The 67,500-nt window shown below is 43.6% G+C and overlaps 1 protein-coding gene across 1 annotated transcript; it reads left to right on the top strand.

Annotated features, from left to right (window-relative positions):
• Nucleotides 1-29,537: 29,537 nt before the first annotated feature.
• LOC120049594 (neurexin-2-like) lies at nucleotides 29,538-54,824 on the top strand. The gene is made up of 4 exons (XM_038995890.1): nucleotides 29,538-29,693; nucleotides 46,461-46,899; nucleotides 49,059-49,442; nucleotides 51,683-54,824. The coding sequence occupies exons 1-4, from the start codon at nucleotides 29,592-29,594 to the stop codon at nucleotides 51,919-51,921; spliced, it is 1,164 nt and encodes a 387-aa protein (XP_038851818.1). The 5' UTR covers nucleotides 29,538-29,591; the 3' UTR covers nucleotides 51,922-54,824.
• The last annotated feature ends 12,676 nt before the right edge of the window (nucleotides 54,825-67,500 follow it).

The raw sequence follows: 67,500 nt of genomic DNA, 5'->3' as shown, positions 1-67,500 counted from the left end.
CGACTCTCTCTCTCTCATTCTCATTCTCTTTCTCTATTTATCTCTCTCTTTGCTCATGCTGTCTTCTCTCTCCTCTCATTCTCTCTCTCCCTCCCTCTCTCTCTATCTCTCTCCCTCTCTGCATCCCCCTAGTGTCTTCCTGTCTAGTATTCTAACCCCTGTCTTTTCTTCATATAATTAGACCTTGGGTTCAGCCATTGGATTAATTGTCGGATAAAACAGATTTGTCTTGTTCTTTAAGTGCTGAGCATGCTGCTCTGACCATACTGCGCTGGGGTTCAGTGCCCTGAGTTCAGCTCCTCCAACACACTTTGAGTGAACAAAGTAACCTGTTGACTGTACAGACTGCACACACACTCATGCATGAGCAGGCACAAATAGGCACACACACACACACACACACACACACACACACACACACACACACACACACACACACACACACACACACACACACACACACACACACACACACACACACACACACACACACACACACAATCATGAAGAGACACACACACACACACACACACACACACACACACACACACACACACACACACACACACACACACACACACACACACACACACACAGAGAGACAAAGAGACACACACATAATCATGAGCAGGCACACACAGACACTGGAGCTGAAGAACCAGGAGCTTTAAAAGGTTACCTCTCCTTGGTATGGGATGAGGAATATTACATTATTCCATAGGCAGAAGATAGAACAACCAGAATCACAGTCAATAGTGGAGGTTTTTGGACATTCTTCTGGATCTCCTCTTCACCTCTTGTTTTTCTATCCCTGTCTATTGGGTATCATCTAGTTTAGCAGCTGCAATTATGCCCCCCCCTTCCATCCCTCTCCCTCCCCCTTCCATCCCTCTCCCTCCCCCTTCCATCCCTCTCCCTCCCCCTTCCATCCCTCTTTCCCTCCCTCCCCCTTCCATCCCTCTTTCCCTCCCTCCCCCTTCCATCCCTCTCCCTCCCCCTTCCATCCCTCTTTCACTCCCTCCCCCTTCCATCCCTCTTTCCCTCCCTTCCATCCCTCTCCCTCCCCCTTCCATCCCTCTCCCTCCCCCTTCCATCCCTCTCCTTCTCCCTCCCCCTTCCATCCCTCTTTCCCTCCCTCCCCCTTCCATCTCTCTTTCCCTCCCTCCCCCTTCCATCTCTCTTTCCCTCCCTTCCACATTTTTTGACACAGAAAGAAAGCCTCTAGAATTCAGAACAGTTCGTCCAATCGATTCCTCCTCTCCCTTCCACTTGCATCCCCCTTCCTCTCCCCGCTTCTAATTTGTCACCTAGCAACCGGCCGGTCCGCTAGCTGTTGTTTCATCCATCTCATGTACAGGAGAGACATTAACCACTTCATTGTCATCACCTCTTGTCCTCATTACATTCTAAAGTCCACTCTCTCTATAGTCTAAAGAGTATCACAGCTCTCGTAGGGCTAACAAAGCATTTTTCATAACATTCCTTCCAGCAAGGACTGCTCAAACGATAGCAGAGCCTCAGAGCAATTGAGCACCCACCTTGCAAAATCAATAAGACCAAAGCAATCTATCGATGGTAATGGCCGCCAGGGCTTATCGTAGTTAGGTGAGTTAAAATGCCATTCGGATTGTCTAGTGTGTAGTGGCAACATTCATAATGGTAATATCATATCACCATTAGTTTACTTCTTCACAAGAGATAACAAATCTATCAGACGTAATGACAGTGCGCCACCATGTCCCTGGTACTGTGTTATTACAGATGACATGTTAAGTAGCCATAATGTGTTGGACCCACAATGCAACAGTGGCAGTCAGGGGGATGACGCAAGGGTGAGGCAAGCGGATCATTCGGGAGGGGTGATACAGGCTAATGGATGAGGCGAGAGGCCAGACTCCCTGTTTTTTACGGAAGTCTGTGCATTGGGTGAAATGGCATGCGGTGTAACAGTTGGGTAAAATGGCATGCGGTGTAACATTTGGGTAAAATGGCATGCGGTGTAACAGTTGGGTAAAATGGCATGCGGTGTAACAGTTGGGTAAAATGGCATGCGGTGTAACAGTTGGGTGAAATGGCATGCAGTGTAACAGTTGGGTAAAATGGCATGCAGTGTAACAGTTGGGTAAAATGGCATGTGGTGTAACAGTTGGGTAAAATGGCATGCGGTGTTACAGTTGGGTGAAATGGCATGCGGTGTAACAGTTGGGAGAAATGGCATGCGGTGTTACAGTTGGGTAAAATGGCATGTGGTGTAACAGTTGGGTAAAATGGCATGCGGTGTAACAGTTGGGAGAAATGGCATGCGGTGTTACAGTTGGGTAAAATGGCATGTGGTGTAACAGTTGGGTAAAATGGCATGCGGTGTAACAGTTGGGAGAAATGGCATGCGGTGTTACAGTTGGGTGAAATGGCATGCAGTGTAACAATTGGGAGAAATGGCATGCGGTGTAACAGTTGGGAGAAATGGCTTGTGGTGTAACAGTTGGGTGAAATGGCATGCGGTGTAACAGTTAGGTGAAATGGCATGCGGTGTAAAAGCTGTGGTGAGTATACTGGCTGTTATGAACACAGGTAGAGGAGGGCTTCTGGCCAAAAGTTGTTTGACTGAGATTTAGCTCATACCTACAGTATGTATGACAATGAGTTTGAATCGCTACTCAATATTCAACTCAATAGCTATCATCCGCATAACATTTGCATAGCATCCCATGTTTATAATCTCTATTGGACAGATTTTAGTTCTGGGTTAAAGTATTTTGTCTGATTCTGAGCAAATGCTAGTGCATTTTGTATGATTCTGAGCGAATGCTAGTGCATGTACTGTAGTATTTGTGGGTGTGCATATTAATATATATGTGTATGTGTGTGTGTATGTATGTGTATGTAGGTGTGTGTGTGTGTGTGTGTGTGTGTGTGTGTGTGTGTGTGTGTGTGTGTGTGTGTGTGTGTGTGTGTGTGTGTGTGTGTGTGTGTGTGTGTGTGTGTGTGTGTGTGTGTGTGTGTGTGTGTGTGTGTGTGTGTCACTGCCTGTCATGTTTATTCATGTCCAAGTTTGCATCTTACAGCCATTTTAACCAGACCTACTGTATATTTACATTCAACATCTCTGGACCATTAGAGCACACTCACACAGGTTGCAGGTAGCATCTTTGGAGATACACACATTGGGGAGGGGAAGAGAGCGAGAGAGAGAGAGAGAGAGACAGAGAAAGAGAGAGAGAGAGGGATGTTTATAGGGAGAGGGATAGCAGAGGAGAAACATCTTAGGTACGATAGGCCATCATTTTCTTTTGTTGCTGCACACACAGCCCCGTCTGTCGGCATAATTGCACTGACATTTATATTTTCATCTGGTGGTGTTATGTCAATTTCCATTACTGGAAGCCTAAGCTGTGGTGTTGGGGTTGAGGGATGGAGGAAGGGAGGGAAAGAAGGCAGGGATGGGTGTATCAAGAGAGGATTGGAATGAAAGCGCAACTAACTAGCTGGTAGAAAGACTCCCCTGACTATTCGGCTGCCGAACTCACAGTAATACTCTGTTTGATACCTCCGCTACGACATGTGGTGCATGAAAAACACATACAGTGCCATCCGAAAGCATTCGCACCCCTTGACTTTTCCACATTTTGTTGTGTCACAGCCTGAATTTAAAGTGAATTAAATTTAGATTTTGTGTCACTGATCTACACACAATACCCCATAATGTCAAAGTGGAATTATGTTTTCGAAATGTTTACAATTTAATACAAAATGAAAAGGTGAAATGTCTTGAGTCAATAGGTATTCAACCCTTTTGTTATTGCAAGCCTAAATAAGTACAGGAGTAATAACGTGCTTAACACGTCACATAAGTTGCATGGACTCTGTGAGCAATAATAGTGTTTAACATCATTTTTAAATGACTACCCAATTTCTGTACCCCACACATAGAATTATCTGTACGGTCCCTCATTCAATCAGTGAATTTCTACCACAGATTCGTCCACAGAGATCAGCGATGTTTTCCAATGGTTCATAAAGAAGGGCCCCTATTGGTAGATAACATTTAAAAAATTATAATAAACAGACAATGAATATCCATTTGAGCATTACTACAAAGATATAGGCGTCCTTCCTAACTCAGTTGCTGAAGAGGAAGGAAACCGCTCAGTGATTTCACCATGAGGCCAATGGTGATTTATAACCGTTAAGAGTTTAATTGCTTCAATTGGAGATAATTGAGGATGGATCAACAACATTGTAGTTACTCCACAATACTAACATTAATGACAGAGTGAAAAGAAGGAAGCCTGTACAGAATACAAATATTCCAAAACATGCATCCTCTTTGACACGTTAGTGATACTGCTAAAAAGGTGGCAAAGAAATGTCGTTTTGGCCTGAGTACAAGGCGTTATGTTTGGGGCAAATCCAGCACAACACATCACTGAGTACCACTCTTCATATGTTCAAGCAGGGTAGTGGCTGCATCATGTTATAGGTATGCTTGTCATCGGCAAGGACTAGGGAATAATATTTTTTTTTTTAAATGAACGTAATAGAGCTAAGCACAGGCAAAATCCTAGATGAAAACTTGGTTCAAATCAAATCAAATGTATTTATATAGCCCTTCGTACATCAGCTGATATCTCAAAGTGCTGTACAGAAACCCAGCCTAAAACCCCAAACAGCAAGCAATGCAGATGTAGAAGCACGGTGGCTAGGAAACACTCCCTAGAAAGGCCAAAACCTAGGAAGAAATCTAGAGAGGAACCAGGCTATGAGGGGTGGCCAGTCCTCTTCTGGCTGTGCCGGGTGGAGATTATAACAGAACATGGCCAAGATGTTCAAATGTTCATAAATGACCAGCATGGTCAAATAATAATAATCACAGTAGTTGTCGAGGGTGCAGTCTGCTTTCCAACAGACACTGGGAGACAAATTCACTTCTCAGCAGAACATTTACCTAAAACACAAGGCCAAATATACCCTGAAGTTGCTCACCGAGACGACATTGAAGGTTCCTGAGTGGCCTAGTTACAGTTTGAATTTAAATCTGCTTGAAAATCTATGGTAAGACTTGAAAATGGCTGTCTAGCAATGATCAAAAACCAACTAGACAGAGCATGAATAATTTTTTAAAGAATATTGGGCAAATATTGTACAATCCAGGTTTGCAACGATCTTAGAGACTTACCCAGAAAGACTGAAGGTTTTTCTAACATGTATTCATTCAGGGGGTTGAATACTTATCTAATCAAGATATATTAGTGTTTTATTTATTAAAATATTTTGTTGGTCTTTGACCAAAAAAATGACAATTTAATCCATTTTATTCCCACTTTGTAACACAACAGAATGTAGAAACAATGGGTGTGAAAACGTGCTGAAGGCACTGTACATGTGCCTCATAGAATCACATATCTAATGAAATACATACATGAGGGTCTACATACAGAACATGCAAACACACACCAACCACATGCACCACACACACACACCCATCCCACACATGCACACCGCTCAGTAACCATTTTATACCTGTTGTGATCAACTACAATATGTGACCATTTGAATGAGTTCTGTATGCAGCCTCTCTTCTAGGAGCTCAAGTCAATATTCTACTATACAAAACGCATTGCCTTCTCTCAACTACCTCAGGTCTAATGAAAAATACTAGCCATTTTTTCCCCAGCCAATAGGATTTATCTCTGTCTCTTTTTATAATTGACTATTTCTAGCTAAATTGGAAGTTTATATTTTATGAGAGCGGTCATCAGTCTTACAGCTCAATTGATCTTTGCAATAAATCCACCCAGACCAATTGTACAGTGGGCCTTCGGAGTCTGCCAACCATTGATCTTTTTCACAGCCGCACTAAAATATTTATCTGGGTTGTGACATTTTGACTATGTCCATTGTGACATGTATGTAAAGATCAAACCCCTGATAGCCCCATTCTCGGCTACTCGGTCAACACGATCTGGCTCTCATCTCATTTGCTTCGGGACCTTAGTGCTTTACCGCTTTCCCCAGACTGTTGACAGGGAAAACATGTCATTTCTCTCTTCTCTTTCCGCAAGTGGAGGGCTACATGGTGAAACTATTCTAATTGGTCTTTTACAGTCTTTCCCCACATTAATAATGTATGTGGAGAAGCTAGAAGCTAGTGCAATGGAGCGCCTTAGACAGCGCTTAAAAAAAACGATGTGTCTGTTCTTGTTTACACGATTAGGAGTTTTATCCCCCCATCAGCAAACAATGGCCGCCGCCTCCTCCCTGTCTCCTTGTCCCACATGAGTCAATTATAGACAGGGAAGGCGTGGGCTGACGAGGGTCGTCATTCCACAGCCGAAGGCTTTGAATATAGGGAGGCCTTGTCGTATAAACCCCCTGGCAGGCTGAGACAGGGCAGGACAGGGTGAGACAGGGCAGGACGGGGTGAGACAGGGCAGGACGGGGTGAGACAGGGCAGGACGGGGTGAGACAGGGCAGGACGGGGTGAGACAGGGCAGGACGGGGTGAGACAGGGCAGGACGGGGTGAGACAGGGCAGGACAGGGTGAGACAGGGCAGGACTGGGTGAGACAGGGCAGGGCGGGGTGAGACGGGGCAGGGCGTGGTGAGACGGGGCAGGGCGGGTGAGACGGGGCAGGACGGGGTGAGACGGGGCAGGGCGGGTGAGACAGGGCAGGACGGGGTGAGACAGGGCAGGACGGGGTGAGACAGGGCAGGACGGGGCGAGACATGGCAGGACGGGGCGAGACAGGGCAGGACGGGGCGAGAGAGGGCAGGACGGGGCGAGAGAGGGCAGGACGGGGCGAGAGAGGGCAGGACGGGGCAAGACAGGGCAGGACGGGGCGAGACAGGGCAGGACGGGGCGAGACAGGGCAGGACGGGGTGAGACAGGGCAGGACAGGGTGAGACAGGGCAGGACAGGGTGAGACAGGGCAGGACAGGGTGAGACAGGGCAGGACAGGGTGAGACAGGGCAGGACAGGGCAGGACGGGGCGAGACAGGGCAGGACGGGGCGAGACAGGGCAGGACGGGGCGAGACAGGGCAGGACGGGGTGAGACAGGGCAGGACGGGGTGAGACGGGACAGGACGGGGTGAGACGGGGCAGGGCGGGGTGAGACAGGGCAGTGTGGGGTGAGACAGGGAAGGGTGGGGTGAGACAGGACAGGGTGGGGTGAGACAGGACAGGGTGAGACAGGGCAGGACAGGATGAGACAGGGCAGGACGGGGTGAGACAGGGCATGACAGGGTGAGACAGGGCAGGACAGGGTGAGACAGGGCAGGACAGGGTGAGACAGGACAGGGTGAGGGACGTGTGTTCGTGTATTGTTCCTGTGTATGTGAGACACTAATGTTTTTGTCTGTTCTTCACTTTCTCTCTCTTTCTATTTCTCTCTCGCTTTCTCTCTCCCCCCTCTCTCTCTCTCTCTGTCTCCCTGTCTCTTGAACACTATCAATCTCTTTGGCTCTCTGCCGCCCTCTCTTTCTCTCTCTTTCTCTCTCTTTCTCCATCTCGCTCTACAGCTTCATAAAGGTATTAGTGAATCTCAGATCGTTTCGGAGGGTGTTATATTAAGCTATACCTCTTTCTTTCCTCTGTCTTTCTTTGCCTATCTTCCCTTCAATCATTTAACATGCGGCCATGCTATGACATGCTTAGACGTTAAAGGGGGAGTGCTGGTCTGGAATGTTGGTTGAAGATCTCTATGGCAACTTTGGTCATTTCAGGGTGAACATACATTTTTGTAATCCCTCTCTCTCCTCCAAAACTTTGATGAAGGGATGACTTCAGACTGACTTCTCTCCATACTTTATGTTCCTGCATCCCCACTTTTATGTTCATCGAAAGATCATCATCAGTTTGAGGAGATTAATTTTCCCCATGCATTCCTAGACTGTCCCTTCATGTAAGAACTTTGTAGAGATCCCAGATAAATTCAGGATTCAGACATCAAACCCCAGGGGGGATCTGAAACCCCACACACGTAATATTTAATCATGCTTCTCACAAAAAAAAGATTATTCACATAATTGCTATCTGCCTGTGAGACAAAGACACACAGTCATTGTCACCTTTGTAATTTGTCTAATTTAATAAACCATTGTTTTGCGTCCCCAATCCCTTTGAGTCCCAATCAAGTTATGGGCTTGATGTATCTGTTGATGTGTTTTGGGACGATTAGAGACACAAGCACATTGTAGGTCTTTGACGAGGCAGAGAGGCATACATATGCAAATTTCACACCCACTGTTGGAACTTATTTACCTAATTAATGGATTAACATAAGTCATTAGCAGCAGAGCGGAGATGCTCGACACGGCTTAACGTGACCCGGCTCGAACAGTGGGCGGCCATTTTCTTTTTTGACTAACCCTGCTGACATTGTATAGCTCAGATATGTGGCTGCCACTCTTATTCACTCCCACACATACTGTATACACGCAAAGTAACCCATTGGGCACATACAGAGCGAGCAACACAAAGCTGCGTTATGTCCCCACTTCCGTTTTTCAGGGAAAATTGAAGTTAGGTTGAAAATACTGTGTCCCTGAAAACCGGGTGTTAACGATTCCTGGTGACTCCGAATAGGCTAAGCAAGCAAAAACACACACACACACACACACACACACACACACACACACACACACACACACACACACACACACGCAGACACACACTAGGGAGGTACAAGGCACACACCATATTGTATTTCATTTCTCTATCTTTATACTTTCTGACTCAACGTTCTGAGATTGAATATGCCAAGTGATAGAGGTAAAGTCATCTAATTAAAAACTCTACTTTCTCCACTAATTGGGAATTAAGGTTAAAATGACATCAGGCTTCATACAGGCATCACATGACAAAGTGTGAATTCAAAATTACAGTACATTACAGTACATTCATTGTCATCATTCACAGTGAATTGTGAGGAAAAGCCAGGCAACTATTTGCCATTAAGTACATATAAATAGTGGCCTCTTAACACAGTGTCTTGTGTGTTTGTTTCTCTCCTTAGGAGCAGAGGATGTGGGTTTTGGTTGTTTTGGAAGTGAACTTGAATAACTGAATATCTATCTCTTTCAGGAGGCAGACTGAAGGATACTGCATGTGCAAAATGAACTAAATGTATTTCAATCGCTTTTATTCTCCATTTCTTTCTTTCTTTCAATGATGTATTTCTTTATCTCACTCTCTTGCTCTCTCTTCTGCTTCAAATGATGCAATAAATGTCATTTTTGTTTAATTGTTCTTACCCCATTCAAATGGAATAGCCCTAACTTTCTGATTATCAATGTCAATACTGCTATCCTTCGTCTCTTAGCCATTTTAACTGTTGTGGTAATTTTAAACATTTACATTTTGCTATGTTTTTTTCTGGCTTCTCCATACTCCCTAAACTGTCTCTTGCACAAGATCTAGAGAAAAGCAACTCGAGATAAAGTTTGCTTAGGAAAATATAAACTGCCAAGCATTCGGAATATGATTGGCCACACCCCCTGCAATGGAGCACCGATTCTAACAGACCTTGTCCCTCCTACCAGCCACGCCCACAGTCAAGACTAGCCTATCAGAAGTGGTTAATACTAATACTGAACTGCTTTTCCTTCATTCCCTTCCGCACTCAAAAAACAAGCCCCACCCCCCATCTGCCCCCAACCCCTCTGTGAAAATTGATTTGCTAACTCTTGTCTTTTTACTAACAACAAGCTTCAGAATTCTCCAATGTATTATATTATTTTGTGATTTGGTTTTCCTTTAATTTGTACAACTAACATTGTGTCATTCACGGAATGTGAGTCATCTGTTCTTTTTTCTATTGAACTTATGTACTTACATACTAACAAATGTAATGATATTGTTTTATCTTTTTTATTTTTGGAAAAATCCTTTAATACGAAAAGTCAAACTTTTTCCAATTACTTTCTTTATTTCTTTATTTGGAAGATTTGTATGATATTGAAAAAATAAAAATAAAGCCTACTTTATTTATTTTTGGACATTTCAAGGATTGATAGGTTGGTTTATTATCGCCTACTCTTAAATTAACCTGATTGTTTATTGTTTAAAAAAAAAGGCGAAATCTCGTAAAAATTTGTTTTTGAAGTTCGAAACTTTGAGTTTACGGTTTGTCATTCTTTTTTTGCTTTCTCCTCCCCCTGTTTTCTCCTGAAGCACGCAGGCATTGGACACGCTATGGTAAACAAACTGCATTATATGGTAGATATCATTCTAATTGTCTTTACTTTGGTTTGCCCTGGGTTTCCGTTACCTCTTTCTATTCCGTTTGCTCTTACTGAAAATACAAACTTCCATCGATTCCAAGGTAGCTGAAAACAATCACCTCTCTATTTGTCTTTATTTTACTTCTTTGTCCGTTTCCGCTTTTTACCATCCAATACTCCTCCCTTCCTACAAAAATAGAAAACTATCCACTGAAAGAGGTCTGTCCTAAAATGTTAAATTTAGCAACAATTTAGATTTGTTTTGTTACTTAGATTTTTTTTCTCAAACGCTGTCCGTATGAAGAAATAAAGAATTATTTTCCAAGAAATATATCAACTTCTGAATTGACTACGACAAAACGTATCCCCTATTTTTTTTTCAACAAGCGTCCTTGAAGTGGACGTACACAGCAGACTCCATTGTCAGAGAATAACCCTTACTTTTACAACCCCAGTGACAGGTAGTAAGAACTCAGGCCATTTTTGGGTAATATTCTACTATGTCTGATACTAGATATATATATATATACTAAATATATAGAGCATGTCTGATGCTCTATATATTTAATGTTAGAAAGTTTGAACATTTGTCAGTCTACTTAAACAGTGTGCTATTTAACTAAGCTAACCTAGTCGACTTTGAATTGACTACGAAAAATACATGCAAAAACATTTGTCTAACTTAGTTGATGGCAATTGTATTGTTAAGATTTAAATTAGTCAACCTATTCCTTCGGCAACTATCTACAGGTTCTGCCGAGAATGTACTGCAGCAAATATGTGTGTGCCAAGGCCTGTGGTTCCCACTCAAACGTTAGTAGAGTTCAGGTCCGTATTTACACCTCCTGATTTAGTGGCAGAAACAAGGCCGTAAAGCAGGGCCTCAAATGAGGGCTCGATCCCATTAGAGACCTACAGTGTGATTTAGGACTGAGCTGGTTCAGCTCTGAGCCCATACCTGGACTCAACATCCACACTTAATTCAATGCCATTGTGTCTGAATGGTAAATACTGTCCCTTTGTCTGCTACTAAGGCTTTCTTGTGTATAGCCAGGCTTTCGGGAGTCAGGGCAACAGGACAAGTCAGGACAGTGCTGCTGCTGGTTTGCTAAAGGAAATGGGAAAAGTGATTTATTTCTTAGAAAAGAATAGAATAGACTAAATAAGCAAGGATAGAGTAAGAGGCTGGTTGGCGTAAGAGTACTGATGTGGATATTTTGTTAGACGTTTTGGCGATCCATGACAATTCCTTCAGAAATAGCCCCAGAAGGATGATCATTGATTTACATGTTGAATTACAGCATTGCCATGCACTAGTATAAATGACTCAATTAACACTAGGCCTTAGTTGTTTGTTGTCAAAACAAAAACGCTGTAAAATTAAGATCAAATTTAAAGTAGATACTTTTCTTTGATGTATAAATAAGAATTTAAGGACAGTAAGGGACTGATTTCATGGATCTTCTTGGATTAACATATGCAGGCAACAGGCATCTACAGTGGAAAAGAAAGAGAAAGGGATTATGTTCTGTTTGACCTTTCCAGATAGCCATTGTTGCTTAGTTTCTTACTTCCTGTCACTGAATTTGGGCCCCACAATTTTTTTTTTAAAGAGTTACGCTCTCCCCACCAAATTTACATGGCATGTAGGGACAATCTCTTGGAATGTCTCGACTGTGTCCGATCTACAGTCTCCATCACTAACACTAACTCTTGTTACCTCTGAGTTTACTGGCCTGGCCCCCTGCATGTAAGAGTTGACCCCCTTATCTTTTGGTTGTTGTTTATTGATAAACCAATTACATTAAAGAATATATGTATATGCATATATCATGGCTATTATATATACATACATATATCAATCATTACACTAGTATCCGTGTGGCCACGTAACTCTCCAGCCACCCCCTTTTATTCAGGGTTTTGTTTCCTTTTGATAATTTTTTTTATATATAACTTACGAAAACAAATAATACGACCTCACTCCTTACCTTGCTAGGAAGAAAAAAAAGGAAAAAGGGAAAAAAAAGAGGGGGAACAGCTTTTCATTTTCTAGGTGACTAGAGGAGGGATGAATACTGTAAGTAGGTTATGTTAGCCGTCCAACACCTGAGTTGGAGTGGAATCAAACGAGAGAGCCTACTGTACAGCAGAACAAAAGACCAGCCTGAGATCATTGTTATTCTAAACGGTTATGGGTTTCATAACTACTGTAAATGACTCAAGCAATCAAATTACACTGTATGTGTCTGTTCAAAGTCACTTAGTGCCAATTTGTGTTATTACCTGTAAAAGTAATGGAAAGATTATGGCGGGGTTGTTGATAAGCTACTGGCTAGTAGTTAGCACATGCACAACAATAGATGGCGAGTAGGAGGTATAGTAAAGGGACTTCATGTAGCTCTTAGATTGAACAATTTGAATGTTACATTCACCCCTCTTTTCACCGTTGACAGTGGAATCCCTCTTCCCTCACTTAGATTTTCCAGTTCTTTAAAACCCTCTCCTTTTTCTGTTGACTACATGCATTTGTGGTTGTTCCATCGGTTTTGTCCCTCATTGTACTGTACATTTCCTTTCGGTTTGGATCATGCATCCTGTTTGCATGTTGTTTTTCTGGCTAGCATCATAGACATCTGCATCCTACCCCACAAGGGTGTCTTCGCTGCTGTAGCCCAGCGGGTGCCAGTCTGCACACGTGCCTAGATGTATGTTCTTTCCTTTGGCGTTCTTGTCCTAATATCACCCTTAACCTTTTACTTTTCCATTCGTCTGGTGTAGTGGTGTTGCCCTCTGCAGTTTGGGTTTTCCTTTTCCCATTGCCGCCTCCTCTCAAAGTGATTGTGTTTTTGTTTGATTGTTGCCTCTGTTGGTTCATGTGTTTTGTTTTGTCCAATGGACTACTCCTTTAACTTTCCATTTTGTCATCCAGTCATTCAGTGCATGTCTCATGTCCTTCTAATTAGCTTGGATGGAATCATTTTGTTTCTTCTTAACCAAAACAAGCCCTTGTCACACGCATTCAGTCCGAAAATCTGATCTGGATCGACAAATCAAATTGCAGAGGACCTTAAAGACTCCTCCTAATTGTTTTGATACTACTACTACTAAATTTACTAAAACAATATGTTACTAATACTACTGTTTGAATCCAACCTGTATGTTGTAACTGTACTAACAACCATTTTTGTGTCTGACTCTCCCCTACTTACTAAAGTACTAACCGTTCACCCTCCAACCCAACTCTCCTTAACTGCCCAACACACAACTAAAGCTCCCTGTCTCCATCTTTTAACACTTGTGAATGATCTCAAAAGACTTCCCCCGTCCTTCCTGTGCTCCCTTTGGCACCCCCCCCCCCCCCCCCCCCCCCCCCAGCCTCAACCATCACTAACTCAGGGTTGGTACAGCAATTTAAGGCATCATTTGGATTAGCCCTCAGAGCTAAAGACTCCATATTGATGCCTGAAGACTTCCGGATCTTTCTCACTAAGTTCAGTCACTGCTAGTTGTTCAGTCCAGCCGCCAGCCACCTGTAGGAGGATTCCTCGCGGAACAGACCCCTTCCCTCTGCTCAGACCTTCACAGCCCTACTTCAACCTGTCTTAGGGAAAGGCGTCAAAGGGGGTCATCATTGCATGTCTGACATGTTTGCATTCGTGGACCAATGAAAATCCTTAATTTTGGATAATTTATTTGAGAAGCAATTCATTTGCTCTGCCTCTAATACTGTATTTGAAATGTTGATTTAATGCTGATAACTAACTTTGGTTGAAAATTGTCAATGTGGGCATAATGATATTTGCCTCTAGCAGTTAAAAACTATGTTGAAGGTAAGTAGTAAGACATTATCAAATTGAAGACCTGCACTTCAATCAGGTAAGCGATTTACTGTCAAGTTAAGATTGTCAATTTCTGTGCATGATTGCTAAACCAAAAACACATTTACAATGTTGTCCACAATGAAGGAACTGTTAGAAGTAGTAAGAAACTTGAATGGGTAGCACCACCTCCAAACAGTGTGTAACGGATGAGTTACAGTAGGGACTTCAGTAGTTCCATCATTACTTACTTTAGGCATGAGTGGTTCACAGAACGCCATCCCTTTGATATGTGGTGAGCATGTGTTTCCAGGAACTTCTGGTTTATACACTGTCTGTTGTTCCAACACCTTCCATACTGGGAGAACACTGATTCATCTGTCAGTAGATCCATACTTTGATGCAGCCGCCCCAGTCCCACTATCAAAGACCGCCTGCACGGCTTCACTTAGATACAGCCGCCCCAGTCCCACTATCAAAGACCGTCTGCACGGCTTCACTTAGATACAGCCGCCCCAGTCCCACTATCAAAGACCGCCTGCACGGCTTCACTTAGATGCAGCCGCCCCAGTCCCACTATCAAAGACCGTCTGCACGGCTTCACTTAGATACAGCCGCCCCAGTCCCACTATCAAAGACCGCCTGCACGGCTTCACTTACATACAGCCGCCCCAGTCCCACTATCAAAGACCGCCTGCACGGCTTCACTTTGATACAGCCGCCCCAGTCCCACTATCAAAGACCGCCTGCACGGCTTCACTTTGATGCCAGACCAAATGTATGTAGGCAGTAGAGAAGCCACTGAGGGTGCTTCACCTGGTTTGCACTCTGACACTGTGTGCGTGTGTGTGTGTGTGTGTGTGTGTGTGTGTGTGTGTGTGTGTGTGTGTGTGTGTGTGTGTGTGTGTGTGTGTGTGTGTGTGTGTGTGTGTGTGTGTGTGTGTGTGTGTGTGTGTGTGTGTGTGTGTGTGTGTGTGTGTGTGTGTGTGTGTGTGTGTTGTTGCACCTAGAACAAAGGCCCTTGTCCAGGCAGGCAGGCCCCTGATGCTAACATGATGAGAGGGTATCCAGTAGAGAACTCTCTGGCATTAACTTAGTGTCACAGAGCCCATCATGGTCAATGAGCCAGTGACATGCTCAGCCAAGCACACCCCAGGTCCTGCTGTTAGAGCACAATGCTGAACTGCACTCTGTCTCCACAAGTCTCCCGTAGCTAGCCAAACAACCAGGTTGTCAATGTCATATCCTGAGTTGTAATAAGCTAGGAATCCAGTTTCTATTTACTTTACCAATCAAAAGTTTGGACACACCTACTCATTCAAGGGTTTTTCTTTATTTTTACTATTTTCTACATTGTAGAATAACAGTGAATACAGCAAAACTATAAAATCCACATATGGAATCATGTCATAACCAAAAAAGTGTAAAAAAAAATCCACACTACTGTTCAAAAGTTTTGGGTCACTTAGAAATGTTTTTTTTTTTGAAAGAAGAGCAATTTTTTGACCATTAACATAACATCAAATTGATCAGAAATGTAGTGTTGACATTGTTAATTTTGTAAATGATGTTGACATTGTTACTTTTGTAAATGACTCTTGTAGCTGGAAACGGCTGATTCTTTATGGAATATCTACATAGGCGTACAAATGCCCATTATCAGCAACTGTCGCTACTGTGTTCCAATGGCACGGTGTGTTAGCTAATCCACGTTTATCATTTATAAAGGCTAATTGATTATTAGAAAACCCTTTTGCCATTATGTTAGCACAGCTGAAAACTGTTGTCTGATTTAAAAAGCTAAAACATTGACCATCTTTAGACTAGTTGAGTATCTGGAGTATCATCATTTGTGGGTCCGATTACGAGCTCAAAATGGCCAGAAACAAAGACATTTCTTCTGAAACTCGTCAGCCTATTCTTCTTCTGAGAAATGAAGGCTATTCCATGCGAGAAATTGCCAAGAAACTGAAGATCTTGTACAACGCTGTGTACTACTCCCTTAACAGTACTGCGCAAACTGGCTCTAACCAGAATAGAAATCAGAGTGGGAGGCCCCGGTGCACAACTGAGGAAGAGGACAAGTACATTAGAGTGTCTAGTTTGATAAACAGACGCCTCACAAGTCCTCAACTGGCAGATTAATTAAATAGTACCCGCAAAACACCAGTCTCAACGTCAACAATGAAGCGGTGACTCTGGGATATTATTTTATTTTATATTTGATAAGTAGCCACCCTTTGCCTTGATGACAGCTTTGCACTCTCTTGGCATTCTCTCAACCAGTTTCATGAGATAGTCACCTGGAAACTATTTCAAATAACAGATGTGCCTTAATGGGTTTGAGCCAATCAGTTGTGTTGTGACAAGGTAGGGGTGGTATACAGAAGATAGCCCTGTTTAGTAAAAGACCAAGTCCATATAATGGCAAGAACAGCTCAAATAAGCAAAGAGAAACGACAGTCCATCATTACTTTAAGACATGAAGCTCAGTCAATATGGAACATTTCAAAAACTTTTATTGATTCTTCAAGTGCAATCGCAAAAACCATCAAGTGCTTTGATGAAACTGTCTCTCATGAGGACCGCCACAGGGAAGGAAGACCCAGAGATACCTCTGCTGCAGAGGACAAGTTCATTAGAGTTACCAGCCTCAGAAATTGCAGCAAAAATAAATGCTTCACAGAGTTCAAGTAACAGACATATATCAACATCAACTGTTCAGAGGAGACTGCGTGAATCAGGCCTTCATGGTTTAATTGCTGCAATGAAACCACTACTAAAGGACACCAATAATAAGAAGAGATTTGCTTGGGCCAAGAAACACGAGCATTGGACATTAGACTGGTGGAAATCTGTCCTTTGGTCTGATGAGTCCAAATTTGAGATTTTCGGTTACAACAGCCATGTCTTTGTGAGATGCAGAGTAGGTGAACGGATGATCTCTGCATGTGTGGTTCCCACGTGAAGCATGGAGAAGGAGGTGTGATGGTGTGGGGGTGATTTGCTGTTTACACTGTCAGTGGTTTATTTAGAATTCAAGACACTTAATCAGCATGGCTACCACAGCATTCTGCATCGATACACATTGTCCTGTTTTTTCAACAGGACAATGATCCAACACACCTCCAGGCTGTGCAAGGGCTATTTGATCAAGATGGGGAGTGATGGAGTGCTGCATCAGATGACCTGGCCTCCACAATCACCCGACCTCAACCTAATTGAGATGGTTTGGGATGAGTTGGACTGCAGAGTGAAGGAAAAGCAGCCAACAAGTGCTCATCATATGTGGGAACTCCTTCAAGAGTGTTGGAAAAGCATCCCAGGTGAAGCTGGTTGAGAGAATGCCAAGAGTGTGCAAAGCTGTCATCAAAGCAAAAGGTGGCTACTTTGACGAATCTCAAATTTAAAATATATTTTGATTTGTTTAACACTTTTTTGGTTACTACATGATTCCATATGTGTTATATGCCTTCACTCTTATTCTACAATGTAGAAAATAGTAAAAATAAAGAAAAACTGTTGAATTAGTAGATTTGTCCAAACTTTTGACTGGTACTGTACCTTTTGGCTTACAAGCAGGGTATCGCAAGTTGTGTGGTTAACTGACGATGTTTGGTTCACTGACAGTGTTTTTTTCACTGATCGTGTGTGGTTCACTGGTGTTTGGTTCACTTATAGTGTGTGGTTCACTGATGGTGTGTGGTTCACTGGTGTTTGGTTCACTTATAGTGTATGGTTCACTGATGGTGTGTGGTTCACTGGTGTTTGGTTCACTTATAGTGTTTGGTTCACTGGTGTTTGGTTCACTGATAGTGTTTGGTTCACTGATAGTGTTTGGTTCACTGATAGTGTTTAGTTCACTGAGATTGTTTAGTTCACTGATAGTGTTTGGTTCACTGGTGTGTGGTTCACTGGTGTTTGGTTCACTGATGGTGTTGTGGTTCACTGACGGTGTTAGGTTCACTGGTGTTAGGTTCACTGATGTGTGTGGTTCGCTGATGGTGTTGTGGTTCGCTGCTGGTGTTTGGTTCACTGATGGTGTTGTGATTCACTGATGTGTGTGGTTCACTGATGGTGTTGTGGTTTACTGACGGTGGTGTGGTTCACTGATGTGTGTGGTTCACTGAGGGTGTTGTAGTTCACTGATGGTGTTGTGGTTTACTGACTGTGTTGTGGTTCACTGATGTGTGTGGATCACTGACGGTGTTTGGTTCACTGATGGTGTTGTGGTTCACTGATGGTGTTGTGGTTCACTGATGGTGTTGTGGTTCACTGATTTGTGTGGTTCACTGACAGTGTTGTGGTTCACTGACAGTGTTGTGGTTCACTGATGGTGTTGTGGTTCACTGATTTGTGTGGTTCACTTATGGTGTTTGGTTCACTGATGGTGTTTGGTTCACTGATGGTGTTTGGTTCACTGATGGTGTTGTGGTTCACTGACGGTGTTGTGGTTCACTGATGGTGTTTGGTTCACTGATGGTGTGTGGTTCACTGATAGTGTGTGATTAACATCAACAGCACTTTTGATGGATTTAAGTTGGCTGTGTCCTGTAATGAGGTTTAGGAATAGATGGTCTCTCTGTGTGTGTGTGTGCCAGATTGGGTTTTGTGTAAGAATCTCAGCTAGATTATTGACTAAAATGTATTCAAACCTGTACCTCTATAGCTTCTTACCCTCAATACATGACTTTATTGGTATCCTATATTATGTGACGTACTGATTACACCATCGGTTTAGAAAATATATGGATACTTTTTTGGCATCTCAGTGTGATAAAGTGTACAATGAGCTTGAGCTATTCTGCAATAAATGTTAGGTAAACGAAGCCTTAATTGCTCATTTAAAATGACAGCAAGCGATGGATTGAGCAGCAATGAGATTTGTCCAGAGAGCAAGTCAGCGCATCAATGCTCTGATCAGAAAACCCAGCTACGCTGCAGAGAAGCATAATGAAACTCTGTTTATCACCTGCACGGGGATTCTGTGCTTTATATACAGTGCCTTCGGAAAGTATTTAGACAATTAACCTTTTCCACATTCTGTTACGTTAAAAAAAATATAAAACAGAAATACCTTATTTACATATGTAACTATTCAGACTCTTTGCTATGAGACTCGAAATTGAGCTCAGGTGCATCTTTGGAGAGACCTGAAAATAGCTGTGCAGCAATGCTTCCCATCCAACCTGACAGAGCTTGAAAGGATCTGCAGAGAAGATGGGGAGAAACTCCCCAAATGCACGTGTGTCAAGCTTGTAGCATCATACCCAAGAAGACTCGAGGCTTTAATTGCTGCTAAAGGTGCTTCAACAAAGTACTGAGTAAAGGGCCTGGAATGCTTATGTAAATTTGATATTTTTTTATTCATTGTTTAATAAATTAGCAAACATTTCTAAAAAAGTGTTTTTGCTTTGTCATTATGGGGTATTGTGTGTATATTGTTGAGGGGAAAAAACGAACTAAATAGGCAGTAACCTAACAAAATGTGGAAAAAGTGAAGGGGTCTGAATACTTTCCGAAGGCACTGTGAGTCTCCGTATTCCATTGATACCCAGGCTATTTGCTCACTGAGCTGGAGCTGCATGCCATGTTTTGAGGGGAATTACGATGTTTTAATAGGAATCAATTACATAGCGCTCAGTCTATTGTCGCGTTAAATAGAAAGGCGGGTATAGCGCTACTATTGTCTTCTTGAGGACGTTATATATAATATATTCGGTGCTGAGGAGCACAGTTGGTTTGGCACGAGAAGGAATGAGCTGTCAAGGCACATTTAAGGTAAATAAAAGAGGGTCAGAATTGGCCCTGGTTCCAATACATCAATATGATATCATTATATCTTGGCTGACAAGGTGATACGTTACTCCCCGTATGCGTCACTTTGATCCCGTGGCAACAAGATGGAAACTTTTACCAAATACGGGTGAAACTTTGCAGCGTCATCAAATCCAAAATTCATAGCTGGATGGCATATTTATCTGACCTCTTATCTAGCTTGCAGGGTGGGCATGCATTTGTTCCAGCCCTGCAAGCACACACATATTCCACTAATCATCGAATTGACGGCAATGATAGTTGAATATTTAAGGACGTGATACAACTGAGGCTGAAACAAAGGTTGCCAAAAATGGTCCTATAGCATGCTTCATGCATAGCTGTGGATATGACCTGGTTTTACTTGCTTTATCCCAGAGTCCTTCAAACCCTTTCTGCATGTAAACCAGTGTAATTTCCCTCACACGTTACGGTGTGTCAAAAATAACACTGGCTGAGCAACTGAAGTGAAAACAGCCAATTTCCCACCATCACAAACTTCAAGATGCAACCTTTCATTACATCTCCCAGATCCACTTCCATTGTCATCAGACTCATCAACACTGGAAATTCCTTTTGGTCTCTACTGAGTTAGATAAATCTGCTTTTTCTTCAAAACGTTCTGAGATGTGATGTTTTGGTGCCTCTTGGCCAGTTCAGAACGCTGATTGAGGACATTTTTACTGATGAATCGCTTAGTTTTTTTATGACCGTGTTTTGCTTTCTGCCTGTGCTTTGTCTTTTTCTTTTTCTTTGTGTATTTTCTGTCATTTCTGTCATTCAGGGCTCATCTGTAAAAGAGACCTTGGTGTCAGTATGACTCCCTGATGAAATATAGGTGAAATAAATACAAGTGTCCCCTGCTATATAATAGGATACGTGAGGAAATGTAAGCCTGATGGCACTGATGGAAAGGTGCCCTGCTACACTTCAGAACGATAACTACACTAAACATTGCATCAACATTTTAGGATGGTGTATCATTTACTCGTTTATATTAGATTAAAATAAATAGAACGACTCACTCCATTTACCCATTATTAAGAATGCATTGTCTGCTTTTTCAGAAATCAATGGTAAAAAGGCAATAGCTTATGGTGCAGCTCTGGGGAATTGGCTTCACTGATTCTGCCCTCTCCAGCATGAAGAAACCATGATCATACAATATGTATCACGGATTAGAGCATATAGGTTTAAAGCGACTTGGATTGGTTCACTGACCCAGCATACACAGTATAATGGATTATCATTGGCTATGATCTGGATACAATCCTTTCATGTTGACAGAGAGGAAAAGCGGAAGCTCAAGAGTCAATAGAACTCTTAACAAAGCCCCCGCCTCTCTCATCCTCAGCCTGTATTCCCATGTGATCTTAGTGGTATTACCTTGTAGTCACTGTTGCCTTGACATATCCTGTCTCGTGCCGTGCCAGGTGTTACCTCCTAAGCCTCCAACGTCAGGCGTGTAGCCCATAAGGTGTTGCAGCCATGAGGACATGATCCAGACCTCGTATGTGTTAAACGAATAGGCTTTACCATGTAATGCTGGCGCCAGCACAAAATGTCTTGGGCCTTGTTCAAAGTAAAGGGCTCTAGAAGTGTTAGCCACCCTAGTTATATGTTTGGCAGCACTTTGAGAAAATGTGCTGCCTTTGATTGGCGCTCCATTCATCTAATAGGATTGTTTCATTCTCTGGCTCGGTATATAACATCATCAAATCTCATCCCAACAAGGCTTGACATGTCCTACAACAAAGATTCTTAGTAAGACTTTCATGATGGGTAGTCAGCTGAAGACAGGTTAGTCTTTCATGATGGGTAGTCCGCTGAAGACAGGTTAGTCTTTCATGATGAGTAGTCCGCTGAAGACAGGTTAGTCTTTCATGATGAGTAGTCTGCTGAAGACAGGTTAGTCTTTCATGATGAGTAGTCTGCTGAAGACAGGTTAGTCTTTCATGATGGGTAGTCAGCTGAAGACAGGTTAGTCTTTCATGATGGGTAGTCAGCTGAAGGCAGGTTAGTCTTTCATGATGAGTAGTCTGCTGAAGACAGGTTAGTCTTTCATGATGGGTAGTCAGCTGAAGACAGGTTAGTCTTTCATGATGAGTAGTCTGCTGAAGACAGGTTAGTCTTTCATGATGAGTAGTCTGCTGAAGACAGGTTAGTCTTTCATGATGGGTAGTCAGCTGAAGACAGGTTAGTCTTTCATGATGGGTAGTCAGCTGAAGACAGGTTAGTCTTTCATGATGGGTAGTCAGCTGAAGGCAGGTTAGTCTTTCATGATGGGTAGTCAGCTGAAGACAGGTTAGTCTTTCATGATGGGTATTTGGCCTTTAAAAGTGAAATCGAGATGTTATTGATCCTTTAACAAGCACACAGCGAACGTCAATCACCAGAGAGTTATTCGAACAAGGCCAAGCTTGGATGAGACGGTGTGTGTGTCTGTGTGTGTATGGTACAGTTGAAGTCGGAAGTTTACATACACCTTAGCCAAATACATTTAAACTCAGTTTTTCACAATTCCTGACATTTAATCCTAGTAAAAATTCCCTGTCTTAGGTCAGTTAGGATCACCACTTTATTTTAAGAATGTGAAATGTCAGAATAATAGTAGAGAGAATAATTTATTTCAACTTAATTTTTTTTTATCACATTCCCAGTGGGTCAGAAGTTTACATACACTCAATTAGTATTCGGTAGCATTGCCTTTAAATGGTTTAACTTGGGTCAAACGTTTTGGGTAGCCTTCCACAAGCTTCCCACAATAAGTTGGGTGAATTTTGGCCCATTCCTCCTGACAGAGCTGGTGTAACTGAGTCAGGGTTGTAGGCATCCTTGCTCGCACACGCTTTTTCAGTTCTGCCTGTCACGCCCTGACCGTGGAGATCCTTTTTATGTCTCTATTTTGGTTGGTCGGGGCGTGAGTTTGGGTGGGCATTCTATGTCTGGTGTTCTATGTTGTCCTTGTTTTGTATTTCTATGTGTTTGGCCTGGTATGGTTCTCAATCAGAGGCAGATGTCTATCGTTGTCTCTGATTGAGAATCATACTTAGGTAGCCTGTTCCCACCTGTGTTTGTGGGTGGTTGTTTCCTGTTTAGTGTTTGTTTCACCTTTCAGGCCTGTTCGTTTGTCGTGTTTGTTGTTTTGTCAAGTGTTGCGTATTTTGTTAAATAATATGAACACTTACCACGCTGCACCTTGGTCCTCTGCCCACAAATCTTCTATGGGATTGAGGTCAGGGCTTTGTGATGGCCACTCCAATATCTTGACGTTGTTGTCCTTAAGCCATTTTGCCACAACTTTGGAAGTATGCTTGGGGTCATTGTCCATTTGGAAGACCCATTTGCGACCAAGCTTTAACTTCCTGACTGATGTCTTGAGATGTTGCTTCAATATATCCACATAATTTTCCTGCCTCATGATACCATATATTTTGTGAAATGCACCAGTCCCTCCTGCAGCAAAGCACCCCCACAACATGATGCTGCCACCCCCGTGCTTCACGGTTGGGATGGTGTTTTTCGGCTTGCAAGCCTCCCCTTTTTCCTTCAAACATAACGATGGTCATTATGGCCAAATAATTATATTTTAGTTTCATCAGACTAGAGGACATTTCTCCAAAAAAGTATGATCTTTGTCCCCATGTGCAGTTGCAAACCGTAGTCTGGCTTTTTTTATGGCGGTTTTGGAGCAGTGGCTTCTTCCTTGCTGAGCGGCCTTTCAGGTTATGTCGATATAGGACACGTTTTACTGTGGATATAGATACTTTTGTACCTGTTTCCTCCAGTATCTTCACAAGGTCTTTGCTGTTGTTCTGGGATTGATTTGCACTTTTCGCACCAAAGTATTTTCATCTCTAGGAGACAGAACGCATCTCTTTCCTGAGCGGTATGACGGCTGCGTGGTCCCATGGTGTTTATACTGCGTACTATTGTTTGTACAGATGAACGTGGTACCTTCAGGCGTTTGGAAATTGCTCCCAAGGATGAACCAGACTTGTGGAGGTCTACAATTCTTTTTCTGAGGTCTTGGCTGATTTCTTTTGATTTTACCATGATGTCAAGCAAAGAGGCACTGAGTCTGAAGGTAGGCTTTGAAATACATCCACAGGTACATGTAAACATCTTACGCACTGGAATTGTGATACAGTGAATTATAAGTGAAATAATCTGTCTGTAAACAATTGTTGAAAAAAGTACTTGTGTCATGCACAAAGTAGATGTCCTAATCAACTTGCCAAAACTATAGTTTGTTAACAAGAAATGTGTGGAGTGGTTGAAAAACGAGTTTTAATGACTCCAACCTAAGTGTTTGTAAACTTCTGACTTCAACTGTATGTGTTTACATGCACAGCATTGTGTGTGTTTGTCTGAGACAGATGGAGAGAGTGAAATAGGGGATAGTGACAGGTTACATGACAGGTGGTGAGTTCAGATTGTGGTTGTGACGATGCTGAATTTTCCATCTCCTTTTAGGTCAGGCAGAGAGAGGGGCTGACTACACTGTGTATGAAAGAGCTGTTGGATTCCAGACAAATGGACATTCAGAGATACAAACTAAGAAAGGCCCAAGAGAAATATCCAGACACATACTCTCTAGTAGTATTTAAACTGTTTTGAACCAGCAGCTAGCTGTGATGTCATCACCAGTTAGTCTCAGGCAAATGAATGATGACGACCAATGGATTATGATGCAACCACAAGCAACATCAAGCCAGACAATAATATTCTGTTGAGCTGAAGACTGAGGCAATACCTCCAGTACTGTCCTTAATATTCTGTAGACATTTGCTCTGGCCAAAAGCCAGATCCCCTGATTCAACTGTATATCTTATCACCTGGACAAATGGAGATAACCAATTTGGAACAATTAACAGCATAACACATTTAGGTATATTGCCAGGAAACAGTATTTTTTTAAACATAGTTAAATGGAGACTACAATGAAACTACTTCTTGTTACTTTTTCTTGCATGAATGGGTGATCTGAGAGGCTCTGAATACAGAGGGGCAGGCAAAACAGTGAGAGAGGAAGAGAAAGAGAGAGGGATGGGGCCAAAACCAGTGCTAATCTCCTATATTCCTCTTTCAGCTGTAATCCTCACAGGTGGCTGGCAGCTGGCTGACGCTCCCTCCATTAACGGCCCTCTAATGATGCTAACTACTGGACCCAGTGCCAGGCTAGCGTAGCGCTACACCGACAACCACCACACAGCTAAACACACAGGGCCCGCTGCCAAAACTGCCTTAATTGCTGCAGTTGGTATCTTATTCTGTCCTGGAAATGGGTTCAAATAACAGCCAAGAAGAGGTTGTGTTGTTCATGGAGTGAGAACTCAATCTCGATGGATCCCTGTTTTTTTATTAGCGTGTGTCAAAGTCACTCGTACTTGGAATCCAGTGGAGGCTGCTAAGGGGAGGATGGCTCATAATAATGGCTGGAACAGAGCAAATGGAATGGCGTCAAACACATGGAAACCATGTATTTGTATTTGATACCCTTTCACTTATTCCGCTCCAGCCATTACCACAAGCCCGTCCTCTCCAATTAAGGTGCCACCAACCTCCTGTGTTGGAATCAATTGGGCCAATTGGGCTATGATTCTTCTCGAAAGACTGATAGCCGGTAACATTGACCCTCCTCCCTTCTCCCCCCTCAGTCTCCTCCCCCCACAGGACCCCTCCCCCTCCAGAGAAGTTGCCCTCAGGCGAACATATCGACAGCCCTGCATCCCCAGGAAGACCAGGGATGTGCCCAACTCCACCTGCACCACCTCCTCTTCCACGTCTCCTATAAGCGCAGCCAAAACTGACCTCTATATATTCTCCTCAAGTAGTGACAGCAGACATAAAAATGGGTTGCCCTGTTTTAGAGGGAAGTACGTTCAAAAAACCTAAAAGGAGCAAATAAAAAGGAATAGCCAAGCGCTCTGCTGGGGACGAGCCATTTGGAGTGCAGTTGTTGTCAGGGCTGTTTTCAGGACCTCAAAAGAGCGAGGCATCATGGTTTTCACTTTCAACTCAGGCATATTTGTATAAATGTTTAATGAAGTGTTGGTGAAGTTAGAAAAGTTGAATGGACATAGATTTTTTTGCTTGGTTGGTATTCACAGTTTTGTACTCAACTGGTCGGTTATTGATTGTGATGAGGGGAAACTGTTATTATAAACCAGTCGTTTGCCAGAACGTTGAGTTGTCTGTATGGAGATGTCTAAAGTATTTGATTGGTAAACATAGCTGAATAAATATTTTGATCTAAAAGTTCACTTTTCGTAGGCTACAATTCATCTCAATTGATAGAACATTTTGAATATTTGAAACTATCGACAAAACCGATTCAGTAGATACTCAAAATCAACCTACAGGTAAGGGAGAGTGGGCTAAGTTGAGCCATTTTTGACATTCAGCATCACTCCCTCAATGGAAAATTAGTATTATTTCTAACAAAGATGTCTACATCGATATACAGTGCGTTCAGAAAGTATTCAAAGCCCTTTATTTATTCCACATTTTGTTTTTACAGCCTGAATTCAAAATTGATTAAGTAGCTTTTTTCCCCTCACTCATCTATACACACTACCCCGTAATAACTAAATGAAAACATGTTTTTTGAAATGTTTGTCCATTTATTGAAAATGAAAAACAGAATTATCTCATTTATATAAGTATTCACACCCGAGTCAATACTTTGTAGAAGCACCTTTGGCGGCAAATACAGCATTGAGTCATCTTGGGTATGTCTGTATCAGCTTTGCACATCTGGATTTGGGGATTTTCTCCCATTCTTCCTTGCAGCCAAAGAACTGTGTTCTGTCAAAGGGTTCTTGGGGACCTCCCTGACCAATGTCCTTCTTGACCGGTTGGTCAATTTGGTCAGACGGCCAGCTCTAGGCAGAGTCTGGGTCGTTCCATTTTTTTGATGGAGACCACTGTGCTCTTGGAAATGGTCTTCATACACTTCCCCAGATAGATACCTCGGAGATCTACGTACAGTTCCTTGGACTTCATGGTATTATTTCTGCACTGTCCGTTGTGGGAGTTTATATAGACAGGTGTGTTTCTTTCTAAATCATGTCCAAACAGTTAAATTGCCCACAGGTGGACTCCATTTAAGTTTTAGTGACATCTGAAGGATGATCAAAGGAAATTGGATGCACCTGAGCTCAATTTGGAGGTTCATAGCAAAGGGGTGTGAATACTTATGTAAATTAGATTTATGTATTCCATTTTCAATAAATTAGCAAACATTTCTAAAAACACATAACTTTGTCATTATGGGGTATTGTGTGTAGATGTGTGTAATCTAGTTTGAATTCAGGCTGGTGATGCCTATCTACAAGCATTTCGGTGCACCTGCGATAACATCTGCAAAGCTGTGTCAGCGATCAATAAACTTTGAGTTGATTTGACATATATTTCAGGACGTTGTTTATCCATGGAAAATATCTGAACGCATGTAAACATTACAGTTTTAAAAACATAGCTTGTCCAAAACAAAGTGGTCTTTTGGCTAAACTTACCCGGGTATGGGGTAAGTTGAGCCGCAGGACAGGGTAAGTTAAACCATCTACAAATGTCTGTACTGAATGAATAATTACCACTACCTTTTTAAAATCATGTCTATCTTTATTTCCCAAACACAATTCAACACATCCATTTTAAGCATATGTTAACACAGGCTTAACACCTAACAAACACTTTGTACTTTTTAAAAACACTTTTAAGATAGGCCCTGTTATTACCCCATATCCCAGCGATAATACCTTGCATTACACCTGGGAAGAAAACACTTCAATTTGCTCAACTTGCCATTGGCTCAATCATTGGCTCAACTTACCCCATGGACATTGGTTCAATTTACCCCAAGGCAAACAAGGATGGCCTTTCATACTAGGTTTAGGACCTCATATTGAAGCTTATAGAGATCCCAACTGATGTATAGAACAATCTTAAAACTACCTACATTGGTTGAGATACAAGCATCATGAAACCTCTAACACGATAAATACATTTCACTTTGTGAAAATCAGTTTTCTTTACCTAACTTGCTTACCACATTTTCCATGTGGTTTCTTTCTTCACAGACTCCATTAAATGATGACCTCTTCGTAAATATTTGGTCAAACTATTAATTTTGTGTATGGTTTCCTAGAAACAAGGGGGGCTCAACTTACCCCTTTGGCTCAACTTACCCCACTCTCCCCTACTGTATTAAAAGAGAAAATAAAGAAGAAAATAATTGTCTGTTTTCTACCACCTCCAATCAGCCTGGATCAGAGACTAGTACAGTAAATCCCAAACGACCTATACACCCAGTATGAAGCATTTGTACTGTGGAAATGTAATGTTGTTCATTGTAACCCAGAGCAGGGCTGTTGGTTTGTGTGTGGTTCAGTGTGTATGTGGAGCAACAGATGTCAAATTAAAGATTGGAGAGCGTCGTAGCAACTCCAGCCAGGACTATTAGTCTAAATTACACTATAAATTAAATTAGTATCGGACTGTATCAGATCCAAATCGAGTCACTTGGCAAGACACTGATCTGTTTCCACAAAACTCCTGGCAAACACAGTTACAGTGTTCCTCAGACATCAAAACAGGCATCAAAACATTCATTATTATAATGGTTGGACATTTAATTATAAACACCACATCTAATGTATAAGTCCGTTATAAGGCAAATGGGGTATTTTTATCTATTCACACTGCATAGTAACTTCAATTGGACAGATTTCATGTCTGATTTCCTCCCCCACCCTGAGTAGTCTGGAGCTAAGGCAGAGCCTGGTGTTACATGTTAAAGAGTCCCCCTCTCATCGCAAATCAAATTAAGGTCAACTCACAGTGACTATGAACTGAAGGATATTTTGGTGTCTTGGAAATACTAATGAATAGACCCAGAACTTAACATTCTGTAGACAGACGGAATTAATATGTCTACGCGCCTGGTGCCTTTCTGTCAAAAACTGACAATCTTCCCCCGAAGGGCCTGAGGGAGCCTTTAAAACAGACGGTTGCCGCCTTTTTACGTTCCATGAAAGGAAAACAAAGGCGTGTTTCTCTTCTCAGTGGGCGGTATCTCCCCTCCATCAGACTTCTGGCGGTGCACGTTTGATTCAGCCTGGTGGTTTCCACTCTGTCAGTGATCCAAGATGCCGCTCACACACAGAACCTCACACAAAAGACGCGACTTTTGGCAATTAAATATTCAAAGAAAGTTATTTTTATCCCCCGATTCTCTTGATTATTAAGGTTATGTTCGACTGGGAACGCAGACAGAATAGTCAAGAGTTGAGGTTTATCAGTTGTTTGACCCTACAAGGGCATGCATTTAACAACGTGTGGATATTATCAGTGGTGCAGTTTGTAAAGTGGTCAGATAATATGCCCTTGAGACCTGTTATTAGAGAGTGAAAACAGTGCCGTCCCAGTGGTCAACCCCAGCAACTGCATTCCCGAGCGACTCCCCTCTGAGCTGCGCAAACGAAACCAATCGTTAACGAGTAACGTCCCACCGTAGGGGACAGACCCGCCTACCGCCAGTGTTTAATCCAACTTCTTCCTTTCCTTTCCCCTCCTCCACTCCACTCCTCTTTCTCTCTCTTTTTTGTCTCTCTCCATCTATCTATCCCTCTATACCTACCTGTGTCTGTTGGGCCGTGCCCGTACCAGGTGACCATATCAGTGGATGGTATTTTGACCACTACTGGTTATACCCAGGAGGACTATACCATGTTGGGATCAGATGACTTCTTCTACATTGGGGGGAGTCCCAATACTGCAGACCTGCCCGGATCACCCGTCAGCAACAACTTCATGGGCTGCCTCAAAGACGTGAGTGTCTCTGGTTCAGTACTGGGGATCGAGGGGGGAATCAGGCACACACACACATACATATAGACATGCACATACACACACACACACACACACACACACACACACACACACACACACATATTTGCTCGCGTACACAAACTGTACACAAACTAATGTGTGTGTGTGTGTGTGTGTGTGTGTGTGTGTGTGTGTGTGTGTGTGTGTGTGTGTGTGTGTGTGTGTGTGTGTGTGTGTGTGTGTGTGTGTGAGAGAGAGAGGTCTAGGACCTGCTTTTAGATGCATCATAACTCCCCCTATAAACAGGCTGGATATTGTCTCAGGGACGCTAAGTTATTATCCTAACTCTAAGAGGAAGTAGACTGATAAATCCCCATAGTTGGTATGAACAAAAAATGTCCCCAATAAGGCTCCAAGCCACAACTCAACAAGCTTAGAAGAAGACCACTCCAATGAAATTACTTGTAGAGGAACAGATGAGAATAGGACAGCAATACTTTCCTTATAAACGTTCTCTGATTGAATAAGTCATTATTGTTTCATCAGATTTAATGAATCATATAGTAATTACATTTTCATTGTTTTGGCTGCTATTTGGGAAATTCCCTCTTCAAATCATCCTCCCAAAGCAATCCTAGTCTTATGAAGATGCTGATGATGATACATTCAATTCCCAAACAGAGGGAAAGGAGGCAGAGGACAAGTAGAAATTAGGGAAAGGGAAGGTGAAGAAGCATAATGAGATACAAAGAGGGAAAAGGACAAATGAAAAAAATGGGGGAAGAGAGGATTCAAAGTAAAAGTGAGAAGACCGTGAAGACGTGAATTAAGGAGAAATACGAGAGGGGGGAGAGAGAGAGAGGGGAGAGGGAGAGAGGGGGGAGAGAAGACCGTGCAGACGTGAATTAAGGAGAAATACGAGAGGAGGGAGAGAGAGAGAGGGGGGAGAGAGAAGACCGTGCAGACGTGAATTAAGGAGAAATACGAGAGGAGGGAGAGAGAGAGGGGAGAGAGAAGACCGTGCAGATGTGAATTAAGGAGAAATACGAGAGGAGGGAGAGAGAGAGGGGGGAGAGGGAGAGAGGAAAGAGAGAAGAGCGAGTGGAGAGAGAGAGAGAGAAGGAGAGGGGAAAGAGAGAGGAGCGAATGAAGAGAGAGAGAGGGAAAGAGAGAGAGTGAGAGAGAAGGGGAGAGAGAGGAAGAGAAAAGAGAGTGAGTACACTGTGTACACTGTGCACACTGTGGGTGTGTGATGTGACTTGTATTGTTCTTAGGTAACACTGTGGGTGTGTGATGTGACTTGTATTGTTCTCAGGTAGCACTGTGGGTGTGTGATGTGACTTGCATTGTTCTCAGGTAGCACTGTGGGTGTGTGATGTGACTTGTATTGTTCTTAGGTAACACTGTGGATGTTTGATGTGACTTGCATTGTTCTTAGGTAACACTGTGGGTGTGTGATGTGACTTGTATTGTTCTCAGGTAACACTGTGTGTGATGTGACTTGCATTGTTCTTAGGTAACACTGTGGGTGTGTGATGTGACTTGTATTGTTCTTAGATAACACTGTGGGTGTGTGATGTGACTTGTATTGTTCTCAGGTAGCACTGTGGGTGTGTGATGTGACTTGTATTGTTCTTAGATAACACTGTGGGTGTGTGATGTGACTTGTATTGTTCTTAGATAAGACTGTGGGTCTGTGATGTGACTTGTATTGTTCTTAGATAACACTGTGGGTGTGTGATGTGACTTGTATTGTTCTTAGATAACACTGTGGGTGTGTGATGTGACTTGTATTGTTCTTAGATAACACTGTGGGTGTGTGGTGTGACTTGTATTGTTCTTAGGTAACACTGTGGGTGTGTGATGTGACTTGTATTGTTCTTAGATAACACTGTGGGTGTGTGATGTGACTTGTATTGTTCTTAGGTAACACTGTGGGTGTGTGATGTGACTTGTATTGTTCTTAGGTAACACTGTGGGTATGTGATGTGACTTGTATTGTTCTTAGATAACACTGTGGGTATGTGATGTGACTTGTATTGTTCTTAGATAACACTGTGGGTGTGTGATGTGACTTGTATTGTTCTTAGATAACACTGTGGGTGTGTGATGTGACTTGTATTGTTCTTAGATAACACTGTGGGTGTGTGATATGACTTGTATTGTTCTTAGGTAACACTGTGGGTGTGTGATGTGACTTGTATTGTTCTTAGGTAACACTGTGGGTGTGTGATGTGACTTGTATTGTTCTTAGATAACACTGTGGGTGTGTGATGTGACTTGTATTGTTCTCAGGTAACACTGTGTGTGATGTGACTTGTATTGTTCTTAGATAACACTGTGGGTGTGTGATGTGACTTGTATTGTTCTTAGGTAACACTGGGTGTGTGATGTGTGTTTGCATGTCTTTTTTGGTGAGAGTTTTTTTTGGGGGGTGGGGGATGGAGTGAAATCCCCTTTGCTCTCTTTGCCCCATATTACTATGTCTTCCTCTCTGCCATCTCTCCTTCTCTTAACTTGAGACCTCTCTTTCCCCCATATTACCATCTGTCTTCCTCTCTGCCATTTTTCCTTCTCTCAACTTGAGACCTTTCTTTCCCCATATTACTATCTGTCTTCCTCTCTGCCATCTCTCCTTCTCTCAACTTGAGACCTCTCTTTCCCCATATTACTATCTGTCTTCCTCTCTGCCATCTCTCCTTCTCTCAACTTGAGACCTCTCTTTCCCCATATTACCATCTGTCTTCCTCTCTGCCAATTTCTCCTTCACTCAACTTGTGACCTCTCTTTCCCCCATATTACCATCTGTGAAAGACCGGATCGATTCGGCCTTATGTAGCAACATTTGAAATTGTGTTTTTTACATTGGATAAAAGAGGCTAAAAAATGGTATCATATGCTACAATTGAGGAACAATGGGAAAGTAATTCTACTTTGAAAGTAGATAAACTTTTAACCTCACTTTTGACAAAATGGCCTTTGAATATTTTGGTACACCTACTGGAGACCACTGCTTGTCTACACCCATTCAGCATCGTTCACACCCTCTTAAGCTTTAGCTCCACCCATCTCTTTAAGGTATGATCCGAGCGTTCTATCCTAACAACAACAGTCAAGTTAACTGGCTAACGTTGGCTAGCTAGCTAGCTACTTCCAGATACAAATGAGAGAACAGCTCACTCTGACCATTTTGCTGGCCCTAGCAGAGCTGGTTAGGCTGGTTTCATGTTATCCAGAGCGTTAGTGACTGCGACTGTGCTGCTGGCAACAATGTGCACTTTGTTTGCGCACATTGCGCAGTTATTCTGCTCTGGCACACTCAGACGAGACTGCTCTGAAATCGGAGTAGATAGCCAGAGAGATTTTACCAGCTACGTATATCAGCAGTTGTTGCAGCGACATCATTGACATTCTATTGAAAGGGTTACTTGTATAGTGGAATCTTTTAAGACATGTAGCTAGCTAGCTACCTAAACAATTAGCCATAATCCCAACTCATGACGTTATTATCCTGCATGAATCTGCAGGTAGCAAACCAACCAGGTTTAATGTTAGCTAGCTAACATTAGGCTATAACTAGCAAGGCAAATGGCTCTGAGATACTTATAATATTACTACACAGATCATACATGTAACATTAGCTAGCTGACCTAACAACAGCAGTCAAGCACCCAAGCTAAATGGCTAAAGTCGGCTAGCTTGCTATCTACTTCCAGACACAAATGACAGAACAGCTCACTGACCATTTTACTCGCCCTACTGAAATGCATACTTGCATAGTGGAGTCTTTCGTTAAGACATGTAGCTAGCTAGCTAAACAATGAACCATAATCCCAACTCATGACGTTACTACCCTGCATGAATCTGCAGGTACCTAACCAACCAGGTTCAATGTTAGCTAGCTAACATTAGGCTATACCTCGCAAAGCAAATGGCTCTGAGATACGAATAATATTATGACACCGATCATTCACATAACGTTAGCTAGCTAGCTAACAGTACACTTTAACTTGAAATTAAAATGACTTTCTGACAAAATTGGAAACGTGTAATATCTGAATACAGTGGGGCAAAAAAGTATTTAGTCAGCCACCAATTGTGCAAGTTCTCCCACTTAAAAAGATGAGAGAGGCCTGTAATTTTCATCATAGGTACACTTCAGCTATGACAGACAAAATGAGAAAAAAAAATCCAGAAAATCACATTGTAGGATTTTTAATGAATTTATTTGCAAATTATGGTGGAAAATAAGTATTTGGTCACCTACAAACAAGCAAGATTTCTGGCTCTCACAGACCTGTAACTTATTCTTTAAGAGGCTCCTCTGTCCTCCACTCGTTACCTGTATTAATGGCACCTGTTTGAACTTGTTATCAGTATAAAAGACACCTGTCCACAACCTCAAACAGTCACACTCCAAACTCCACTATGGCCAAGACCAAAGAGCTGTCAAAGGACACCAGAAACAAAATTGTAGACCTGCACCAGGCTGGGAAGACTGAATCTGCAATAGGTAAGCAGCTTTGAAGAAATCAACTGTGGGAGCAATTATTAGGAAATGGAAGACATACAAGACCACTGATAATCTCCCTCGATCTGGGGCTCCACGCAAGATCTCACCCCGTGGGGTCAAAATGATCACAAGAACGGTGAGCAAAAATCCCAGAACCACACGGGGGGACCTAGTGAATGACCTGCAGAGAGCTGGGACCAAAGTAACAAAGCCTACCATCAGTAACACACTACGCCGCCAGGGACTCAAATCCTGCAGTGCCAGACGTGTCCCCCTGCTTAAGCCAGTACATGTCCAGGCCCGTCGGAAGTTTGCTAGAGAGCATTTGGATGATCCAGAAGAAGATTGGGAGAATGTCATATGGTCAGATGAAACCAAAATATAACTTTTTGGTAAAAACTCAACTCGTCATGTTTGGAGGACAAAGAATGCTGAGTTGCATCCAAAGAACACCATACCTACTGTGAAGCATGGGGGTGGAAACATCATGCTTTGGGGCTGTTTTTCTGCAAAGGGACCAGGACGACTGATCCGTGTAAAGGAAAGAATGAATGGGGCCATGTATCGTGAGATTTTGAGTGAAAACCTCCTTCCATCAGCAAGGGCATTGAAGATGAAACGTGGCTGGGTCTTTCAGCATGACAATGATCCCAAACACACCGCCCGGGCAACGAAGGAGTGGCTTCGTAAGAAGCATTTCAAGGTCCTGGAGTGGCCTAGCCAGTCTCCAGATCTCAACCCCATAGAAAATCTTTGGAGGGAGTTGAAAGTCCGTGTTACCCAGCAACAGCCCCAAAACATCACTGCTCTAGAGGAGATCTGCATGGAGGAATGGGCCAAAATACCAGCAACAGTGTGTGAAAACCTTGTGAAGACTTACAGAAAACATTTGACCTCTGTCATTGCCAACAAAGGGTATATAACAAAGTATTGAGATAAACTTTTGTTATTGACCAAATACTTATTTTCCACCATATTTTTTTTTTCTTCTCATTTTGTCTGTCATAGTTGAAGTGTACCTATGATGAAAATTACAGGCCTCTCTCATCTTTTTAAGTGGGAGAACTTGCACAATTGGTGGCTGACTAAATACTTTTTTGCCCCACTGTATGTAGCTAGCTAGACTATCTTACCCATATACATGGATGGACGATTCTCCCTCTCTCATGGATGCCATTGTCATGACTCTCCTGTGACGATCTGAAGGATCAGGTTACAGTGGGTCCGCTCTACAGCATGCTCTTTCTAGAGGGGGAGAGCGGGAAGTTGGCTGTTTTATGGCGGAGAGACACTTGGTCAATCAAAAGTTTGAATAATTGAACAATATTTCTATTTTTGAGAATATGGGAATTTTGAAGATGTAATCCGGAGACAGGTGTTTTCTCCATCTCCTTAGCTATCATACTCTAATTCCACTGATTTCAAAACTCAGTCCTCCAGAAAGTGGAGAGCAACACTTATGCAGTTCCACTACACAATATATGTTTAAAAAAAAAGCTGCGTTAGACAGGATTAACTACACATACTGACAAGCTCAAGTAAACAGAAGCCTGCTACATGGCAGACCAATCCGAACTCATCTCTCGGCATGTCCAGCCCTCTCATTATGTTCAGCTAATCATGGCTCGCGGGAAGGTTACTGCCTTTCACTGTGGCTAAACCAACTAGGCTTGTAATTTAACAATTTTATTCGTATTTACAGATGGCATGCAAGTGTTGTTATTAAGGCACATGAAAGCTCACATGTTCCAGAAGGCATTTTGATTAAAAAAATATATGTATGTTCAAATGTCTCTCCTGTGAAGTAGTGACGCACAACATATACCTATTTTCCTGAAATGAGTCTTCCCCTGTGCCATCTCTCCTTCTCTCGACATATGACCTTACTCTTGCCCTCTTTCACACCCTCCTCTCCCTCCTATCCCTCTCTCTTCCCTCTCTCTCCCCTCTCCCTCTCTCTCCCCTCTCCCTCTCTCTCCCCTCTCCCTCTATCTTCCCTCTCTCTCCCCTCTCCCTCTCTCTCCCCTCTCCCTCTCTCTCCCCTCTCTCTCCCCTCTCCCTCTCTCTCCCATCTCCCTCTCTCTTCCCTCTCTCTCCCCTCTCCCTCTCTCTCCCCTCTCCCTCTCTCTCCCCTCTCCCTCTCTCTCCAGACATGTGTGCAATTAAATCTATGCCAGTGTTGCTGATACACCAGCTATACCATCATGACAGCCAAATTAAAAATGGATTTCTTCGACTGATTCCCACACTAGCAGAAGGCCCCTCTCATCCCTCTCTTATTCCCGCTCTATCTCTCCACTGCTCTTTTGAGCCTCACCTTGGTAGGATGATAGGATCCCTCAAACTCTCCTCCCGCTCCGCCCCTCATTTCAGACACATTTTACTCAGGCACCTCAGCGGGTGGCCTTCCCAATTCGTATCTCCACAATGAGAAATTAGTTGAGAGTCGGATGATTGCCTGTTCGTGCGTAAGTGAGTGACTGTGTGTGTGTGCGTGCAAGCATGCATGCGTGTATGTGTGTGCGTGGGTGCGTGTGTGTTTGGGCCTATGCGTTTGAGCTGGCTTGTAAGTAACAGAGAAACATCCATTGGCAGGAGTTGGTGATTAGAATGCAGTCTGGTTGCTGCTCTCTGGTCTCTGAACACAGAACAGGAAGTAGCTGTTGAATACTGCTAAAACATCACACCTGTATGTAAACTACAACACGTAGAGGCAACACAATTATTATTCCTCTTCAAAATGATCCTCGTCGGTTTTTCTGAAGAAAATAACATTGACACTTACAACAACCCACTTAAACACACACAAGGAAATGTTATGACATTTTGCCTAACATCCTCTCTCTCCCTCTCCCTCTCCCTCTTTCTCAATTCAATTCAATTCAAGGGGCTTTATTGGCATGGGAAACATATGTTTACATTGCCAAGTAAGTCAAATGGATAAACAAAAGTGAAATAAACAATAAAAAATGAACAGTAAATATTACACTCACACAAGTTCCAAAAGAATAAAGACATTTCAAATGTCATATTATGTCCATATACAGTGTTGTAACGATGTGCAAATAGTTAAAGTACAAAAGGGAAAATAAATTAACATTAATATGGGTTGTATTTACCGTGGTGTTTGTTCTTTACTGGTTGCCCTTTTCTTGTGGCAACAGGTCACAAATCTTGCTGCTGTGATGACACACTGTGGTATTTCACCCAATAGATATGGGAGTTTATCAAAATTAGATTACATTTATTTTTATTTTTGGGTCTGTCTAATCTGAGGGAGATATGTGTCTCTAATATGGTCATACATTTGGCAGGAGGTTAGGAAGTGCAGCTCAGTTTCCACCTCATTTTGTGGGCAGTGTGCACATAGCCTGTCTTCTCTTGAGACCCAGGTCTGCCGACCTTTCTCAATAGCAAGGCTATGCTCACTGAGTCTGTACATAGTACAAAACGTTCCTTAATTCTGGGTCAGTCCCAGTGGTCAGGTATTCTGTCACTATGTAATTTCTGTTTAGAGCCTAATGGTATTCCAGTTTGTTCATTTTGTTCATTCTGTCCGATGTGTAATTATCCTATTTTTTTTTCGTGATATGGTTAGGTCGAAATGTTTTGCTGTCCTGGGGCTCTGTGGGGTCTGTTTGTGTTTTTGAACAGAGCCCCAGGACCAGTTTGCTTAGGGGACTCTTCTCCAGGTTCATCTCTCTGTAGGTGATGGCTTTGTTATGGAAGGTTTGGGAATCGCTTCCTTTTACGTGGTTGCAGAATTTAACATCTCTTTTCTGGATTTTGATAATTAGCGGGTATCGGCCTAAATTTGCTCTGCATGCATTATTTGGTGTTTACGTTGTACGCAGAGGAATATTTTGCAGAATTCTGGCATGCAGAGTCTCAATTTGGTGTTTGTCCCATTTTGTGAATTATTGGTTGGTGAGCAGACCCCAGAATGTCACAACCATAGAGGGCAATGGGTTCTATAACTGATTCAAGTATGTTGAGACAGATCCTAATTTGTACGTCAAATTTTATGTTCTTTTTGATGGCATAGAATGCTTTTCTTGCCTTGTCTCTCAGCTCGTTCAGAGCTTTGTGGAAGTTACCTGTGGCGCTGGTGATTAGGCCGAGGTATGTATAGTTTGTTGTGTGCTCTAGGGCAACAGTGTCTAGATGGAATTTGTATTTGTGTTCCTGGAAACTGGACCTTTTTTGGAACACCATTATTTTTGTCTTACTGAGATTTACTGTCAGGGCCCAGGTCTGACAGAATCTGTGCAGAAGATCTAGGTGCTGCTGTAGGCCCTCCTTGGTTGGGGACAGAAATCATCAGCAAACAGTAGACATTTGACTTCAGATTCTAGTAGGGTGAGTCCGGGCGCTGCAAACTGTTCTAGTGCCCTCACCAATTCTCTCTCTCTCTCACACACACACACAATCACACACACAACCCCCCCCCCCCCCCCCCCACACACACACACCCCTCCACCCACCTATCACGAGGTCCCCAGCACCTAGGAGTGTCAGTGAACGTGATTATGTCTGCGGCAGGCTGGCTGCTTGCTGGACTGCAGCAGCGGCTGCTTTGGTTGTCCGAGTTTCTCAATGACAAAACAAATCAATCCAGTCACCCTGAAGAAGAGGAATGGCCCAGGGAGAGTGCTAGCCGTCAGAACAGTGAAAACCCTAAGCCGATACACGTCATCGATTCAGACAGACATTCTGGCAAAAGTTATTGGCTAAAGTCGTTAAATAACTTCAGGAAAGTGATAAAAGGGTTATCTTAGTATTAACCTTAGAAATAATGTTCAGACGGACACAGAGGCTGTCTTACCACTAAACTCGCTGAAGTTCATTAAAAGTTTGATTATTTCCCTTGTACTTTACTGTACTGTAATGTCTACAGACCTCACACTGACTTGTAAAAGAAGTGATTCCTGAAATGTGTCTCTTTATAAAGCCAGCCACCCTCTTACAGGCTGTGTTATAATAGCGCCAGACAGGAATTGTCTCATAGCCCGCTTGGCTGAAAGAAGGCTTTCATCACTGTCTGTGTCCCCTGACTCGCTCGGTCTGGCATCTCAGACATCACAATACCAGCATTGTGAGGGATCGTCCTCATCCTCGTCTCCTTCTTTTTCTTGTCCTTCCCTCACTCTGTATCTAACACCTCGAGTTAAGTCTGCTGTGGCTGGCTCGTTGACTGCCAAAACAGTGTTAGCATAGCTTATTAGCCTCGCTAATCCATCCTAATGACGAGATTGTGAAGTCCACAGGGCAGAAGTTGTATCCCCAACCTCTGGAGTTTAGCTGCCAGAGTTCAGACCTGGGTTCAATTAGTATTTGTTTTCTATTAAATACTTTGGCTGGGCTTGCCTGAGCTATGTCTGGTGCAATAAAATCAATGAAATGGTCCCGGAAGTGCAAACGCCTGCCTATGTAGCACTCAGGGTAGGCTCAATCAAACGCTCAGTGAGTTAGCCAAGCCTGCTGTAACTATGAAAAAGAGAAACAAATAGGTCAGTTTCACGGTAGGTAGAGCTATGGAGGAGAGGGAAAGGAGAGATTTGCTGCTTGCAGAGATTTGCTGCTTGTATTAAATGTTGACATGGGAGAAGTGAGTTGAGGAACTCCCCAGTAGTCATGTTTAATTATTTCTAAGACGTTGGGGGGTAGTGAAGACATCAGTGAAATAACAATAATAATAATGGAATCATGTAGTAACCGAAAAAGTGTTAACATTTTTTATATTTTTTATTTACCGTTTATTTAACTAGGCAAGTCAGTTAAAACCTTTCAGTGATACCCATCCCGGATCCGGGAGCATCCTCATCAAAAAAGCTGACTAGCATAGCCTAGCCTAACGGGACAGGGATATCATATAATATAATTTTCATGAAATCACAAGTCCAATACAGCAAATGAAAGATAAACATCTTGTGAATCCAGCCATCATTTCCGATTTTTAAAATGTTTTACAGCGAAAACACAATATGTATTTCTATTAGCTAACCACAATAGCCAAAGACTCAAACGCATATTTTCACCATGTTTCTACCGCATAGGTAGCTATCACAAAACCGACCAAGTAGAGATATAATTAGTCACTAACCAAGAAACAACTTCATCAGATGACAGTCTTATAACATGTTATACAATACATTTATGTTTTGTTTGAAAAATGTGCATATTTGAGGTATAAATCATAGTTTTACATTGCAGCTAACATCACAAATAGCACCGAAGCAGCCAGAATAATTACAGAGAGCAACGTGAAATACCTAAATACTCATCATAAAACATTTATGAAAAATACATGGTGTACAGCAAATGAAAGATAAACATCTTGTGAATCGAGCCAATATTTCCGATTTTTTAAGTGTTTTACAGCGAAAACACAATATATATTTCTATTAGCTCACTACAGTAGCCAAACACACACTCCCCGCAAAAATAGCTTGCACAAAATAGAGATAAAATTAATCACTAACCTTGAACAAATTCATCAGATGACAGTCTTATAACATCAGGTTATACAATACACTTATGTTTTGTTCGAAAATGTGCATATTTAGAGCTACAAATCCTGATTATACATTGTGAATACATAGCATCGATTCACCAGAATCTCCAGAGATATTTTGGACACTCACCTAATCTGACCAAAGAACTCATCATAAACTTTACATAAAAATACTTGTTGTATGGCAAATGAAAGATACACTGGTTCTTAATGCAACCGCCGTGTTAGATTTTTTAAAATAACTTTACCATAACAAACAGCTTGCGTTATTGCGAGACAGCGCTCGCCAAAACGGCAGAGAATAGGAATCAACATTTTCCACAGAAATACGAAATAACATCATAAATTGTTCTTACTTTTGCTGAGCTTCCATCAGAATCTTGTACAAGGAGTCCTTGGTCCAGAATAAATCGTTGTTTGGTTTTAGAATGTCCTTTTCTTCTGTCGAATTCGCGCCACAATGCTAGCCAAGCTTGATAACGTTCCCATCTTCTCTCTACGCAAAGAACGGAAAACTCCAAAAGTCCCAATAAACGTTGAATAATCTGATAAAACTCGGTTGAAAAAACCTACTTTACGATGTTATTGTCACATGTATAAAATAAAATCAGAGCCGGAGATATTCGCCATGTAAACCGAACGCTTATCAGAAGACAATATCGAGGTGCTTCGTGCGCCTTGGTAGAGAAAGGAAATTCCTGACCTGCCACTCCAAAAGCTCTTGTTCGACCTCAGATCAAGCTAGACACCCCATTCCACCTTCCACTGCCTGTTGACATCTAGTGGAAGGCGTATGAAGTGCATGTATATCGATAAATATAAGCCAGTTGAATAGGCAGGCCCTGAAACAGAGCCCCATTTTCAGAATTTTCACTTCCTGTCTGGAAGTTTGCTGCCAAATGAGTTCTGTTTTACTCACAGATATAATTCAAACAGTTTTAGAAACTTGAGAGTGTTTTCTATCCAATAGTAATAATAATATGCATATTGTATGATCTAGAATAGAGTACGAGGCCGTTTAAATTGGGCACAACTTTTTCCAAAGTGAAAATAGCGCCCCCCTATTGACAAGAAGTTTTAAGAACAAATTCTTATTTACAATTTTTATTTTTTTATTTTTTTATTTCACCTTTATTTAACTAGGTAGGCCAGTTGAGAACAAGTTCTCATTTACAACTGCGACCTGGTCAAGATAAAGCAAAGCAGTGTGACAAAAACAACAACACAGAGTTACACATAAATAAATGTACAGTCAATAACACAAAATAAATGTTTTTGTTGTTGAAGAAATCTATGTACAGTGTGTGCAAATGTAGAAGAGTAGGGAGGTAGGCAATAAATAGGCTACAGAGGTGAAAAATAATTACAATGTAGCATTAATACTGGAGTGATTAATGTGAAGATGATGATGTGCAAGTAGAGATACTGGGATGCAAAAGAGCAAGAGGATAAATAACAATATGGGGATGAGGTAGTTGGGTGTGCTATTTACAGATTGACTGTGTACAGGTACAGTGATCGGTAAGCTGCTCTGACAGCTGATGCTTAAAGTTAGAGAGGGAGATATAAGACTCCAGCTTCAGAGATTTTTGCAATTCGTTCCAGTCATTGGCAGCAGAGAACTGGAAGGAAAGGTGGCCAAAGGAAGTGTTGGCTTTGGGGATGACCAGTGCAATATACTTGCTGGAGCGCGTCTACGGGTGGGTGCTGCTATGGTGACCAGTGAGCTGAGATAAGGTGAGGCTTTACCTAGCAAACACTTATGGATGACCTGGAGCCAATGGGTTTGGTGACGGATATGTAGTGAGGGCCAGACAACGAGCGTACAGGTTGCAGTGGTGGGGTTGTATATGGGGCTTTGGTGATAAAACGGATGGCACTGTGATACACTACATCCAGTTTGCTGAGTAGAGTGTTGGGGGCTATTTTGTAAATGACATCGCCGAAATCATGGATCGGTAGGATAGTCAGTTTTACGAGGGCGGCATGAGTGAAGGAGGCTTTGTTGCGAAATAGGAAGCCGATTCTAGATTTAATTTTGGATTGGAGATGCTTAATGTGAGTCTGGAAGGAGAGTTTACAGTCTAACCAGACACCTAGGTATGTCCTACATTGAAGGCCTACCAAAAGGCCTCCTGTAGGGATGGGGGCTGGGATAATTTTTTAAATATAAATATAGGACAAAACACACATCACGACAAGAGAGACACCACAACACTACATAAAGAGAGACCTAAGACAACAACATAGCATGGTAGCAACACATGACAACACAGAATGGTAGCAACATGACATGACAACATGTTAGCAGCACAAAACATGGTACAAACACTATTGGGCACAGACAACAGCCCAAAGGGCAAGAAGGTAGAGCCCAAAAAACATCACGCGAAACAGCCACAAATGTCAGTAAGTGTGTCCATGATTGAGTCTTTGAATGAAGAGATGGAGATAAAACGGTCCTGTGTTTTTTGCAGCTCGTTCCAGTCGCTAGCTGCAGTGAACTGAAAAGAGGAGTACTCAGGGATGTGTGTGCTTTGAGGACCTTTAACATAATGTCAAAATATATTTTAGATTTTATATTCTTCAAAGTAGCCACCCTTTGCCTAGATGACAGCTTTGCACACTCTTGGCATTCTCTCAACCAGCTTCACCTGGAATGCTTTTCCAACACTCTTGAAGGAGTTCCCACATATGCTGAGCACTTGTTGGCTGCTTTCCCTTCACTCTGCGGTCCATCTCATCCCAAACCATCTCATTTGGGTTGAGGTCAGTTGATTGTGGAAGCCAGGTCATCTGTTGCAGCACTCCATCACTCTCCTTCTTGGTCAAATAGCCCTTACACAGCTTGGAGGTGTGTTGGGTCGTTGACCTGTTGAAAAAGAAATGATAGTCCCACTAAGCGCAAACCAGATGGGATGGCATATCGCTGCAGAATGCTGTGGTAGCCATGCTGGTTAAGTGTTGCTTGAATTCTAAATAAATCACTGACATTGTCACCAGCAAAGCACCCCCACACCATCATACCTCCTCCTCCATGCTTCACGGTGGGAACCACACATGCAGAGATTATCCGTTCACTTACTCTGTGTCTCACAAAGACACGGCGATTGGTACCGAAAATCTACAATTTGGATCCATCAGACCAAAGGACAGATTTCCACCGGTCTAATGTCCAATGATCGTGTTTCTTGACTCAAGAAAATCTCTTCTTGTTATTGGTGTCCTTTAGTAGTGGTTTCTTTGCAGAATTTTGACCATGAAGGCCTGATTGATGCAGTCTCCTCTGAACAGTTGATGTTGAGATGTGTCTGTTGCTAGAACTCTGTGAAGCATTTATTTGGGCTGCAATTTCTGAGGCTGGTTACTCTAATGTACTTATCCTCTGCAACAGAGGTACTGTAACTCTGGGTCTTGTCCTGGAAATTCATACTGAGAGAGACTTTGTTATTTCTTCAAACAATCATCTTTATTTAATATAAATTAATTATTGCAATAATGAGACTAGTCAACCCCACAGTCTTGACTGTTGGCCCAAGTAGCCTAACCTTTACACAAATGCAGTTCTTTATAAGGTGGTCTAAGAATGCTTAGTCATGGTTGGTTCCACCCCTCCCATGCAGATTGGGCAACATGCGCCACTCTGGGTTCATCCTGTTGTTATCTGCACGGGGGTGTTGTCTTAACCCCACCCTGACTTAGTTTCCCAGATGCAAGGATTATTTTGAGACAATGAGGGATTGTTCTACTCCTAAACTATCTCTAGTAAAACACAATCTTGTCTATGTAATGCAGTCTTTAACTCATTTGTCAGCTCAAGCTATCTCTAATAACCATATGCCCAGATTAGCTGCAGGGAACTAGAGTGGAGACCATAAAAACACAGCATTAGTAGGTCAGAAATGTCTTACTATTAGTTCAATATTAATTGTTAACCATTCATATCAAATAAATCAGGTGAGTACGGAATTTTTCTCTCACAGTCTTCCTTTCCTGTGGCGGTCCTCGTGAGAGACAGTTTCATCATAGCGCATGATTGTTTTTGCGACTGCACTTGAAGAAACTTTCAAAGTTCTTAACATTTTCTGCATAAATTGGCCTTCCGTTCTTAAGGTAATGATGGACTATCATTTCTCTTTGCTTATTTAAGCTGCTCTTGCCATAATATGGACTTGGGTCTTTTACCAAATAGGGCTATCTTCTGTATACCACCGCTACCTTGTCACAACACAACTGATTGGCTCAAACGCATTACGAAGGAAAGAGATTCCACAAACTTTTAACAAGGCACACTTGTGGGGTCATAGAGTAAAACGGAGAACACCATCGTGTTTGTGAGACTCTGCCATTTCCACAATGGGGTGGTTTGTAAGTCAAACCGTTCGGACGCTACAGATGTTTTCGTGAGAAGACTGATTTCCGGGATGTCTCCTGGTCTGACAAACACCGCTCTAGCTCTGGCAACTTCACCGCAGATGCGGAAGGATTTTGCTGGTGATTTATTTGTTATGTAACTTAAATTTACACACCGGTGCGTCAATTGACTCTAGGGGGTTTTAAAAATCATTTCAGTGAACCCTGAGATTTTAGCTGGTCCATTTTTGTTGCTGACTTTGCAGTATCTCTGCACTGCCTTGATACGACAGAAGAAATTGGAGCCTGTGCTTGGACTGGGAATCTTTCTAACACGACTCTAAAAGCACTACTTTCAGGGGACAGTGTTTGGGCTTGTGTGTGTGTGTGTGTCTAGGAGGCTGCGTGTGGTCAATGTGGTTTGTGTGTGTGTGTGTGTGTGTGTGTGTGTGTGTGTGTGTGTGTGTGTGTGTGTGTGTGTGTGTGTGTGTGTGTGTGTGTGTGTGTGTGTGTGTGTGTGTGTGTGTGTGTGTGTGTGTGCGTTAAGATCTGTGGTAAGACTGGGTGTGGGCTCTGGGACAAGAGCCCACTCTCTTGTTGTCTCTTCACCCTGTGTCGAAGAGGTGTTTTCAGATAGCGGTTTCACAGTGTGCCACCTTTCCAACATCTATCCGATGACAGCAATCATCATGGTCTATGTACCTATCAGAAAAAGCTGCAGGAAAAAAATACACCCGAAGACAGCTTAACACACTATCCAGAGCTTTAACACCTAATACTTTACATTATGAATGGAGACACCGAGGACAATGTAGACCGTTTTCATCATCAAGTCTGTCAGGAATTTGCATTAGTCTGTAGGCGTCTAGTTTATCCCTTGTTTTATTCCCTTCATCCTGCAACTTGAGATCTCCCAGAGTGCCATTGTGAATAATTGAGTTTGCTAAACTATGAGTCATATTCACACAAACAAATGCCACACTTCTTTTAATGTCTACGGTTAGTCCTTTGAAAATTCTAGGCATAGAGACCTTGAGATGCTAAATTCAACGTGAAGGGAGTGAAGTGTATTTTGAATTGTAAAGCAGTGTAAACTATCATGGACACATTTTCTTTCCAAGAAATCCAAAGAAAAGCTAGACAGCATCAGTATTCAAAGACTAGTGTGTTATATATTTATTCGCATTCAAAGTCCCTGATGCATTGTTGGGCGTAGTCTTTGTCAAACCTATCAATATAAAACTAAGCAGTAGGCCTTTGTATGCATAATTTATCTTCCCCACATTCATGTGGGGTCTATGATTGCTAGCACAGCATACAGAAGGTAAACATCAGCTGACAATACTAAAACAAAATTGTTTCTATCGCCTTCCCCCTTTCCCTGTAGGTGGTGTACAAGAATAACGACTTCAAGCTAGAACTCTCCCGGCTAGCCATCGAGCGGGACCCTAAAATCAGCCTGAACGGAGATCTTGTTTTCCGCTGTGAGGATGTGGCCGCCCTGGACCCCGTCACCTTTGAGTCCCCAGAGTCCTTCATCGCCCTGCCCAAGTGGAACACCAAGAAAACAGGCTCCATCTCCTTCGACTTCCGCACCACAGAACCCAGCGGCCTGCTCTTGTTTAGCCACGGGCGCACCCAGGGTCCTAAAGAACAGAAACCAGGTCGGGACATGAAGTCAGACTACTTTGCCATGGAGCTGTTGGATGGGTTTCTCTACCTGCTAATGGACATGGGATCTGGGAGTATCAAGCTGAAGACCAGTAATAAGAAGGTGAACGATGGGGAGTGGTGCCATGTGGACTTCCAGAGGGAAGGGAGGAAAGGTGAGGATATGAACATCTATAAAGCAGTACATTAGTACTTTTCTACGTTTATGACATATTCATGTACAAGCTAGGAAGCCATTGTAACAACTATACATATTTCCAGGTACTCTTATGTTGCGGAGATGTACACATAAATACAGACTACGTACTGTATACCAGTGGAGGATTCTGAGGGGAGGACGGCTCATAATAATGGCTGAAACGGAGCAAATTAAATGCCATCAAACACATATACACCATATGTTTGATGAATTTGATACCATTCCACTTATTCCGCTCCAGCCCGTCCTCCCCAATTAAGGGGCCACCAACCTCCTGTGATGTATACTCATTCTCCGTCATCCACCTGTTCTATTTCTTATCTTCCTGTCCTTCAGTCCTGTCTAAAAGCTGTTCCACACACCTTTCCACCCCTTCTGCCTGCCTCTCTCTGTCCTGTCTTAAATCTGTTCTACACACCTCTCAGCCCTCTCTGCCTGCCTCTCTCTCAGTCCTGTCTTAAAGCTGTTCTACACACCTCTCAGCCATCTCTGCCTGCCTCTCTCTCAGTCCTGTCTTAAAGCTGTTCTACACACCTCTCAGCCATCTCTGCCTGCCTCTCTCTCAGTCCTGTCTTAAAGCTGTTCTACACACCTCTCAGCCCTCTCTGCCTGCCTCTCTCGCAGTCCTGTCTTAAATCTGTTCTACACACCTCTCAGCCATCTCTGCCTGCCTCTCTCTCAGTCCTGTCTTAAAGCTGTTCTACACACCCCTCAGCCCTCTCTGCCTGCCTCTCTCTCAGTCCTGTCTTCAAGCTGTTCTACACGCCTCTCAGCCATCTCTGCCTGCCTCTCTCTCAGTCCTGTCTTAAAGCTGTTCTACACACCTCTCAGCCCTCTCTGCCTGCCTCTCTCTCAGTCCTGTCTTAAAGCTGTTCTACACACCTCTCAGACCTCTCTGCCTGCCTCTCTCTCAGTCCTGTCTTAAAGCTGTTCTACACACCTCTCAGACCTATCGGCCTGCCTCTCTCTCAGTCCTGTCTTAAAGCGGTTCTACACACCTCTCAGACCTCTCGGCCTGCCTCTCTCTCAGTCCTGTCTTAAAGCGGTTCTACACACCTCTCAGCCCTCTCGGCCTGCCTCTCTCTCAGTCCTGTCTTAAAGGTGTTCACACACCTCTCAGCCATCTCTGCCTGCCTCTCTCTCAGTCCTGTCTTAAATCTGTTCTATACACCTCTCAGACCTCTCTGCCTGCCTCTCTCTCAGTCCTGTCTTAAAGCTGTTCTACACACCTCTCAGCCCTCTCTGCCTGCCTCTCTCTCAGTCCTGTCTTAAAGCTGTTGTACACACCTCTCAGACCTCTCTGCCTGCCTCTCTCTCAGTCCTGTCTTAAAGCTGTTCTACATACCTCTCCACCCCCTCTGCCTGCCTCTTTCTCAGTCCTGTCTTAAAGCTGCTCTACACACCTCTCAGCCCTCTCGGCCTGCCTCTCTCTCAGTCCTGTCTTAAAGCTGTTCACACACCTCTCAGCCCTCTCGGCCTGCCTCTTTCTCAGTCCTGTCTTAAAGCTGCTCTACACACCTCTCAGCCCTCTCGGCCTGCCTCTCTCTCAGTCCTGTCATATCCATGTCTTCTCTCCTAGTACTGTCCCCTGAGGAATGTGCATGAAGCACGTAGGCACTTATGTTTTTGTGTGTCTGTGTTTTGGTGCATGTGTGTGTGTACGTGTCTGCGTTCCTGCGTGTGTGTGTGTGTGCGCGTGTGTTTGAGAGAGAGTGTGTGGGAAGCCTCCTCATACATCCTAACTAATCCCCATATTGGGATGCTCCTATAGAGAGTCTCTCTGATCACACCCTGTCCTTCCTGTTAGAGCGTTTTCATTGGTAAATCACAGCCAAGAGGAGCCCAGGTCTCATCCACTCTCAACCGTGCCGTATACTCCTGGGTCATTTCCCCTCCAGCCAATCGATTACAGCCTCAACACAAACACACAAGAACATACAAAAGCACTCAACACATACACTCAAACACGGTCACACACACACACAAACACACACACATACACACTTGACATCATGTATATACCCCCTTATCTCTCCTCTCTCCTCCTCCTCCTCCTCCTCCTCCTCCTCTCTCCTCCTCCTCCTCCTCCTCCTCCTCCTCCTCCTCCTCTCCTAGGCTCCATCTCAGTGAACAGCCGCAGTATCCCCTTCAACTCCAACGAGGGCAGTGAGATCCTAGACCTGGACAGTGACATGTTCCTGGGAGGTCTCCCCGAGACCCGCTCTGACCTGGTGCTGCCCCCCGAGGTCTGGACCGCCCTGCTCAATTACGGCTACGTGGGCTGCGTCCGTGACCTCTTCATCGACGGCAAGAGCCGCGACGTGCGCCGCCTGGCCGAGATCCAGAGCTCCCCGGGCGTTAGCAGCTTCTGCACCCGCGAGCTGCAGAAGAGGTGTAGCAGCACCCCCTGTGGGAACGGAGGCCTGTGTAAAGAGGGATGGAACCGCTACATCTGCGACTGCACCGGCACCGGCTACCTGGGCAGCAACTGTGAAATCGGTGAGGAGTGGCTGGGAAATTGGGGAAGAACGGGGCAGTGGGGGAACAGGTGGTGATGAAACAGGATGGGGACATTTGGTGGCAGCGGTGGGATCCGTGGGGAGACGATGTCAGAAGTGGGATCCGTGGGTATTAAGTTCCATTTGGTTTCATGCTTACAAGCGAGCTAACCCTAGTCATAATAGGCTTAGATGATGAGGCTGACTTATCCTGGTGCCACTCTAAAGCATCCACCAGCTACAGTGTGCTAAAAGGAGCTGTGCACTTGGGGATGGGTGGCATTTGGTCTTGCGTTGGCTTGGCAGGGGTGGGGAGCTAGCTGACTGAACTGGTGGGAGGCTGGTGGAGGCTTGTGGAGCTCGGTAGAGCGACGATGCTTACTGTCACCATCTGGGCTTGTCACATACATCCAGGTGGTGCGAGGCTGCTCTCTGTCTGTCTGTGCGGGGGTGACACAACGTGCTGGCGGCTACGTATGTCTGATCCATTCTAATTAGCTGTAGGCTGTTGGCTGTCGTAGCACTAAAGGAAAGCGTGTAACATCTCCTTCGAGACCCAGGTGAAATGCAGTGGTGTGACGTAAAAATACATTGAAGTACTACCTTAACTTTACTAATTATAGTTTTGAAAAGTTTAACTTTTACTTCACTACATTCCTAATGAAAAGAATGTACTTTTTACTCCATACATTTTCCCTGACATCCAAAAGTACTCATTACATTTCTAATTCTTAGCAGGAAGGAAAATGGTCCAATTACACAGTTATCAAGAGAACACATGGTCATGCCTCCTGCCTCTGGTCCGGCAGACTCGCTAAACACAAATGCTTTGTTTCTAAACGATGTCTGAATGTTGGATTGTGCCCCTGGGTGTCAGTAGATTCAATTAAATCATCTGTTTTGCATAATATAAGGAATTAAAATGATTTACATCATTTACATTTACTTTTGATATTTAAGTATATTTAAAACCAAATACTTTTAGACTTTTAGTAGTATTTGACTGAGTGACTTTTACGTGAGTCATTTTCTATTAAGGTATCTTTACTTTTACTCAAGTCTGACAATTGGCTACTTTTTCCAACGCTAGAAATGCACAACTCAGAGATGCTGTGTTGTAGGCTTATCAATGGTAACAAGGGTCTGGATTGAAATCAAGGCAGTGAAGGACTGAACATCATCGAACGAACGGTCAGTTTGTACCACTTTTGGTATAATGTTTGTTTCTGATGAGCTGTGTTTTTTGTGTGGTGCTTCCCTGCCCTCTAGTGTGTTTATCTTATACTGCAAGTGTATGAAAAAGAGTTACACAATATTGTGCTTTGTTATCGCTTGTCTGACCAGGGTGGTCTAACTCAATATTAGTGTTTAAGTAGTGGGACTTGATCTTCAATAATACAGTGAGATTGGAAACTAACCTTTTGAGTCGGCCGTTTTATTCAACAGCAAGTAGTTGTTTGCCAAAAGGCGATATGCTTTGTGTTAAAGTGGATTTCAGTGGTCTGAATAAAGCATTTGGTTTGTGCTCTAAACCATATGCGTCCAAAATATAAGGGAAGTCCCCATGGTGGATCAGCCTAGCCCACGGCAACATGTGTTTACCCACATACAGAGAGACCTCCGTAGGCAAGCTGTCAATCATCTCTTCAGACGGGATCTACGTAAAGTCAGCTGCAGGGGTTTTGCTGTTCGTGTCTATGATATTATCTCCATCATATCTTCTGTTAGTTGTATTAGAGGGAAAGGGGGATACCTAGTCAGTTGTACAACTGAATGCATTCAACTGTCTTCCTCATTTAACCTCTGATTCAGAGGGGTGCGGGCGGGGGGGGCTCCATGAATCAACATCTACTTCATCAGCAACTGGGGAACAGTGGGTTAACTGCCTTGTTCAGGGGCAAAACGACAGATTTTTAGCTCAGAGATTCGATCCAGCAACCTTTTGGTTACCGGCCCAACGCTCCTACCCGCCAGCCTACCTGCCACCCTTAGTGTTGTTATAACACTTTACTGTCCTCTCTAGTCAAAGAAAAGACACGGTGCTAACCTTGGAAGACCTTTCTGCACTGGGTGTCAATGTGTGTATTGGGAAAACTACAATATCAGATCTGTAATCTCTGGTTCTCTTGTTAAACGTCATGACACTCCATAATGTATGTGCCTGTCTGTCTGAACCTGTATCTGCGTCTGCTCATGTGTGCATGCTTCTACATTCCTCTCCATACCCCCGCCCCCTGACAGAGGCGACGGTGCTGAGCTACGACAGCAGCATGTACCTGAAGATCCTCATCCCGGGCACCATGCACACCGAGGCAGAGGACGTGGCGCTACGGTTCATGTCCCAAAGGGCCTACGGCCTCCTCATGGCCACCACCTCCAAAGAGTCCGCCGACACCCTGCGGCTAGAGCTGGACGGTGGCAGGATCAAGCTGACCGTCAACCTAGGTAGCCAATGGCAACCCCACCATGACAACCTCTGATTTTCTCTTAACCCCTTCCGTCAAGCTCCATGTCCACCCCGTAAACCTGAGCCTTTGTCTGTCACTGCAAGCCTGCCTCCTGTCTCTGCTTCCCTGGTTAGACCTACTCCTGTAGCCTCTCTGCTCTGTTTCTCCCCTGGTCCCTATGGAGATATATCTAGCTAAAGGAACATAAAGGGGTTTGGTTGTTCAGACAGTCTGCCAGTAGAGGGTGCTATAGACAATGGTAAAGTCAGAGACATTATTGTCCATATATACACTAACATCTTTCTAAATTAGTACAAAAAAGAAAGACTGGAAGGCAGTAATATATTGATGTATTTTAAAACGATGACATGGAATAAGGAAACAGAAACATATTATTCTACAGCGCTAAGCCTTAAAGGGATAGGATCTACTTCCCCAGAGTCGGATGAACTCGTCAATCCCATTTGTATGTCTCTGCGTCCAGTATGAAGGAAATTACAGATAGTTTTGTGAGCAAATGCTAACTAGCCGGAGTGTAATGACTGGAAGTCTATGGGTATCTGCATGCTAGCAGATACCATAGACTTCCAGTCATTGCACAAATGCTACTTAGCAGTTGCGCTAGAGCTAGTTAGCAGCTTCCTTCAAACTGCAGACATAAAAATGGTATCCATGATTCATCTGACTCTGGGGAAGTAGATAAATGGCTTCATTGCCAACATCCAGAAGTTTGGACTCCTGGCAGACTGTTGTGACCTAAGGGAGTGATGGTGCCCACCCCTTTGTCTTCCATCTTTTAAAGGGAGAGAGCAGGAGCCGGGGAGAAACGGGGCCCAGGTGCACCCTGGGATACAGGAGTGTGGGCCACCAACTTAGTGACAGGAGGTGGTGGTGGAGAGGATGGTTCCTCCAATAATGCCATAGCATATTCATCTATCTCTATCTTACCCTTCTCTCTCCCTTTCAATCTCTCTCTCTCTCTCTCGCTTTCACTCTCTACTTTCTCTCTGACTCTTTGTTCATTTCACTGCCGCCCTCTGGCTCTCTCTCTCTCGCTCTGGCTCTCGATCATCTCCCTCTGGCTCTCTCTCTGGCTCTCTCTTTCTCTCTCTCTTTCTCATCTCTCGCTCTCTCTCTCATCTCTCTCATCTCTCTCTCTCATCTCTCACCTGGCCAAGGCTCAGAAGATGGAACTTTTCATCCCTTCAATGGCCTGTATGTCTGCGGCCCTTGGATCAAACAGTCAGAGAGACCGGCTCAGAGTCCAGTGTTGTCCCACAGCTACACACAGCTACACCCACAAATCCACAAACACACACATGCACGCACACACACACAGTCGGAGGTCCTGTGACGGCAATGCTGCTCAGCCCTGCGAGCCTCAGCACCCACACACATACCCACACACATCCGCCTTGGCCCAGAACAATCACGCCCCCCCCTAAACACATAGCTAATGAAGCTAAATGCTAATCCATAGTGCTAATGTGTCCAAATGAACCAGATATTAGTTTACCTCCTCCTATTAGCTGTCTCCCTAACGTATCCAAAATCCCACAATGCCCAGAGGTGTCAAATCCACATCAACATTTCTATTCATAGCTCATTTGGAGGAAATTAATTGGAGGTGGAATCATTATAGAATCAGAGGATGATCTTGGAGATATGTTGCTTACCATTAAGATAGGCCTAATTAAAGATGAGTTAATTGATCAATATGAAACGGTGTAGAGGGACACACTTTGCACTGAAAATGTCGACTTGTGATCAGGGATGATGACACTGCATGATTAGATTATCAATCTACAATTAGATGGTTTTAAATCAATCATTCTGTGTTCTGTGACTAAGACACAGCTGCATAAATTACAACAATGCTCTAATACTTGCTTTCTTTTTTGACTTTTTAGTCCAAACTCCATAAAATCACATTAGTTAACATACTGTACACCTCACTCTCACAAGCTGTGAACAATTTTGTCATTGACGAATGGATAATCACATTCATATCTGCAGTCGCAATCCTCCCCCCTATAACAGTGAGCCTGGTTCCTGGCTGTTTGAGTCATCTATTCTGTAGCGGTTGACAGCTCGAGACCACTCCTCAGCCTCAGCCACACGCACACACAGCCTGTCGCCACCAGAGGGCAGAAGAGACCACTAACTCAATAACAGAGCTCGGCCATTTTACAATGTTCTAACAGAGGACATGCGTTTCAGAGGAAGCTGTGTAGACTAAAGACGAGTGAAAAAGAATGTTGAGAGCATATTCTAGCATAGCTCTTAGTATATCCAGATGTACAAGTGTGCGCTGTGGCTGGAGTGTGCAGATCACCCTTTTCCTAATATTGCTGCTGTTGGTTTCCATACCCGAGGGGCTACACAAGGCAAGCTGTTTCTAACCCACAACCACAAAGCCATGGAGCCATTGTTTGCACATGGTTAAGCCATTTCTGATAAAAGCTACTAGAGGAAATAGGAATAATGACTCTCTAAATGACCTCGACTAGCCTGTACCCCAGCACATTGACTCGGTACCGGTACCCCCTAGATATATCTTTGTTATTGTTATGTACATTTATTGTGATACTTTTTGATTGATTAAATTATTAATTTTTTACTTTAGTTTATTTAGTAAATATTTTCTTAACTCTATTTCTCGAACTATTTTTATTATTTATTATTTTGCCTATCTAACGGGTAGTCCATCACAAGGTATCAAGAATCTAATTAATGTATAATGTACATTTATCATCCTCAACCTATTGAATTGGCATTGTCCCCTTGCCATTAAGTGGGCCTACAGTGATATATATATAGAGAGAGAGCTTTATTGTATCAAGGATTGAGGGAATAGCTTGCCTTCTGTAGTGCATTGGGACTGGGTGGGTTTTGAAGGGTGGATGGTGGGAGGGGTGGATGGTGAGGGGATGATGACGGAGGTGTGGGAAAGGGTGATCCTGACTCGTAGCTCTGTCCCCGGATGGTGGCCCCTAGCAAAATGCTTGGTTGTCTGCAGAATGTACCTTGAAGGATGTAAAATGTTATTATCTCTCTGTCTTTTATTCTTCTTTCTCTCCTCTCTCTTTTCTTTTTGATATGATCTCACCATCTCGCTCTCTCTCCCACCAGATTGTATCAGGATAGACTGTAACCTCAGTAAGTGGTTCTATGCATTTTTATGACTATATCTATATTTTTCTGCTGATTGTATCAACAGTCTTCTGTGCAATGTGTCCCTTATAAATGCATTCAAGTCAATCAATCCAATCACATTTATTTTGTGATGCCCTTTTTACACCAGCTCTTTTTTAAACAAGTGATAGCTATCTCTCTTTGTCATCTTTGCCATTTTTTTTATCTATCCTCTTTGGTTATACAATACTCTATCTTATCATCCTATGCTATTTATTCTGCCTCTGAGACCACACTAGGATTTTCCATTTTCATTTCATGATATAATTTTCTTATAAATCCCCTCTTATTTCCTTCCTTTTTTTCTTCTTTCTGTCTATTATTTCCCCCTTTTTTTGTCCTTCTGACTGTTCATTTCATTCTATTCCACCCTGCTCATTTCATTAGTAGGGTCGTTCCATGAAATGAGTGCCTCCCTTTGATATATTAAGTAGGTCTTGTGCACAAATATAGAATGTTAAAAGCCTGTTATATTAAATGAAGTGCCTTTTAATATAGACCACATGGAAAATTCAATAAATATAATTTTTTATTTGAATAAATATTTGAAAATTTGACCCATTTAACCCCAAGTTTTAACCATCATTGTAAAGCCCCAATTATTTTATTGCTTTGACAAACTCCTTTCAGAAGACTATTCTTTATTTTATGTGTTTAGTTATTCATTTTAAGGTCAAAAGACCCTTCCCCTCATGTTAAGCTCAAACCTGTTATGTGAACTTCTCGTTTTAATATGGTTAAACTAACCCTTTTTGGATATTGTTTCTTTAAGAAACATTGAACATCCAATAGCCAAACCGTAGTGTAAAAGCAGTCGAGCTGGTTCCACTCATTCTGGCCATTTTCTAGTGTTTGTGGTGGAAAACTGAGTGGGTTGAGCATAACATTTCAACCCTGTCACGCACGACAATTTAACAATGGAAATGTTTTGTGAAACTTGCATTCAATTGCCCCAACAAGCCTATTTTCCCCTGTCACAAGGGGATTTATGGCTGATTTAAGATGAAGTCATCAACCCTGTTACAGTCAACCCTGTTACAGTCAATCCTGTTACTTTATTTGCCGCTTAATAGGCACTTACTATAGTCTTTTCTATTTTTTTACCTCTTGAGATGGGACATTTAGCTTTTTTTCATTTGAACATGTGCAATTCATGACCGAATGTTCAAATTAGGTGAAATCAAAGATTATTTTTTTCCCCACCAAGTTACGCTACTCAAAAGACACCTATTGGTGGAACGACCCAATAGCTTTGTAGGCATATCTCTATCATTTCCCTTTCCAATCTACACACTTTCACTTTCTCTGCCCACATACTCACACACTGGTGAATGCCCACCTACTATTGGGTATTCATTTAAGTCAAATGAACAGGGCTGTTTAGGTGATTAGTTTTACGTGTGCTGGTGTTGGAATGCATCATGTGAAATCACTATACGTAATGTGAAATTACTGCCCTCAATACTGTAAGTCACTCTGGATAAGAGCTTCTGCTAAATGTCTAAAATGTCAATTTAAAAATGTAGACTCCATTGAGGGCACAGCCCCCTAGAGTAGACAGACATACAGCGTTCATGGGAACAAACAAAAGTATTTCAACGTATGCTGAGAGAACGACAGCAAACTGTCACTGTTAACATGTCAATAGACAAGGTAAGTGCAGGCCCCACTATGACTAAGGAGAAACCTGCTGTGTGTGTGTGTGTGTGTGTGTGTGTGTGTGTGTGTGTGTGTGTGTCTGTCTGTCTGTCTGTCTGTCTGTCTGTCTGTCTGTCTGTCTGTCTGTCTGTCTGTCTGTCTGTCTGTCTGTCTGTCTGTCTGTCTGTCTGTCTGTCTGTCTGTCTGTCTGTCTGTCTGTCTGTCTTTGAGTGCACAAATGTATACTTTTTTTAAAGTGCCAGTATCTATATGTATCTATATTTGTATGTGCTACAAGCATTCCACATACGCAGCAATATACATATATATATTCAGCAAATATTAACATTTTGTTGTGTTACAAAGCGGGATTAAAATTGATCTAATTGTCATTGTTTGTCAACGCTCTACACAAAAAACTCTCCATTTCGTAATTTTTTTATCCTGAAAAACTCCCCAGTACTTAACGATTACAAGCATACCCATAACATGATGCAGCCAGCACTATGCTTGAAAATATGGAGAGTGTTGGATTGTGTTGGATTGAATTTGCCCCAAACATAACACTTTGTATTCAGGACTAAAAGTTAATTGCTTTTCCACATTTTTTGCTGTATGACTTTAGTACATGGTGCAAAACAGGATGCATGTTTTGGAATATGCTTAGCTTTAAAAATGTAATGAGTACTTTTGGGTGTCAGGGAAAATGTGTAAAAAGTCCATAGTTCCCCTTAGGAATGTAGTGAAGTAAAACAAAATTTAAAATTAAAATCTGAATAGTAAAGTAAAGTACAGATCTCAAAAACGAGTTAAGTGGTAATTTAAAGTATTTTTACTTAAGTACTTTACACCACTGCTGAGTGGATTCCTTCCTCTCCAGCAACTGAGTTAAGATGGATGCCTGTATCTTTACAGTGACTGGGTGTGTTAATACACCATCCACAGTGTAATTAATAACTTCACCATGCTCAAAGGGATATTCAATGTCTACTTTAAAAAAAATACACCTACTGTACCAATAGGTGGCCTTCTTTGAAAGGCATTGGAAAACCTCCCTGGTCTTTGTGAATCTGTGTTTAAAATTCACTGCTCGACTGAGGGACCTTACAGATAATTATATGTGTGTGGTACAGAGATGAGTTAGTCAATCAAAAATAATGTTAAACACTATTTTTGAACACAGAGTGAGTTCATGCAACTTATTATGTGACTTGTTAAGCGTTTTTTTTACTCCTGAACTTAAATAGGCTTGCCATAACTAAGGGATTGAATAATTATTGACTCAATACATTTCAGCTTTAGATTTTTTATTCATGTGTAAAAAAAGAAAGAAAAAAAAGAATAATTCTAAAAACAATATTCCACATTATGTGGTATTGTGTGTAGGCCAGTGACAAAAAAATCGCAATTGAATTCAGGCTGTAAACCAACAAAATGTGTAAAAGTCAAGGGGAGTGAATACTTTCCAAAGGCCCTGTATTCATGCCATCTCCACCAGCATACTGAAAGAGTCATAAGATGACGAATAGCCTCATTCTCTCTATTGCTGCTGGCATGACTCACTTTGAAATAGTGGGATGGTTTTAACACAACATACTACAACCAAGCCAACACTAGATGTCATGATAACACATGGAAAAGTCTCTGGAAAAGAGAAGGATTTAGGAGGGTTATTTTTCTCCAGCAGAGGGTATACACACAGACATCTCTCGACCAACAAGTGAATGGCCTATTTTCCGCTTCATTGTGTTTCTGAGTGGTAGTACGGTAGTTTGAGGGAATTCTCCTGGTTATTTCCCCTCAGACGATGAAAGAAGTGGATTAGCCTGTGGAAATTCAACTTGTTCTACTTAGCTCTACTTATCATAGATCTGCTATAGATTTACACAGACAGCCCAATTATTATCTTTTGCCCAATTATTGGCAAAAACGCTGATCTAACTGGTCAAAAGACCAATTAGTGGGAAAAAAATCTGAATTGGGCTGCATATGTAAACGCAGCCATGCTCCTATAACAGGCCCCTCAAATTCAAATCTGGACCTCGAAGCCAGTTTCACTGCTTATTTAAATTCTTCCCCTCTAATCTGGGACTGATTTAGACCCGGGATATCAGATGGGTGCAATTCATTATCAGGTAGAACAGAAAAGCAGCAGTAGTCCGGACCTCGTAGGGTAACATTTGAATACCCATGATTTAGCCTATATGCCAATATTTCCTTCTTCCCTTAGTTATATCCAGTAACCCACTGATAGGCTGCATCCCAAATGACCCCGTGTTCCCTATACAGTACTTTTGACGAGAACCCTAAATGGAATTTGGTGCCATTTAGGATTACATCTCATTTTATTGGTCGCATACACATATTTAGCAGATGTTATTGCGGGTGTAGCGAAATACTTGTGTTCCTGCAGACATGATGCCAATTATTCCCTATGTGAATTGGAGTGAGATTCTTCCCTACACTGTAAGTGATATCCTGTAACCCAATGGGCGTGTTTTGCTAGGAAGTGAATCAGAGTTAGCCAGTCAGGTTAGTTTGGTGGTGTAAGTGATGTATCAATATGGAGGGTGATATTTCACCACCTAACAGCACCACCCACTCTGCAATGAGATGTGCTGTGACATATGGTGAGCAATGTGGCTCTCTCAAGACCCTTCTGTTAATGTCACGCCCTTTGTCCCATCCACTTGCACACACACGATCCAAGGCACACACATATTTGCGCATGAAGTAGAGTATAGGGTCATAAGCACACACACGCACGCACGCACGCACGCACGCACGCACGCACGCACGCACGCACGCACGCACGCACGCACGCACACACACACACACACACACACACACACACACACACACACACACACACACACACACACAGCCCAGATAGATCAAACGTGGGGGCACAGGAACATGTAGGCTGTGTGTGAGTGCCACTGTGTGTCACCTGCTCGCTGTAACACCTCTGTGTCTGTGTGTCACCTGCTCGCTGTAACACCTCTGTGTCTGTGTGTCACCTGCTCGCTGTAACACCTCTGTGTCTGTGTGTCACCTGCTCGCTGTAACACCTCTGTGTCTGTGTGTCACCTGCTCGCTGTAACACCTCTGTGTCTGTGTGTCACCTGCTCGCTGTAACACCTCTGTGTCTGTGTGTCACCTGCTCGCTGTAACACCTCTGTGTCTGTGTGTCACCTGCTCGCTGTAACACCTCTGTGTCTGTGTGTCGCCTGCTCGCTGTAACACCTCTGTGTCTGTGTGTCACCTGCTCGCTGTAACACCTCTGTGTCTGTGTGTCACCTGCTCGCTGTAACACCTCTGTGTCTGTGTGTCACCTGCTCGCTGTAACACCTCTGTGTCTGTGTGTCACCTGCTCGCTGTAACACCTCTGTGTCTGTGTGTCGCCTGCTCGCTGTAACACCTCTGTGTCTGTGTGTCACCTGCTCGCTGTAACACCTCTGTGTCTGTGTGTCACCTGCTCGCTGTAACACCTCTGTGTCTGTGTGTCACCTGCTCACTGTAACACCTCTGTGTCTGTGTGTCACCTGCTCGCTGTAACACCTCTGTGTCTGTGTGTCACCTGCTCGCTGTAACACCTCTGTGTCTGTGTGTCACCTGCTCACTGTAACACCTCTGTGTCTGTGTGTCACCTGCTCGCTGTAACACCTCTGTGTCTGTGTCACCTGCTCGCTGTAACACCTCTGTGTCTGTGTGTCACCTGCTCGCTGTAACACCTCTGTGTCTGTGTATCACCTGCTCGCTCTAACACCTCTGTGTCTGTGTGTCACCTGCTCGCTGTAACACCTCTGTGTCTGTGTGTCACCTGCTCGCTGTAACACCTCTGTGTCTGTGTGTCACCTGCTCGCTGTAACACCTCTGTGTCTGTGTGTCACCTGCTCGCTGTAACACCTCTGTGTCTGTGTGTCACCTGCTCGCTGTAACACCTCTGTGTCTGTGTGTCACCTGCTCGCTGTAACACCTCTGTGTCTGTGTGTCGCCTGCTCGCTGTAACACCTCTGTGTCTGTGTATCACCTGCTCGCTGTAACACCTCTGTGTCTGTGTGTCACCTGCTCGCTGTAACACCTCTGTGTCTGTGTGTCACCTGCTCGCTGTAACACCTCTGTGTCTGTGTATCACCTGCTCGCTGTAACACCTCTGTGTCTGTGTATCACCTGCTCGCTGTAACACCTCTGTGTCTGTGTATCACCTGCTCGCTGTAACACCTCTGTGTCTGTGTATCACCTGCTCGCTGTAACACCTCTGTGTCTGTGTGTCACCTGCTCGCTGTAACACCTCTGTGTCTGTGTGTCACCTGCTCGCTGTAACACCTCTGTGTCTGTGTGTCACCTGCTCGCTGTAACACCTCTGTGTCTGTGTGTCACCTGCTCACTGTAACACCTCTGTGTCTGTGTGTCACCTGCTCGCTGTAACACCTCTGTGTCTGTGTCACCTGCTCGCTGTAACACCTCTGTGTCTGTGTGTCACCTGCTCGCTGTAACACCTCTGTGTCTGTGTATCACCTGCTCGCTGTAACACCTCTGTGTCTGTGTGTCACCTGCTCGCTGTAACACCTCTGTGTCTGTGTGTCACCTGCTCGCTGTAACACCTCTGTGTCTGTGTGTCACCTGCTCGCTGTAACACCTCTGTGTCTGTGTATCACCTGCTCGCTGTAACACCTCTGTGTCTGTGTGTCACCTGCTCGCTGTAACACCTCTGTGTCTGTGTGTCACCTGCTCGCTGTAACACCTCTGTGTCTGTGTGTCACCTGCTCGCTGTAACACCTCTGTGTCTGTGTGTCACCTGCTCGCTGTAACACCTCTGTGTCTGTGTGTCACCTGCTCGCTGTAACACCTCTGTGTCTGTGTGTCACCTGCTCGCTGTAACACCTCTGTGTCTGTGTGTCACCTGCTCGCTGTAACACCTCTGTGTCTGTGTGTCACCCTGCGCTGAGCTTTGAGGCATGACTTCCCTGTGTCACACAGAGGACATCCGTTTCATAGCACAGAGACAGAGAAACAGACTACAGTACTAGCATAGAGAAAAACAAGGGGTGTAGGATAGGTATTTAGCTATACGGGCATTTATAAACTGGGTGGTTCGAGCCCTGAATATCAGACCGTATACCACGGGTGTGACAAAACATGTATTTTTACAGCTTTAATTACGTTGGTAACCAGTTTATAATAGCAATAAGGTACCTTGGGGGTTTGTGGTATATGACCAATATATACCACACCCCCTTGTGTCTTATTGCTTAAATATAGGTATACAACTTACTGTATACATATGTAAGTGGTACATATGTATGTATAAAGATTCATATGTTATATGTGTCATAAAATGTTTTATGTATTGGGTCCTTATCGAGAGCAACACTTAACAAGACATCATGTACTATAATTGTGACGCTGTATAAAATCAGTTATGATAGTAGTCCACACTACAGTAGAGTTCATTTCAAGTTTGGACATGTATTGAAATTGCCTTGTATAATAGTTTCATTTCACCAAATGCTCTGATGAAATTAAATCATCTTTTAAGGCAATTTAATGCTTGAGTGGCGGTCAGAGCTTAATTCAATGATCAGTTCATACCCAGACTCTCTTCAGGGCCAAATTCATTCCAAGCAGCCAACTGTTGAGGAGATGACATGTATTAGGACACTTGTCTTAATTTCTGCACCCATTGCAATGAGCTGCATTCTTTATGAAATGAACGTAATAGCTAGAATTATGTCAGTGATGTTTGTTTGATTTTTGATGATGAACTTTGGTTAAATGACAACTGGTTAGGACAGTTGTCACGTGTCCTATGAAATGTCCTGTGTTACTGGATATGCAATGTGCACACAGAGAGAGAAGACACTTGGTAAGATGGCTACACTCAGGAACTGAGATATGACGTCACAACATTACCGAGGCACGTTTAGAAGATTGGAAAAACGTTCGCAAATATCCATGTGTCCTCCGCATATGTGTTCTCATTTAATTTGTACACATTTTCCGGCTCGCTGCATGTTTAAATCAGAAATTTACCAAATACCTCTTCAAATGTTAAACAGAAGTGACCTAATAATGTAGACCTTTGAAGCACATCAAAGGACTACATAATCATTTTCCTAACTAGAGCTGACACGGAATGAGCGTGTACAAGTCCACACGCATGTGGTTACGTCGGCTATCAGTGTACGTTTTTCAAAACTCCCTTTCCAAGTCTGGTGAAAGCTAGCCCAATAGTAAGGGAACACTAGTCTGCAGTGAAAATACAATTCATCAATATTGCTTATGTTTCTTTGCCCAAAACCACCGAAGTGAACAAAATATGTGCCCAGTTTTCCACAAGGGTAATACGTAGACTGACAGGCCAGTCTGAAAGGGTGCCAGTCAGTATAATGGAGTATAAGGTTGACTGTGACCTTACAATTAGAGGGAGATTACATTTTTGGGAGTGCACTGAGTGTACCCGCCTCAGTGTTTCCCCAGTCTGGAAGTTTCTTCTACTGTCTCTGTCAGACCCATTACTTCACACTATTCACCCAAAATAGAGAGCAACGTAGAGAAAGAGGAGAGCTGGAGGAGAGGAGACAAATCGACCAACAGTAGCTCAGAGATATAGAATGAGGTGTGAGGACTGAAGCAGAGACATAACAACAGACGAGAGAGAGAGAAATAGAGGGAGAGGGGGAGAGACATGGAGAGAAAGGGAGAACGAGGGAGAGATAGAGGGAGAGACAGTGTGTCACATACAGAAAGACAGTAAAAGGTGGTGGTGGTGTAACTAAAAGTGAGGATCATTTAAGGAGGGTGGCACGACGCCCATGGAGTATCTCTCCCCCCATTTACCTCTCCCCTTGACTTATGGCACCAGGGCACGCTGCCCACCAGTCCTGCATGGTTCCACCCTGTCCACCAGCCCTGCATGGTTCCACCCTGTCCACCAGTCCTGTATGGTGCCACCCTGTCCACCAGTCCTGCATGGTGCCACCCTGTCCACCAGTCCTGCATGGTTCCACCCTGTCCACCAGTCCTGCATGGTTCCACCCTGCCCACCAGTCCTGCATGGTTCCACCCTGCCCACCAGCCCTGCATGGTTCCACCCTGTCCACCAGTCCTGTATGGTGCCACCCTGTCCACCAGTCCTGCATGGTTCCACCCTGTCCACCAGTCCTGCATGGTTCCACCCTGTCCACCAGTCCTGCATGGTGCCACCCTGTCCACCAGCCCTGCATGGTTCCACCCTGTCCACCAGTCCTGTATGGTGCCACCCTGTCCACCAGTCCTGCATGGTGCCACCCTGTCCACCAGCCCTGCATGGTGCCACCCTGTCCACCAGTCCTGCATGGTGCCACCCTGTCCACCAGTCCTGTATGGTGCCACCCTGTCCACCAGTCCTGCATGGTGCCACCCTGTCCACCAGCCCTGCATGGTGCCACCCTGTCCACCAGTCCTGCATGGTGCCACCCTGTCCACCAGCCCTGCATGGTGCCACCCAGCTCACCAGTCCTGCATGGTGCCACCTTGTCCACCAGTCCTGCATGGTGCCACCCTGCCCACCAGCCCTGCATGGTGCCACCCTGCCCACCAGCCCTGCATGGTGCCACCAAGCTCACCAGTCCTGCATGGTGCCACCCAGCTCACCAGTCCTGCATGGTGCCACCCTGTCCACCAGTGCTGCATGGTGCCACCCTGTCCACCAGTGCTGCATGGTGCCACCCTGCCCACCAGCCCTGCATGGTGCCACCCTGCCCACCAGCCCTGCATGGTGCCACCTTGTCCACCAGTCCTGCATGGTGCCACCCTGTCCACCAGTCCTGCATGGTGCCACCCTGTCCACCAGTCCTGCATGGTGCCACCCTGCCCACCAGTCCTGCATGGTGCCACCCTGTCCACCAGCCCTGCATGGTGCCACCCTGTCCACCATTCCTGCATGGTGCCACCCTGTCCACCAGTCCTGCATGGTGCCACCCTGTCCACCAGTCCTGCATGGTGCCACCCTGTCCACCAGTCCTGCATGGCGCCACCCTGCCCACCAGCCCTGCATGGTTCCACCCTGCCCACCAGCCCTGCATGGTGCCACCCAGTCCACCAGTCCTGCATGGTGCCACCCTGCCCACCAGCCCTGTATGGTGCCACAGAAGATTCCTTACCTGTCCCCATGTCGTACCATTTTTCACTGCCCTAATGGCTTGGTAAGATGGTATACAACTCATCTCCTTGGGTGTGTCAATACTCCTCCATGGCTTCCTTTCCATGTATACTTTTAACACAAACAAGTGAAAGGATTTAATAGGCTTTCAACATATGTGCCTGGCCATTTTAGGCCATGCCAGATCAGTGATCATGGAGATGAAAACACAAGGAATGGAAGCCACTTAACAGCATTGAGATACACCCCTCGTCTCTTAGTATTCAACTTGCATGGTGAGATGGCAGCCCATTCAACCCAATAGGCTGACAGAGAGACAGGTTAAATATAGGCTTGTTATGGGAGGTGTAATGAGAGGAGCAACAGCACATTGATGCTGTCTGGGTTCATACTCCCTTAGCAGAATGATGGGGTCTCCAAGGGCAACGCTGCTGCTGCATGCTGGGTGACGTGGTCCAAATCAACTAAATCCACCAGGAGAGGGAGAGAGAGATGAAGAGAGAGGGAGCTGAAGAGATGGAAAGAGGAAGTTAGAGATGGAGTGATAGGAAGATAGAGAGATGAAATGATAGACAGAGGAAGATAGAGAGATGAAATGATAGAAAGAGCAAGATAGAGAGATGAAATGATAGAAAGAGGAAGATAGAGAGATGAAATGATAGACAGAGGAAGATAGAGAGATGAAATGATAGACAGAGGAAGATAGAGAGATGAAATGATAGAAAGAGGAAGATAGAGAGATGAAATGATAGACAGAGGAAGATAGAGAGATGAAATGATAGAAAGAGGAAGATAGAGAGATGAAATGATAGAAAGAGGAAGATAGAGAGATGAAATGATAGAAAGATAGAGGAAGCGATAGACAGAGGAAGATAGAGAGATGAAATGATAGAAAGATAGAGGAAGCGATAGACAGAGGAAGATAGAGAGATGAAACGATAGAAAGAGGAAGATAGAGAGATGAAATGATAGAAAGAGGAAGATAGAGAGATGAAATGATAGAAAGAGGAAGATAGAGAGATGAAATTATAGAAAGAGGAAGATAGAGAGATGAAATGATAGACAGAGGAAGATAGAGAGATGAAATGATAGACAGAGGAAGATAGAGAGATGAAATGATAGACAGAGGAAGATAGAGAGATGAAATGATAGAAAGAGGAAGATAGAGAGATGAAATGATAGACAGAGGAAGATAGAGAGCTGAAATGATAGACAGAGGAAGATAGAGAGATGAAATGATAGACAGAGGAAGATAGAGAGATGAAACGATAGAAAGAGGAAGATAGAGAGATGAAACGATAGAAAGAGGAAGATAGAGAGATGAAATGATAGACAGAGGAAGATAGAGAGATGAAATGATAGACAGAGGAAGATAGAGAGATGAAACGATAGAAAGAGGAAGATAGAGAGATGAAACGATAGAAAGATAGAGGAAGCGATAGACAGAGGAAGATGAAGAGGGAGATTAATTAGATGAAGGAGAGAGAGATGAAAGAGAGAGAGAGAGATTCATGTCTCACCTCCTTCACTATTAGGATCAATCGCTCTTCCACTCGACACCTCCCCTCCCTTCACTGCTAGGCTAGATAACAACAGATTTGATCTCATCATGCATGCGAACAGGCACCACACACCTTACAGTGAGGGTGCAGGTGTTAGAGAAGCAGTCTGATAACAACCCACCTGGCCCTCCTCTCTGTCCCTTATCGTGATAATTGGCCTACAGGGTCATGGATAATGGATAATCATGGCTGGGGGTCACACTCTGTGGCCGCCTCTCCCATCCCCCTCCCTCGTATCCCCTGGCAAATCAGGCCATGTTTTGGCTGCTGGGGTTGTTTTGCTGTGGTGGTAGGATGCGACCGTGTCCTCAACTGACTGCCAGCCAAGCCTACTTTCCCCAAGAGGGAGAGATGATAGAGGAGAAAAGGTCTGCTCTGTTTTCAATATGGAAATAGATGAGAGGGAAGAGGGTGAGATGGAGATAAAGAGAGCGAGAGAGAGAGGTATTTTCTGTGAGGATGGGGATCTGAGAGGATGGAGCAAGGGGGAGAATGGGTTAGAGCGAGAGGTGGTGGAGAGAGAGGGGGGGTAGAGAGAGAGAGGGGGGTAGAGAGAAAGCAAAACAGGAGAAGAGGGGGAGAGAGGGGGAATGGACAGAGAGAAATTGAGAGCGTGAGAAAACAGAGTGAGAGTCGGAGAGGATCTTGTCTGGCTGTCTTCTTGTGTTTTAATCACCACTCTCTGTTGTTCATCACATCTTTCATCTCGGTGGTTGCGCTAGCTGTTAGCAGACTGGCGGCATTACAACTGGCTGGCACGCACACCCTTCATTAGATCTGAGATGGGCCCCGCTCTCCTTGGATATCATAGTAAATATGATATCATAGGCTAAGGAGACAAATACGATCAATGTCAAAGACAGCCTGATCCCCATATCTGGGAAAAAGCAGAGCCAAGTGATCATCTCATGCTATAGAAACCACTTCTCAACCATTGCAGCAGTATATCACAACAAAGCCTTCTATTGCTGTAATACTGAAACACGGAGAGAGACATGCCCAGATGGGTGGCAAGTCTGTCCATTGCACATCACAGAATCTCAATCACCATCCATCCTCTTAACAAATGTT

The sequence above is a fragment of the Salvelinus namaycush genome, chromosome 6 (assembly GCF_016432855.1).
Source record: "Salvelinus namaycush isolate Seneca chromosome 6, SaNama_1.0, whole genome shotgun sequence".
NCBI lineage: Eukaryota > Metazoa > Chordata > Actinopteri > Salmoniformes > Salmonidae > Salvelinus > Salvelinus namaycush.
The sequence above is the reverse complement of the archived record's forward strand: the minus strand, read 5'-3'. Positions and strand labels throughout refer to the sequence as shown.

Coding starts and splice junctions, on each gene's coding strand:
- LOC120049594 (XM_038995890.1), top strand. CDS start 29,592: ATGTTGGGATCAGATGACTTCTTCTACATTGGGGGGAGTCCCAATACT. Junction 46,900..49,058: donor CCAGAGGGAAGGGAGGAAAG/GTGAGGATATGA, acceptor CTCCTCTCCTAG/GCTCCATCTCAGTGAACAGC. Junction 49,443..51,682: donor GGGCAGCAACTGTGAAATCG/GTGAGGAGTGGC, acceptor GCCCCCTGACAG/AGGCGACGGTGCTGAGCTAC.